We start from the raw sequence: 72,089 nt of genomic DNA on the forward strand, positions 1-72,089 counted from the left end.
GTCTACGGTAACCAGTATCGAGAAAGCTTTGACATACACGTGACATTTACCAGCCAAATTTCTTAGACCTTGGTCAAATAATAAGTATCCTTCAAAAATTTAACAATTATCCTCCGGAATATCGCCTGATATTCTGGGCGTAGGCAGAGTTGGCCAAAATTAGGACATAATCAAAGGAGGATATAACAGCGTATACAACAAAGCACATTTTTTGAGGAAAGGCTTGGCAATTTTTATTTCGCCATTCTTCTCCCCGACACGCGAAATTACGTGATATCGCAGGATATCTGTTGTGTACGGACGACGAATATTGAGTGCACTATGACCATATTTGGGCAGTGTCACAATGTGTTGAATAATAACATTTAAATAGATGGCTGTACTTCTTCATGGAGGTTGAAGCTCTTCACAATTAAAATACTAATCAAAAAGTTATTAGTACCTCAATAATAATAGTTTTATCAAAGTATCAAAAGCGTTCTAGCGCAAACCAATTATCAACACTGTAGGTTTTACTTATCAGGAAGAGTATTAACATTTAACTTCTACTCCAGGTCTCGGGGAACTTAACTAGTCTCTCAAGCAATGTGGTGTTAGCATTGAGGCTTAACATTAAACCTTCCATAAAACTAGAAAAGGCAGTGGGAGAGAAATACGATACCAGTGACAAGGTAGGGTGGTATGTGCGTGTACATAACATGAGGTAAAGATAACTGAAGATTTTTAAAAAAACATTGCCTTTCCTCTGTAATAATTAAAAGGTATGAAACACTTTTTTCTGTCTTTGTTCAAGAAATAGAAGAAATTTCCACATTCACTTTATGTAAATTTGTTAAAATAATATTAACGCTCGACAACGAATGCTGTAATCTGATTAGGTGGCTTGGCTGCTCATTAGCTATTGTTATTATTGTTATTATTATTATTGTTATTGTTAATTTCCACCATGAACGCTCTCACTGATCAATGTTTAATAATTTCGTAGCACTTCGTTGCACTAGCTTATGATTCCGTGCCAGTCATCAAACAGGCTTTAAACAAAGAACCATGTTCATCGATTAATGGGTCTGCTATCACTTCAAGAGAAAGAGACGCAGTGTTGACCTGCATAAGAAAGGTAAGGTACTTACTAGTATTGTAGATTTGTCAAATAGGGCCGATAACGTGCACACAATGGTGCAAGTCAAAGAGAAACGTACAAAACTTGAATGTCAGTGGAGGTACTTATTCATTCCTTTATTTTCAAAGACATGTCATCTAAAACTTTTTCAATGGATAAGGGATTGAAGGGAAGGAAATAACACCTTGCAATTCTGTCTCTTGGTAAATTCAAATCAAAGAAATCGGAACAGTTGAAACTGTTTTAATTTACAGCTATTACCGGTACCAAACAGTATTTCCGAATGAGAAAATCACTTTCCGAGTCTTTTCTATTTTATTTATCTCGAGGTTGGTTCTCCCTGTGCATTTTACAATTTAAGGTGGTCTGATCACTCTCTACAGGTCAACATGGATGGTTTAACCGGACCTATCAAGTTTGACGAAAATGGAAAACGAAAGGGGATTGAGCTGGAAATTTTGAATCTTCGAAACAATTCCTTTAAGAAGGTAAGAAGCAAAATACCATACTGGCATCTTTTGTTCTTTAAAAGTCTTTTTCTTTATTGGTTGTTTTTGTGGTCGTTGAGTGACTTCACCAATAAATGGTAGATTGTATTATCCTTTGCTACTTGTGTTCAAATCGACAGTTTCGAATACTTGTTAAAACTCCCCATCCGACGATCAACTGGGATGGTTACGCGTAATCATTAATTTTTTACTTCCATTTGTTTATGCTGGTTTCTATCATATTTAAATTACTTAGGCAAGAAGATATTCCTTTCAGATCTGCAGGCTTCCTGTTGTTGTCAATTTTGCTTGTTTGGGTTTTTTAAACCAGCACACTTTGCAAATCTAAATTGCTCTAAGTTGTTGAGACAACGGGACAACATCTTCATATTAGTTATTATATGATGATCATGCAAAGATGACTGAAAAGATGAACTTATTTGATTGGTAGAATTTCCATGCAAAACTTTCCGTCAAATCAATGGTCTGCTTAAGCTTGTCTTGAATCTTTTATGGACTTCTCTCCCCCTGCAACATACGATGTTTGCTGCCGGGCGTTCATTTTTCTCAGAGGGAGCGAAGCATTCCATACGTTTTATATTCATTACAGTCTAAATCAACGAACTCAGAACAAACCAACTGATCTCATATCCGCAGATAGGAAGCAACGGAGCAAGAGTGAAATCGATTCCCACCCATCCATCCCCAAAATTCTTCTATGTGCCCATTGATCTCTCACGCCCCCTTCTCAGTTGTTCATCCGCATCAGCACTGAATAAGAGAAGCTCAATTTTTTAAAACCTTCTGCATGTCCCCCTTTTATTTCGGTTGTGCTATGTTAATAAAACACATTTCATTTTTTTTTTATTAGATAGGATCATGGAATGCAACTGAACATGCCGTGTTTCATGAAAACATCCGACCCAACATGAATAACCAAACCACTGAAGGAAAAGTGGAAGGAAGGAACCTTAGAGTCGTTGTTGCTATGGTAACTGAAAGATAAATGAGTTGATAAGTCAGTTTCGGATAAAATGGAGAGCCTCTGTCGGCCCATTTTTTAATAGAGAATATTCCCATGTGTGAACATTTTCTGGTTTACATGTTTGTTTGATTTTTTCTTTTTCTTTTGGAATTAGACGGGGAAAAGATTGCGTTGTAGATTGATCTAGCGCATAGAAAATGCACGAAACTTTCGAGCATTTATCATGTAAATTAATCTATTCACATGTTGTTATTAGCACTGCGCCATGATTACATCCATTATAATTTTTTTTATACCCAAAAAGGATGATCCGTTCCTAATGATGAAGAAGAAAAATGACGCGACAGTTACATATGAAGGATATTGCATCGATCTGTTGAAGGAACTTGCTAAGAAACTTCATTTTACGTATGACATCTATCCCTCCCCTGACGGGCTGTACGGCGCTGAAACGGAAAATGGAACGTGGAATGGGATGATTAAAGAGTTAATAAATAAGGTTTGTGAATTGTTATATCGAACACGAGGAAGAGTGTTTCATCCGATTTCCAAACACCGAGAAGTGTGTATTTCTTAACCATCTTCGAGATGTTTGAAAATAGGATGAGACACTCTTCTCGTGTTTTCCAAACCTCTTGAAAGTGATTTTCTTTGTTTCCTCTCCATGACTTATTGACAATTTGAAAACTGATCTTCGGATTAAAGAATTTCAGCTGGAGCTAAATACAAAACGTGTTAATTTCAGCCTAGAAATAATACAAACGAATAGGCCAGGCTACCCAAATAGCAGGACTCCTAATTATGCAGGGAAGCGCGCACTTCAAGAGTACCCACTGATCACATACCTAGCTACTAAGCTTTCTTGATGATCGGCGACTCAAACAACATAACAAAGGAGAATTAACAGTTAAATTTTTATGTTATTTTGCACTTGCTGGTGATTCCAGTGCGCTGGGTTGGCTTTGTTTCCTTAATACTAAATTTAAATTAGTTATAAAGTGTTTTGTCTAAAAAAAGCGAAACTTTCTCGAAGCGAAATTGAGGTCATTTGTCGTCGATTTCGACAGAATTTTCTGCTTGTGATGTGAAAAGTTTCATCAAAATTTAAAATAATGTCTTATTTTCTTTTGAGACGGGCCAAAGCCTGTTAGCATTTCGTTGAAATTTTGTCAGCATAACTGAGTGAAATTCAATGAAGTTACTTTTGTACAGTACTATAGTAGAGTCACATATTCTTACTTCCTGTTAAGGACGCAGATATTGCTGTAGCTGCATTGACCATAACGGAAAGACGAGAGAAAGTAGTAGACTTCAGTTTACCGATTATGTATTACACTGACGAAATGCTACTCAAGAAAGCGCCGTCCGACAGCAAAAGAATTGATTATCTGCAGTTTATGAATCCTTTTCACAACAGCGTCTGGTTTGCTACACTTGCCAGTATGGTGGTCATCTCTATTGCAGTGTTTGCTATAAACTACTTCAGTCCTTATGGGTACAAAGACGCGAATGGTCGTGGAACGTCGGAGGAGTTCAGCTTTTGTAACAGCGTGTGGTTTACACTGGCTTGTATGTTGCAGCAAGGAGCTGACAACCAGCCTAAGAGTCTATCAGGTATAGTAGCGGCATGTAAAGGTATTCAATCTTACAATGATCGGATAGTTCATCAATTTTGAGATTTTCCAAGAGTACTAAAGCCCCAGCCAGGGCAGCGTTTTTGCTTTCGTTGTTGTTGTTATTGTTGTTGTAGTTGTTTCTGTAGTTGTTGTTATGATCATTATTGCGACTATTGCAGTTGTTGTTGTCGTTGTTGTTGTGGTTTATGGTAATTTTTTTATCGGAGAAGGGTGTGGGAGAGTGAACGGTCAGAACTATTTTAATTCAGATTGATGTTGGAAGAGAACATTCTGGTTTTTACGCGTACAAGTTGCCTTTCGCAATAAAAATAATTGTGTGCTTCCACCGGTGGTGTCGACTAAGGTGGTTAATGGTTGCTGTCACTTCCTTGGAAATCGAACCTCTTTACCGACAGAGAACCAGTGAGCCTCTATGGGCTTGCCTTAAGGACGGTGCCTACTAATACCGAAGTATTTTTGTGCGGTTTATGACTATGCGGGAAAAGCAGATCTTAGCAAGGCCTATTGGAATCCAAAAAGAAAATTGGGGGTAACCACGCATTTTTCAGACATAATTAAACAGTAATATCTCTAAAAAACGCCAAAATATATAGCAATGTATGGGATTTTTTCCTAAATTGAAGCTTAATTATCTTTGGAAAATGCATGGTTACCCCCAATTTTCTTTTGAGATACCAAAAGCATTTGCTAAGTTCTGCTTTCTTCGCATAGTTTTAAACCGCGCAAAAATATCCCTGTATTAATAGGTACCACCCATAGGAAACCCGAGTATCTCGCGATGCGCAGAACGTATGCGCAGTAACAATAGTAGGCACCGTCCTTAAAGGTGTCATTGCGTGTCAGGTCGATTTGAAATTTTGCATGGTTGGTCTTCCGTGGAGAGGGGAAAACGGAAGACCTTAGGACGAGAACCAATAACAAATTCAGCCCAAATTTGGAGGTAAGCCCGGGAATCAAACTCGGGCCACATTAGTGAGAGGACCCCCAGGAGCAAAATTGCCGGGTTTCTGCCTCTCATGTGTCGATGGTAACTTGAATAGCATAGAGAAATAGACCATTTTCGAGTTGCTTTGAACCTCGTTATGAAAGCGAGGCTAAGTGCAACGTTTTTGTTATGAAAATTAGTTTTCATTCATATGCAAACAAAACTAATTTTCATATGAAAAGTTTTGCACTTAGCCTCGCTTTCATAGTAAGTTTCACAGGAACTCGTAAATGGCCAATTAAAGATTTATTTACTTTAGCTCGTATCCTGACCGGATGTTATTGGTTCTGCATTCTTATCTGGGTCTCAACATACACCGCCAACCTGGCAGCCTTCTTCACGGTCAAAAACGCCGCCTCTCCAATCAATAACCTTGAAGACATCCTTAAATCATCCTACAAAGTTGCAATAATAGAATCAGGGAGCACCTACGAGTTCTTCAAGACGAGCCAGTATGAAACACACAAGAAGATATGGAACAGAATTAAAGCTGATCAATCTTGGGTCAAAACCACCAAAGAAGCAATTCAGTGGTTACGAGAAACAGAAGAGTCTGTGTTTATTTATGATGGTCCGGTTGTCAGGTATGCTGCTAACCATCAGCCCTGCGACCTTATGACAGGTAAAACGTTTTTGTTTTGATTACTTTTTGGTTAAATTTGGTGGTATTTTGGGGAAATCCAGAAATCCAAAATGACAGATCCTATATGGCCGTCATCCATGCTCACGTCAAATGGCCTCATAAATTCCTCTCAATAATCTCAAATGCCTTAAGTCGAACTTGAAAGTTCACACTTACAAAGCAAATTGGTTGGACCTCAGTCACTTGGCTTAGTGTGTAGATGATGATCCGCATCGAAATAAGTATCGTAAATGAACGTATGCAGACGCTATAAATTGGGTTATGTCAAGGGTAATCTGCTGCATGATTTTTCGACACAATTGGTCTAACACTAATGAGTTATTATTTTTGATCATGAACAAAATGCTTCAAGCCCCTGCTGGGAGGAAGGTTGCAAGTTAGCTCTTGAATAGAAAACAACAGATATTAATTAGCTTAATTTAAAAACGCAACTACAGAAGTTCATGTACCAGACTTGCCTAACTCGTTCACGCTGCACGGCGATCCCAACCTTGGCATAGTTCTATAAAGAGACACCAGAGAAAAAATTTAATGAGAGACACATTGCAACACGTTGCTCTATCATTGGGAAATGGACACAGTTCTGCCGGCCGATTGGCACAAATAAAGGACAAGTGGTAGCCCAATTGATTAAATGCTGGCCATCAAAATGACCAGTTATCCTCAGAGAATATTTGTGACTGTGGGAAGGTGGTTACATCCTGTAGTGCACATAGGACCTAATAATATGAGCCAAGTAACCAGACCGACACGATTCGTGGGATGAATTCTGTTTTCTGTTCACATGAGAAATTCCAGGCTGGTTAACCGAGATAAAACGGTGGAACCAATCAAACTCTTTCCAAAGGGAATAGTCGCGAATATCGGGCCAGCTTGGTGAACCAGGTTGATATAAAGAGGCCCTTAACCTTATTGACTAAATAGTCAAATTGTTTTCAGTTCCAGGATTGAGCGTGGCCAAAGGGATGGGATTCGCTTTCCAAGCAAACGATCCCATCATGAAGGAGTTTTCATTGGCAATCTTGAACCTGCACGAGAACGGTTTTCTTGAGGGAAGGAGACGAGCTTGGTGGGAAAGCACCAATATGTGTCCTAAAGAACAGGAAACAAGTGAGTCAATCCCTTTTTATGTACAGCCGTAAATTCTTATGGAGGATATATTTTGGTCTTGAAAACGTTGGCAGACAGAAACATTTGCTAACGTTTCTGTGGAGATCTCGGGGAACAGATAAACATGGTACATTATTTCAGGTTAAAAGCACATTTTGTGAGAAAAGTTGTTATATTTTGCGTTGATATTTACATGGTTTTGCCTCCTTTGTTACAATCTGGCTGTCTTTTGAAAACGCTAGCGATTTTATTATTCACAGAGAAACACTCGCCCAGCTAGCTATATATTGGCATTAGATTCATAGCTGAAAACTTGCAATAACGAATGAAGGGTACAATCCCTCTTTCTTTACAAAACTTCTTTTCATTATTCGGCATGTTTGAGCCGTGGAGAATGATTTTGCTGACAAGAGCATTTGCTTCTTTCCCCTTAGCATTGTCACGAAAGAGAATCGATCTGAAGAGCATGCTGGGTGTTTATGTGGTCATGGGTACTGGTTTGCTTGTAGCGTTCTTTACGCTGATTGGAGAAATCTTCTGGAATCGACGAGAGAAGTTGAAAATACTCAACAAAATTAAAAGGTTGGTTTTAAGGCCGGAATCTTCATCATGTTATCTTTTGCTTGTTTTCTTATTTTGTTTGCTTTTTTGTTGGACAAGTCAGTGTGGTATCTCTCCTACCCAGGTTGAGCAACCTGTTCCCATTTGTTTAAAGAGCGGATAACTTTAACTAGTGGATAAGGCGCTATATAGTGCATAAGATGTACAGTAACTTTTGTACCTTAGCAGCTGGGCCCTCTGTGAACAAATGGGTCCATGGGTAAAACTTCTTTTAGAAGACATAACATTGTTTTTCATGTTTTCTTTTTACTACAAGTAGGTCTATACGCGTGATATACAGCTGTTTCGACAAAGGTTGTCCAAACACAAAAAAAGCGTAAAAGCGTAAGCAACAATGCCGAAAGGTAGTCTGCGAAAACCCAAAAAAGTTCAATAAAAGCTCGAAATCCACTATGCTTCTACAGTACAGCGAGGACTTAAGATGGCGGGCAATGTGAATTCTGAGCTTTTATTGAAATTAATTGAGTATTTCCCAGACTACCTTTCGTCATTCTCGCGTTCGCTTTTACGCTTTTTTGGACAACCTTTGTCGAAACAGCTGTATATTTTGAAAGACAAATAGCATCTACGACTTTCAGGATTTAGAAAGTTTTCAAGCAAACGCTGTTAGGAACGGTGGCTCTTTTTGCTAAATATGTTCTGTGCATCACGAGATGGTGGGAGAAATGATGCGTTCTGATTTATGACTATAAGGGGAAAAGAATATCTTAAGAAAGGCTATTAAAAAACCAAAGAGAAAAGTGAGGGGGGAAATTACGTTTTTTCCAGACGATATTTAACATTCAATTTGGAGAAAAAGCTTCTGATTTTTAGAATAACTGTTGCTTAATTATCTCTTAAAAATGATTAATTACCCCACGATTTTCTTTTTGGATTCCATAGCACTTAATAGGATCAGCTTTTCTCGAAAAGCCATAAACTGCTAAAAAATATCTCTGTATCAGGAAACACAGTCCTTTAATGATGTTTCGAACGCGTCGCGCTTCTACGCATTACAAACAATGTATGCTCTATCAATTCTCCGAGTGATTTGAGAGGGAGGGAGGGGGAGGCGGGGGGGGGGGGGGGGAAGGAGAAAACCGGGAGTAATATCTCATTTTTTGCATTCGTTGTGAGAAAAAGTTTTAATAAAAGGAAGATTGTTATGTCAACTTACTGATGGAAAACCCATGCTTTTAGTGTACGGAGCATTGAAGCAGTTGTGCTACTTTTTTTCGTTCATGTCTGTAGCCCAAACATCCGTTCTATGCAAGTCCACCCACAAGCTGAGTAACTGATTGGTCACAACCACATTGCCTGGAAAAAGCCACAAACGTGAATGATCATATTCTACAATAACAACTATGACTTCTCAATTAACAGTTCTGATGCTAACCACAGATGATGCGTATCTGTCAACTTTACGGTGATCAAAGCTGCTCAAATCATAAAACATCCGGAGATGGTATAAACTGGGATCAGTAGCAGTTTTGAATTATGGTCTTTAGCTTAACGATACAGGCTCCTGTAAATTCGTTTAGTGCTACCTTTTGACTTTGGCTGCTTCAAACTAAAGTTAAAATAAGCGATGGAACAGAGACTTTCTTTAAATTTTAATACAGCATAAGCGTTAAAGGGGCAGTGTCATGGCGATTATGCAGTTCTTTGGATAAATTTGGTTGAATCAGTTTTATATTATTTGAAACTGGATCATTGGAAAGATCCAGAGTTTTGATTGGCTTACATACCAAAAAGTAGCAGCTATTTCATTGTTTTCTGTGGTTGTTCTTCTTAAAATGAAATCAGCAATATTTCTTGATTGTTTTCAATAGAACAATTATTCCACTCGCGCTTGTTGGACATCAGATGATTATAGCGAACGAGGCAGTTTTTTGTCGAGTAAGCTATCTATATATTGACATGTAACGCGCCCTTGTGGAATAATGTTCAAATATCCACCGCCAGACATAGAAAAGTGTAAACATTTTCCAAAACACATTGCGTGACAAGACGTGAGCTAGGTGACGAAATTTGTGCAAATATGTTGAGCCTGACCAATTAAAATTTAATGCATTTCGGGATTTCTCGTTCCGCTTTTCACTGCGGTGGAAGCGGCTTCAAGGTGACCGGGTACGTAGTTCAGTCAAATGTAAAATATGTATGCGACTAGTGTAGTAGAAATAAACCTATGACTTGTGCCATCAATGTTCTGTGTCTTCTTTCAATTCGCAAAGAAAAATAGAGTAATATCATACGTTCAACTTCGTTCATGCATTCACTTTAACTGTAGTCGAAACACTGTTGCAGAGTCTTCTCCATTCAACCTTTTCGAGCGCAATCGAATGTGACTTCACCCGTTGAGCTGATCATTAAGACATGCTCAAGATACCTCATGCATTCGAGTGCAGCCCAGACATCTATGCGTTAGGCCCTCCTCGCTCGATAAGCGTGATCAATTTGTCTCAATTTATTTGCCATAAACCATAAAAATATACAGGCATACATATAGTGTAAAACATACTTTCAGGTCTGAGAATGGGGTTGTTAGTGCAGTTATCATTGATATCGGTTATGGTGTGATACATATGATCAGCTGCTGAGAAAAATAATCCACAGATGATGATGATGATGATGATGATGATGATGATGATGATGATGATGATGATGACGGAATCTTTACTTCCAGTCGGTGGAGGCCCTTAGAGCCTATGTTGATGCGACAAGAATTAGTGCTCGACAGAGGTTTTCTTCACATTAGAGAGCAAAGTGATGGATAAGTCTGTTTTTGTCTGTGAGGGTTTGGTAACTAGCACTCTTGCTCATGTCAAACCACTGACAATAGACACTGATGATTGCGCAGCTATTGACAACTGTCTCACAAACTGGGTGATGACATGCCCTGCCTGTCGAGTTGCTGAGGTCATGTGACAATATAATGCACTAAAAACCGCAACAGAAGTATCGAGACTTGACACGTAGAGATTAAATTTATGACTACCTTTTGATCGAAACAGACTTTCACGGATAAACGTTTAGACGATCGAAAACAAGCTACGGGCACTCAGGTGAATCGTACATGTCCAGGAAAATGCCATAACAACTTGTTGACATCGTGTAAACGATAGCAAAGAGTAAACCACTAATTCAGTTGATAATAAAGTTACAAATTACATTACGAAAAAGTATTTGGTATAACTGACAAGTTTTTTTAAAAGAAACGAACTGCTTAGCTTGTCGGGTGTTATTTCCTCGGAGCTATCAAGAAATTAACATCGTTCATATCAACTGTCGTTTATGGCCGCGAGGACAAAACATGGACCCAGGGTTCTTGGACCCCATTTTCTCACAAAAAACAAAAAAAAAAAAACAAGAAAAAACAGAGGATACAATAATGCCTATAAACTCAAATGGTCAGTCTAGGGCTGCTAATAGGAGGATTCGGATTTCCTTTTTCAGTGTACGCGTGTGGCGTTCGCTGAATAATACATCATTCCCATATTTTTTTGGCTGTTCAAAGTGACACTAAAACTAGGGGGCACTGCCCCTTTAAGTTACTCGAGGTGAGGTTAAATAAAGAATTTTGGAAACTGGGGTCCGTTTCTCGAAAGTCCCGGTAACTTTTCGGGCCCGAAATCAAATATTCAAATTAAAATCTAAAGAATAAAAGCGCGGGTTCTAGCTAACAAACCAGGCCATTTTGTTCTTTTTTGAACTGATAGTTTTGTCATATTATCTGCAAAACTATTGAAACCTCAAAGTCAATGTAAACAACAACAGCTTTCAGGGCCCGTTAATTATCGGGACTTTCGAGAAACGGGCCCCTGGCTAGTTAGAAATAATGTTTTCCACCTCTGCAACTGTTCCATGCAAGAATACTGGCAAGCTCGTAGATTCTATCTGAAGCCACTTTTACCTCAACTGCAGTTCATCCCATCCTAACTGTTGCAAGTCATCCATACTTTATGGTCAGTTTCTCAGACTGCATAAGATTTGCAGTGATTACGCTGATTTTGACATCAAGGCAGCAAGAATGGAGACCTTTTCTACATCACGCGGGTATCCAGATGACGTCATTAGAAAGGAAAGAGAACGAGCATCAACTAAATCAAGGGTTGAAATTGTGAAGAGTGTCGTCGCAAACAACACCGCTATTGATAGAGTTACATTTGTCACCACTTTCCAGCCAAGAAACCTGGTTGCCGTTAAAATCATTCCAAGGAACTTCCGGATCCTTCATGAAGACAGCACGACCGCCAATATCTTCAATAAACCACCACTGAAGGCTTTCAGGCGTGCAAAGAATCTGAAGGATTTGCTAGTCAGAAGCAGCCTAACTCAAAACCCTTCGAACCAACCACCAGGAATGTTCCGTTGTAACAGGATCGTTTGCCATACATGTCCCCACGTCAATGTGTCTCCCACAATAACAACACCCAAAGGGCAGATTAATGTCACAGGACATTATTCCTGCATCACGGACAACGTGGTTTACTGCTTAACATGCACCAAATGTCCATCGACAGTTTACATCGGGGACACTGGTCGTAGGTTGGCGGACTGGTTCAGGGAGCACCGTAGAGATGTCATCAACGGGAGAAATGACCTTCCTGTGCTCGCCCATTTCAACCAAGACAATCATACACTCGAAGATCTGAAGGTTGCGGTTATGAAGCAGGCCTAGCCAACAAAGCATACCGGAAGAAGCAGAAGATGCGTTTGATTTTCAAATATCGAACTGTTAGTCCTAGTGGCCTTAATCAGGACTTTAGTTTTGCGTAAATTGCTCGTTTTTTTACATACATATGTGGAGCAAAGTTTCTTGTCTAAGGAAGCAACACAGCAACTAGGAGACCAAGCCAGCCTCGAACCACCGACCCTCAGATCGACCAAGCGAAATTCCAACGCGGTTACCGTTACGCTACGCCTTCACAAGGAGAAGCGGGGGTAGACAGCAGACTTGTTAAGCCCAAATGATCACAAGCCGGAAGCCTGAAGTGACCGCGGTTGGAAATCAGACCTGTCACTCTATGATTAGCACATAACTCCAATATTTTCATATAAATTAGCTAAAATGTAAACTACTATTAAATATTAAACACATCCACCAGCATTTTCTTTCATCAGCCTCTACAAATAATTGCTTTTTTGTTAAAAACGACTATTCAATAACAAGTTCCATATTTTTCCAACCTCTTGCAGAATTTTGAAACCTAAGTGTTTCATTAACTCAAGTTAAACTTGTCTCAGGAAAAGTTCTTCATTTTGCACTGAAAATAATACCAAATGCGTTGTTTATTGATTTAATAAAGATATTTGATGGGTACGTGACGAATTTATTGCCAAAAGAATGAACTTTGCATCCCGCGACAATCAATAGTTTGGCAGGTGGCGCCTTTGCTACGGTGCATTGATAATTTGCAGACTCGCAACAAGACTCTTCATTTGCATCAATCCGAGGGGAATCGATACAGAGGTAAGTTCCATAAGCATAGCCTATGTTTAACGATTGCTAAGCTAAAATAGAACTCAAATCTCTGAATTAATTTAACTTTAAGTAGCTACATTCAAATTAACTTTTTTTTTAGCAAAGAGCTGACTTATACATTCGTTGGCGCCAGAATTTAATAGGTGCACTAAACAGGAGCCTTCCGTGACAATTTTTTTTTTTTTTAAAAATTGGTTAATATTTAGGGATATTCTTGAAGACTTAAAATTTCGCAAAGCGCAGATAAAACAGAATTCGAGGTGAATTAGAGGACATATTGATATATACCATAGTCATATCAAAGATAAGCATGTTTCATTCGCGAAAACACACACTTTTGTTGTATATTATTTTTTACAATCACCAACAAATTTTGGATATTTTTAAAATGAGAAACTGAAACCACGAGGAGCTTAAAACAAAAGCAAGGAAAGACTGCATTGTGGAGATGTCAGAGTAAGTGGTATCCCTTGTCGAAAAACATCACCTGCTATAATTGAAAATATCCGTCAGAAAGACAAAAGGTTAAAATTAAGGAGAGGACTGTTATTCTACTAAGTTCCTTTCTAATTTACACAGAAAAGTTAGGGATAGTAATTCATCAATTTCAGCTGAGAAATTTTTCCGTAACTGAGTTTAATTAAATTTGTTTTCAAAATGCTCCTAAGAATGAGCTGTCAAGATTCAATGAAAGAAAACTGATGCATTGTCGAAACTTTTGCCAAGGAGGAAGTTATAAGCCATTCTTTGTTTAGTTGTGTAACTTTACCAGGACCTAATACGACAGCAATGACAATAACAAAATTAATTGAGCCAAGAAAATTTGAAATACAGTATGAGGAAGATCGTAATTTTAAGAACAAAAATGTTTGGATAATTCGGAAATTGCACTTAAGACCAAAAAAAAAACTTTTGGCTTATTTTTGGCACTTTGTCCGACTTTTTTTCACTTGAAATTTCGGGTTAACGCTCTGAGTAAATAATGCTAAATTTAATGAATGTAGCTCACATTTAACGCAACAAACTACAGGACCTAGTTTCAGAAAAAAAGCAAAAAACAAACCAAAGTTAAAAAAGTGCACGAACATTATCGCTCTGAGTAAATAATGCTAAAGTTATTGAAAGCAGCTCACATTAAACTACAGGACATGGTTTCAGCAAAAAAGCAAAAAAACAAACCAAAGTTTAAAAAGTGCACGACTACTGACACCTAACGAGAATTATACAAAACTTTAATTTCCAATGTGCGTTGTCAGAATGCCTTGCTTGTAATACAATGTTTAAAATAGCTGTAGTTTCACATGCAGACACCTGTTTAATTTCTGTCTGTTGATAACTTTTATGTTGCTTAATTATTTTTCTCTAAGATCGCTAACAAGAATTAATTTAGTTAAAGTTTTAAATTCAACAATTCGAAATGAAAAATAAATACCATGCTGAAGCTACCAAAATTATTTACAGATTATTGTTAGCAACTTCATTTTTCATTTCTTGGCCCAGCAGAATCTGGTGGTCCAATTAATTTCTTTACACTCTGACCTATGCTCGTGACGTACTTGAAGTGTGCAAAAATTTATTAATGGTTGCCTATTAAACTCTTTAATTCAATGAAGACGAAATGCAAGAAATAACGTTTTTAAAGATTGTGTTTCTTTGTGCCTTCGTTTCTCAGACAATGACACCAAAAACAATAATGCAGTGGAAATTTTTCCTGCTGTTTGGAGAAATTGTTGTGCCAAAATCTTTCTTTATACCTATGACTCATAGGTATAAAGAAAGATTTTGAAATATTGACAACGTTAAGCACCACTTCTTTTAAAAGTCATTTGTAAGTTACGTACATGAAGTGTGCATCACTACTTATCTTCTGCAAAATTTTATTGATAGTTGTCTCTTAAACTCTTCAATTAAATGAAGACGAAACGCAAGAAATAACGTTTTAATGGAGAAACCCGCACAATTTATGAACCCTTGGATTTTCGCTCACAAATGACTCCAGTTAAACATTGTGTTTCTTTGTGCCTTCGTTTCTCAGACAATGACACCAACAACAATAATGCAGTGGAAAATTTTCCTGCTGTTTGGAGAAATTGTTTTGCCTTAATCTTTTTTATACCTATGAAATATTAACAACGTTAAGTACCACTTCTTTTAAAAGTCATTTGTAAGTTAATAAACATTTTAAATAATCCGGTCACGCACACGTTCATACAGTAAAACCTTAATTTAACGAAGCGCCAAGGGAAATTGGTTCGTTATATTGAGGGTTAGTTTTATCGAGGTTCTGTTCCATGCATTTTTAAAGGAATGTCGTTCATATCAACCGAGGACTTCGTGATATAGAGGTTCGTTAAATGGAGGTTCTACTGTAACTCGAAAAACAAAACACGTATATCAGTATTTTGATTTCCCTAACACAATCATGTCAATCAGTGAACAAAGGGAAAATTTTACAGTCCTCTAAGAGGGGAGTCGAACCTTTAAACTTCCAGGCAACTACTTCCTCTACGAGGACATAGAATTTCCTTCAAAGTTTACTTTGACTTGAGAACGCTTCTTCATTGATTCACAAGTTGCCATTTCACTTAAAAAAAAATCGTATCAGATAATTTCATCGATGAACTGAAAATGTACATCCCGTACTAGCTTGTGACTGTTGTCTTTGGTATTCTTAATCTAAAGATGCTTAACGTTTATTAATAATCTAACTTGCTTGCATCGAACGTTTTTGTGGAATTTAGTTACTATTCCTAAGCATACTGATTTCTCTTCCTTACTTACCTATTTAGTTATTAAAGATGGAAAGAAGAATCATTTACATCACGTTCATAATATGTGTCTCGTCCATTCAAAAGGTTCAAACGAAAAACAGAAAATATACATTCGGTAAGTGAAATATACTGATTGATTTCAAAGAAAAATAATGCTTTAATGTGAAAGCTACAAGACGTAAATAAATAAGTCGTGGGTTGGGGGAGTAGGGGTTGGAACCTCTTTTGGTGGAGGGAGGGGTGGTTACGCATTAAATGAACAAAACTATATCACTACCGCCCATCCTTTATAGGTGTTATTCACGAAAATTCAGTAGTGTATGATGCGATGCTCTTCGCCGCCAACAAGACAAATGCTTTCAGCAATGTTTCAGTTGTCTTCAAATCCATCAACACGATAGAGAACACCAGCCTATTCAATCAAGGTAACATATTTGCGTGTGTATATTTTTCACGTTTTTCAAGTAGCAACAGCAGAATTCCATGGGTTAAGGGGCATATGGGACATGACTTAATACGAGGATCTCCGTGTAAACGGTTTACATGTTCAACTGCCTTATTTAAGCAAGCATTACTGAGTATAAATTAACATAAAGAAAAAAACTAGCGACAAATTGAAAGACCTTGGCAAACTTTCAAGCCCCTGAAAATTGAGTGTGACATGTTTAATAGTTTTTGAGAAACAAGTACCAAGATTTTTGCAACGACCTTATACACTCTTTGTAAATTTCAAAGCTTTTGAAGGTATTGAATTTCTCAGAGAATATTTAACTTATCAGAGGGTGCAAATCTTAACTATTACCTGAGAAAAGGCAGTTTATCGTTGTATCCAATAATTATTGGATTATATATTGAGTAGTTGTATCCAATTCAATTGTTATTGGATTGTGTATTTAGGAGTTTTATCCAACAATAATTGGATTGTATATTGAGTAGTTATATCCAATAATTATTGGATTGGATTGCATATTGAGTAGTTGTATCCAACAGTTATTGGATTGGATTGTGTATTGAGTAGTTGTATTCAATAATTATTGCACTCTGTATTGTAGTTGTATTAAATGGGCATTAGATTATATATTGAGTTGTATCCAATAATTGAAACGTGAGGAGCGTCAAGAAACCGTGTGTAGTTGATGGTTAACTGAGTTTCGACTTAGTTAATTGATAGCTGAGAAATGCCGGGCTAAAATCTAAGGTGGTAGATCAGAAATGGCTGAAACTTTAGCTGATAGCTGTTGTTTATAGTTGTTTCATTTGTGCAAATGAGGCAATAAGGAGCCTGTGATTTATACATAAACAATACGTTAGTCCTTTGCTTAATCCCACCATTTACCAACTATTGATTTGAGGTTTTTGGTTTCAGCTTCAGTGTTGCTTCAACAAAACGTCGTTGCACTTATCGAGGGAAGCCACACAAAGTACCCCACATGTGCACTCTCCACAGTAACCGGCATTCCCCTCATACGTCTCTATGGAAACGACAGGCCATTCGATCAGTGTGAAAATGCGATTGAGATGTCAGCGGGTTACAGGGACTACGCGCATGCTACACTTGATATACTCAACACATTCCAGTGGAACAAGATAGCACTTGTTTTTGATGGTACAACTTCCTTAACTACTAATGTTTAATGTCTGTTAAAGAGATGTTTATGTAAGCTACTCTAACACTAAACCACAAATGAGATAAGTTTTGAGAACTCATACCTGAGCGTTTGTGAGTTTACTAAATCATTTGATGGTTAACTAAACAGTTTCAAGTTTTTTTAAGTAATGTTTAAAACACGAGCAGCAGTGTTTTATTGGGATTTAAAACCACGAGGCGCAGCCGAGTGGCTTTGGACCCGACAAAACACATGCTGCGAGTCTTTTGAACGGCTTCAAAAATATTGTTGGAAAAGTGTGTGTTAAGAGAGTTCATAACAATGATGCTTTTCTGAACGTTGGAAATTAGCAGACGAGAAAAACATTAAAGACCGCATACTAATAAGGGGGAGGTTTCATCGGATATAAAACCACTGCACGTGATGTTTTATCGACCATTTGATAGGTCAATTGGTTCATGAATTATTAATGAGTTTTTGAAGTGAAGTATGTCACCCATTCAAACGGCAAACACAGACAAGCATAGTGTCGATCAGTCTCCACATAATATTTAAAAATAAATAAAGCCTCCACGAGAATTTTTAAACGACTTCTTAAGTTAAATACATTTATGTTCAAAACCAAAGGTTTTCTTCAATCTCTTTCAGAGGGACGTCTGTATGAAGCCGGGTATTTCTATACCATATCCCAAAGTGCAAAGTTCACCATAAATTTTGTGCAGCTTACCGAGAAAGACCAAACAAATGAAGATCAGGAAGCATCAGTCCGTGAAGCACTGGAGAAAATAACAAACCTTGGGCCAGACGTTATTCTACTTTACACAAGTAAAGAAAACATGGAACGCCTACTCAATCAGCAGGTAATATTGATTGTCTTTCCTCCTCCTCCTTTCATCTCTTCCTTCCCATTCTGTTTGATGATACTAGCTTCTACAAGAAAGCAGCTCAGTTGTAGTAATACATAATTTTAGTAGCCTCGTGGAAAGGAACTGACTGGATTAAGCTTTTACCGCGGCGCCACCTATGGCTGTTTTCCTGGGGTTTCAATGTTTTTTTTTTTTTAATTATATATGCATTTCTTTTGTAACAGAAACCTTGTAAACACAACAATCACTCTAAATGGATATTACAAGGACAGGTGAGGCAAAAACCTAAACATTTGATTCTATTTAAAGGATAAATAGAACAATTAGCACTGGTTATCCAGACAAAGTTCATTTGGGCTTAAGACTAAGGTAATCTGACCAACCGAATAGTAAAAGGTTGTCTACGGTAACCAGTGTCGAGAAAGCATTTGAAATACATATGACATTTACCAGCCAAATTTTCTTAGACCTTGGTCAAATATTAAGTATCCTTCAAATATTTAATAATTATCCTGCGGAATATCGCCTGATACTTAGCCGACGGGGACGTAGGCAGAGTTGGCCAAAATAAGGGGATAATCAAAGGAGGATATAACACGGTATATAACAAAGGACATTTTTTGCGGAAAAGTTTGGACAATTTTTATTTCGCCATTTTTCTCCCCCACGCGCGAAATTACGTATATCGCAGGAAATCTGTTGTATGCGGACGACCGAAGAATATTGAGTGCACCATGACCATATTTGGTCAGTGTTACATTGTGTTGAACAATAACATCAAATAGATGACTGTTGGAGGCTGAAGCTCATAACAATTAGATGACTGTTCTCCTTCACGGAGGCTGAAGCTCATCACAATTAGATGGCTGTTTCTCCTTCACGGAGGCTGAAGCTCATCACGATTAGATGGCTGTACTCCTTCATGGAGGCTGAAGCTCTTCACAAATAAATGGCCGTTCTCCTTCATGGAGGCTAAAGCTTATCACAATTAGATGGCTGTTCTCCTTCACGGAGGCTGAAGCTCATCACGATTAGATGGCTGTACTCCTTCATGGAGGCTGAAGCTCTTCACAAATAAATGGCCGTTCTCCTTCATGGAGGCTAAAGCTTATCACAATTAGATGGCTGTTCTCCTTCACGGAGGCTGAAGCTCATCGCAATTAGATGGCTGTTTTCCTTCACGGAGGCTGAGGCTCATCACACTTAGATGGCTGTTCTCCTTCATGGAGGCTGAAGCTCATCACGATTAGATGGCTGTTCTCCTTCATGGAGGCTGAAGCTCATCACACTTAGATGGCTGTTCTCCTTCATGGAGGCTGAAGCTCTTCACAAATAAAATACTTAGCATAAAGTCATTAGTAGCTCAAAAATGCTAGTTTTTTTTTTTTTTTTTTTTTGTTGTTGTTGTTTTTTCAAAGAATAAAAAGCGTTCTAGCGCAAACCAATTATCAACACTGGAGGTTTTACTAATCAGGAAGAGTATTAACATTTAATTTCTACTCCAGGTCTCGGGGAACTTAACTAGTCTCTCAGGCAATGTGGTTTTAGCATTGAGGCTTTACATTAATTCTTCTGATAAACTGGAAAAGGCAGTGGGAAAGAATTATGATACCAGTGACAAGGTACGGTGGTATGTGCGCGTACGTAACATGAGGTAAAGATAACTGAACATTTGAAACATTTTAATTAAAAGGTATGAAACATTTTTCGCTGTCTTTGTTCAAGAAATAGAAGAAATTTCCACCTTAACTTTATGTAAATTTGTTAGAATAATATTAACGCTCGACAACAAATGCTGTAACCTGATTAGGTGGCTTGGCTGCTCATTAGCTATTGTTATTATTGTTATTATTATTGTTATTGTTAATTCCCACAATGAACGTTCTCACTGACCAATGATTAATAATTTCGTAGCTCTTCGTTGCACTTGCTTATGATTCCGTGCCAGTCATCAAACGGGCTCTAAACAAAGAACCATGTTCATCGATTAATGGGTCTGCTATCAATTCAAGAGAAAGAGACGCAATGTTGACCTGCATGAGAGAGGTAAGGTACTTACTAGTATTGTAGATTTGTCAAATAGGACCGATAACGTGCATACAATGGTAGAAGTCAAAGAGAAACGTACAAGCCTTGCATTTCTGTGGAGGTGCTGATTCAATCCTTTATTTTCAAAGACATATCATCTCAAACTTTTCAAATGGAGAAGGGATTGAAAGACTGTTACTTTAAGTTGAATGAATGAATGAATGAATGAATGAATGAATGAATGAATGAATGAATGAATGAATGAATGAATGAATGAATGAATGAATGAATGAATGAATGAATGAATGAATGAGTGAATTTTTTAACCCACGTAATGTCTATGAGCTAACAAAAGCTCGTTCAAAATACGTATGCATGCGGTTCAAGAAAGGCCAGCTTAGTTTCAAGAAGGATATAACCCCTTTACAATTCAGTTCTCTGAACTTTTCAGTCTCTTCGTAAATTCAAATCAAAGAAATCTGAACAGTTCAAACAGTTTTAATTTACAGCTATTACCGGTACCAAGCAGTATTTCCGAATACGAAAATCACTTTCCGAGTCTTTTCTGTTTTAATTATCTCGAGGTTGGTTCTCTCTGTGCATTTTGCAATTTAAGGTGGTCTGATCACTCTCTACAGGTCAACATTGATGGTTTAACCGGACCTATCAAGTTTGACGAAAATGGAAAACGAAAGGGGATTGAGCTGGAAATTTTGAATCTTCGAAACAATTCCTTAAAGAAGGTAAGAAGCAAAATACCATACTGGCATCTTTTGTTCTTTAAAAGTCTCTTTCTTTATTGGTTGTTTTTGTGGTCGTTGAGTGACTTCACCAATAAATAGTAGATAGTATTATACTTTGCTACTTGTGTTCAACTCGCCAGTTTCGAATACTTGTTAAAACTCCCCATCCGACGATCAACTGGGCTGGTTACGCGTAATTTATTACTACCATTTGTTTATGCTGGTTTCTATCATTTTTAAATTACTTACACAAGAAGATGTTCCTTTCAGATCTGCAGGCCTCCTGTTGTTGTCATTTTTGTTTGTTTGGATTTTTTTTAAACCAGCACACTTTGCAAATCTAAATTGCTCTAAGTTGTTGAGACAACGGGACAACATCTTCATATTAGTTACTATATGATGGTCATGCAAAGATGACTGAAAAGATGAACTTATTTTATTGGTAGAATTTCCATGCAAAAACTTTCCGTCAAATCAATAGTCTACTTAAGCTTGTCTTGAATATGTTATGGACTTCTCTTCGTCTGCAACATACGACGTTTAGTGCAGAGTTTTCATTTTTATCAGAGGCTGCGAAGCATTCCATGTTTTATATCCATTACAAGTCGAAATGTTTTTTCCAAGTCATCAACGTACTAACTCAGAACAAACCAAGTGATCTCATATTCCTAGATAGGAACCGACGGAGCTAGCTAGTGATTGTCTCCCTTTTCTTTCGGTTGTGCTATATTAATAAAACATATTTCATTTTTTGTTTATTAGATAGGATCGTGGAACGCAACTAAACATACCGTGTTTGATGAAAACACCCAGCCCAACATCAAAAACCAAACCACTGGAGGAAAAGTGGAAGGAAGGAACCTTAAAGTTGTTGTTGCTATGGTAACTGAAAGATAAATGAGTTGACAAGTCAGTTTCCGATAAAATGGGGAGCCTCTGTTGGCCCATTTCTTTAAGGGAGAATGTTCCTATGTGTGGAGATTTTCTGGTTTACCTGTTTGTTTGTTTGTTTGTTTGTTTGTTTGTTTTCTCTTTTCTTTTGGAATTACAGAGACATGCAAAAATTAACGATAAAAACCGACGTTTTGGTGTCTTCATGACGCCATTGTCTCTGCATTACCAAATCTTTTGGAATTAGATGGGAAAAAGATTGCATTGTGAATTGATCAAGCGCTTAGAAAAGGATGCAAGAAATTTTCGAGCATTTATCACGTAAATGAATCTATTCACATGTTTTTATTAGTACTGCGCCATGATTACGTCCATTATAAGTTTTTCTTATACCCAAAAAGGATGATCCGTTCCTGATGATGAAGAGGAAAAATGACGGGACAGTTAGATATGAAGGATATTGCATCGATCTGTTGAAGGAACTTGCTAAGAAACTTCATTTTACGTATGACATCTACCTCTCCCCTGACGGGCTGTACGGCGCTGAAACGGAAAATGGAACGTGGAATGGGATGATTGCAGAGCTAATAAATAAGGTTTGTGAATTGTTATATCAAACACGAGGAAGAGTGTTTCATCCGATTTCCAAACACCGAGAAGTGTGTATTTCTTAACCATCTTCGAGATGTTTGAAAATAGGATGAGACACTCTTCTCGTGATTACCAAACTCATTGAAAGTGATTTTCTTTGTTTTCCCTCCATGACTTATTGATGATTTGACGACTGATCTCAAGATTAAAGAATTTCATCTGGAGCTACATACATAACTTGTTCATTTCAGTCTTGAAATAATGCAAACGAATTGGCCAGGCTACCCTAACAGCAGAACTCCTAATCATATGATGCATGAAAGCACACACTCCAAGAGTACCCACTTATCACATGCCCAGCTACTAAGCTTTTTTTGACACAATTTTTATGTTAATTAGCACTCGTTGGTGATGCCAGTGCGCTGGGTTGGCTTTGTTTCCTTAATGCTAAATTTTAATTAACTGGCTACAAAGTTGTGCCCGTTATTTTTAAGTGGATGGCACGAAAGACTGTATTTATGAAGTGTTTAGTCCAAAAAAAGCAAAATTAGGGTCATTTGTCGTCGATCTCAACAGAATTTTCTCCTTGTGATGGGAAAAAGTCTCATCAAAATTTAAAATAATTTCCTATTTTCTTTTGAGGCGGGTCAAACATTGTTAACATTTTGTTGAAATTTTGTCAATATAACTGAGTGAAATTCAATGAAATTCCTTTTGTACAGTACTATAGTAGAGTCACATAATCCTACTTGGATAACAAGTGATTCCTTGTTTGTATAGAAGGCAGATATTGCTGTAGCTGCATTGACCATAACGGAAAGACGAGAGAAAGTAGTGGACTTCAGTCTACCGATTATGTATTACACTGACGAAATGCTACTCAAGAAAGCGCCTTCCGACAGCAGAAGAATTGATTATCTGCAGTTCTTGAATCCTTTTCACAACAACGTCTGGTTTGCTACACTTGCCAGTCTTGTGGTCATCTCTGTTGCTGTGTTTATCATAAACTACTTCAGTCCTTATGGGTACAAAGACGCGAATGGTCGTGGAACGTCGGAGGAGTTCAGCTTTTGTAACAGCGTGTGGTTTACACTGGCTTGTATGTTGCAGCAAGGAGCTGACAACCAGCCCAAGAGTCTATCAGGTATAGTAGCGGCATGTAAAGGTATTCAATCTTATGATCGGATGGTTCATCAATTTTGAGATTTTCCAAAAGTACCAAAGCCCCATCCTGGCCAGCGTTTTTGCTTTTGTTACTGTTGTTGTTGTTGTTGTTGTTGTTGTTGTTGTTGTTGTTGTTGTTGTTGTTGTTGTTCAAGTTTATTCAAGTTTATTCAAAAATGTTAACATAAAAATTCAAGGACAACACTAACCCGCAACTAGCTAGAGCTAATCTAGGCGGGTAGTGATAAGACTAATTAACAAGAATAAATTACAGTTTACAAAAATCTATACACAATTGGTCAGTGAGCCATACAAACATTGAAAAAAAGAAAGAAAAGAAAATAAGTGAACATACGAAGAAAAGAAATATAAATTACTATACTCTAAATAGATTGATTTAATTACGATCATGTTGTAACTTTCAGTTTTGAAAACTCAGAGATAAGAGTAGGAATGCCAACATAATCATCCTCTTTTAATAAAATATGAAAATAACAGGTCTTGCATTTTCCTCTTAAAGCTGTTCTTGGGTAATTTTCGAAGTTCTAAGGGAATACTGTTCCATATTTTAGCCCCAAGTCGAGAAAAAGATTTAGATTGTTGGTTTAGTCTCGAATATATAATGTGGTAGTTACCAGTTGAGGAGAATCTCGTATTATAATTGTGTCTCTCTTGAAAAGTAAAAAAGATTAGAAATATTACACGGTGCTAATTTATTAAAAACATCATGCATTAGAGTCGAGATTGATTGAAAATAAAGTGTATTGATCGGGATACTACTAGAGGAGACAAAGTGAGGAATTGCATGAGATCTATAAGGTGCAAAATATATGAGGCGGAGGGCGCGCTTTTGTAGAACAAGGATTTGGTTAAGGTATGTCTGCGCAGCTTGGCCCCATACAGCAATGCCGTAGGATAAGTAAGGGGATATCAAAGATCTGTAAAGAGTTATCAATGTACTAGTAGGGACCAAATGTCTTAGTCTGGCGATTATACCAATAGTTTTACTTATTTTAGTAGTAATATGTGTAATGTGGTATTTCCAGCTAAGTTTAGAATCAATTAACACCCCTTGGTATTTGATATACACCTTTTGCTCTAAGGGCACAAAGGTTTTAGTGTCATTATCGAATATTTTAAGGTTAACTTGGTGGTCAAGTTTCTTTTGTTAGGGGTGAAAAATTATAAAGTTTGACTTCTTCGTGTTTGGCGTAAGCTTATTGGCAGTTAGCCATTCATAGACTCTATTTAATTCAATATTGACAATATTCTCAAGGGACTGAAGATTTTTATCGGTTGTTGTAGCTGTTGTTGGTGTTATTATCATTATTACGACTATTGCAGTTGTTGTTGTTGTTGTTGTTTATGATAATTTCTTTTTTTTTATCGGAGAAGGGTGTAGGAGAGTGAAGGGTCAGAACTATTTTAATTCAGATTGATGCTGGAAGAATAGGCTTAAGAACAATCTGGTTTTTACGCGTACAAGTTGCCTTTCGCAATAAAAATGATTGTGTGCTCCTACCGGTCGTGTCGACTAAGGTGTTTTATGGTTGTTGCTACTTCCTTGGATGTAAATGGAAATCGAACCTCTTTACCGACAGAGAACCAGTGAGCTTCTATGAGCTTGCCTCAATGGTGTCGGTGCGTTCCAGGTCGATCTCAAATTTTGCATCGTTGGTCTTCCGTGGAGAGGGGAAAATGCGAAGAACCTGGGACGAGAACCAATAAGAAATTCAGCCCAAATTTGGAGGTAAGCCCGGGAATCAAACCCGGGCCACATTAGTGAGTGGCTAGTACTCTCACCACTGTTGCATCCCTGCTCCCACCCCCCACCCCCCAGGGGCAAAATAGCCGGGTTTCTGCCTCTCATGTATCGATGGTAACTTGGATAGCATACAGAAATTAAAATATTGTTTTATTTACTTTAGCTCGTATCCTGACCGGATGTTATTGGTTCTGTATTCTTATCTGGGTCTCAACATACACCGCAAACCTGGCAGCCTTCTTCACGGTCAAAAACGCCGCCTCTCCAATCAATAACCTTGAAGACATCCTTAAATCATCCTACAAAGTTGCAATATTAGATTCAGGGAGCATCTACGAGTTCTTCAAGACGAGCCAGTATGAAACACATAAGAAGATATGGAACAGAATTAAAGCTGATCAATCTTGGGTCAAAACCACCAAAGAAGCAATTCAGTGGTTACGAGAAACAGAAGAGTCTGTGTTTATTAATGATGGTCCGGTTGTCAGGTATGCTGCTAACCATCAGCCCTGCGACCTTATGACAGGTAAAACGTTTTTGTTTTGATTACTTTTTGGTCAAATTTGGTGTTTTTGGGGGGAAATCCAGAAATCCAAAATGACAGATCCTATATGGCCGTCATCCATGCTCACGTCAAATGGCCTCATCACTTCCTCTCATTGATCTCAAATGCCTTAAGTCATACTTGAAACTTCACGCTTACAAAGCAAATTGGTTGGACCTTAGTCACTTGGCTTAGTATTTAGATGATGATCCGCATCGAAATAAGTATCGTAAATGAACATATGCAGACGCTATGCAGACGATTATGTCAAGGGTAATCTGCTGCATGATTTTTCGACACAATTGGTCTAACACTTATAAGTTATTATTTTTGATCATGGAACAAATGCTTCAAGCCACTGGCTAGGAGGAAGGTTGCAAGTTAACTCTTGAACAGAAAACAACAGATAATTAGCTTAATTTAAAAACGCAACTACAGAAGTTCATGTACCAGACTTGCCTAACTCGTTCACGCTGCACCGGCGATTCCAACCTTGGCATAGTTCTATAAAGAGACACCAGAGAAAAATTTAATAACGGGCACATTGCAACACGTTGCTCTATCATTGGGAAATGGACACAGTTCTGCCGGCCGATTGGCACAAATAAAGGACAAGCGGCAAACCAATGGATTAAACGCTGGCCATCAAAATGACCAGTAATCCTCAGAGAATGTTTGTTTCTGTGGGAAGGTGGTTACATCCTGTAGTGCACATAGGACCTAATAATATCAACCAAGTAACTAGACTGACTCGATTTATGGGATGAATTCTGTTTTCTGATCACATGAGAAATTTCAGGCTGGTTAACTGAGACAAAACGGTGGAACCAATCAAACTCTTTCCAAAGGGAATAGTCGCGAATATCGGGCCAGCTTGGTGAACCAGACTGATATAAAGGGGCCCTTAACCTTATTGACTAAATAATCAAATTGTTTTCAGTTCCAGGATTGGGCATGGCCAAAGGGCTTGGATTCGCTTTCCAAGCAAACGATCCCATCATGAAGGAGTTTTCATTGGCAATCTTGAACCTGCACGAGAACGGTTTTTTTGAGGGAAGGAGACGAGCTTGGTGGGAAAGCACCAATATGTGTCCTAAAGAACAGGAAACAAGTGAGTCAATCCCTTTTTATGTACGCCGTAAATTCTTATGGAGGATATATTTTGGTCTTGAAAACGTTGGCAGACAGAAACATTTGCTCACGTTTCTGTGGAGATCTCGGGGAACAGATAGAGTCATGGTACATTATTTCAGGTTAAAAGCACATTTTGTGAGAAGAGTTGTTATATTTTGCGTTGATATTTACATGGTTTTGCCTCCTTTCTTACAATCTGGCTGTCTTTTGAAAACGCTAGCGATTTTGTTATTCACAGAGAAACACTCGCCCAGCTAGCTATATATTGGCATTAGATTCATGGCTGAAAACTTGCAATAACGAATGAAAAGTACAATCCCTCTTTCTTTACAAAACGTCTTTTCATTATTCGGCATGTTTGAGCCGTGAAGAATGATTTTGGTGACAAGAGCATTTGCTTCTTTCCCCTTAGCATTGTCACGAAAGAGAATCGATCTGAAGAGCATGCTGGGTGTTTATGTGGTCATGGGTACTGGTTTGCTTGTAGCGCTCTTTACGCTGATTGGAGAAATCTTCTGGAATCGACGAGAGAAGTTGAAAATACTCAACAAAAATAAAAGGTTGGTTTTAAGGCCGGAATCTTAATCATGTTATCTTTTGCTTGTTTTCTTACTTGATTGCTTTTTTGTTGGACAAGTCAGTGTGGTATCTCTCCTACCCAGGTTGAGTAACCTGTTCCCATTTGTTTAAAGAGCGGATAACTTTAACGAGTGGAGCAGAGGCGCTGTATAGTGCATAAAATGTACAGTAACTTTTATACCTTAGCAGCTGGGCCCTCTGTGAACAAATGGGTCCATGGTATAACTTCTTTTAGAAGACATAACATTGTTTTTCATGTTTTCTTTTTACTACAAGTAGGTCTATACGCGTGATATACAGCTGTTTCGACAAAGGTTGTCCAAACACAAAAAAAGCGTAAGCAACAATGCCGAAAGGTAGTCTGCGAAAACCCAAAAAAGTTCAATAAAAGCTCAGAACCCACTATGCTGCTACAGTACAGCGAGGACTTAAGATGGCGGGCAATGTGAATTCTGAGCTTTTATTGAAATTAATTGAGTATTTCCCAGACTACATTTCGGCATTCTCGCGTACGCTTTTACGCTTTTTTGGACAACCTTTGTCGAAACAGCTGTATATTTTCAAAGACAAAAAGCATCTACGACTTTCAGGATTTAGAAAGTTTTCTAGCAAATGCTGTTAGGAACGGTGTCTCTTTTTGCTAAATATGTTCTGTGCATCACGAGATGGTGGGAGAAATGATGCCTTCTGATTTATGACTATAAGGGAAAAGAATATCTTAGGAAAGGCTATTAAAAAACCAAAGAGAAAAGTGAGGGGGGAAATCACGTAATTTCCAGACGATATTTAACATTCAATTTGGAGAAAAAGCTTCTGATTTTAGAATAACTGTTGCTTAATTATCTCTTAAAAATGATTGCTTACCCCACGATTTTCTTTTTGGATTCCATAGCACTTAATAGGATCAGCTTTTCTCGAAAAGCCATAAACTGCTCAAAAATATCTCTGTATCAGGAAACACAGTCCTTTAATAGTGTTTCGAACGCGTCGCGCTTCTACGCATTACAAACAGTGTATGCTCTATCAATTCTCCGAGTGATATGAGAGGGAGGGAGGGGGAGGGGGGGGGGGGGTTGAAGGAGGAGAAAACCGGGAGTAATATATCATTTTTTGCATTCGTTGTGAGAAAAAGTTTTAATAAAAGGAAGATTGTTGTGTCAACTTACTGATGGTAAAACCCATGCTTTTAGTGTACAGAGCATTGAAGAAGTTGTGCTACTTTTTTTTTCTTTCCTGTGTTTAGCCCAAACATCCGTTCTTTGAAAGTCCACCCACCAGCTGAGTAACTGATTGGTCACAACCACATTGCCTGGAAAAAGCCACCAACATGAATGATTATAGTTAACAAATCGACGGCAGTTTTCTATGGTCTATACTCTTTTATTAAAAACTGGATCATTGTATAATGCAATTCCAGGGTTTTGATTGGCTTAGCGGCCATGGTATATGAGCCATTATACCATGTCCGAGAAGTAGCGACCGTTAATTGTTTTCTGGTTGCTCTTGAAAAGAAAATCAGCAAGCCCTATCAATATTACTTGATTGTTTTTAATAAGACAATCAGGGATTCCACTCGCGATTGTCGGATATGAAATGATTATAGCCAACCCGACGCTACGCGCCTCGTTGGCTATCTATCATCTGATATCCAACACGCCCTCGTGGAATAATTGTTAAATAGACCATAAAATGACGTCAAAAAATGTTCAAAACTCAAGTAGAATCACGAGCCGCAGGCGAGTGGTTTCACTGCCAAGTTTTGGACATTTTATGGCGTCATTTTATGGTCTATAAGAGTATAGACCATAGAAAACTGCCATCGATTTGTTTTTTACAATAACATGGGAAAAGCCGAGCGGAATTGGCTATTTTTTTTCGTTGAGAAAGCGCGCGCGTTACATCTGACGTCATTTTTATTGTCTGTACTCTTATAGACAATAGCTACGAGCCAATCAGCGCGCGGGAATTTAGACAGTTATTGTAAAATCTACAATAACAACGATGACTTCTCAATTAAAAGTTCTGATGCTAACCACAGATGATGCGTATCTGTCAACTTTACGGTGATCAAAGCTACTCAAATAACAGAACATCCGGGGATGGTTTAAACTGGGATCAGTAGCAGTTTTGAATTATAGCTTACCGATATAGGTTCCTGTAATTTCGTTCATTGCTACCTTTTTAATTTGGCTGCTTCAAACTTAAGTTAAAATAAGCAATGGAACAAAGGCTTTATTTAACTTTTAATGTAGCGTAAGCGTTAAAGGGGCAGTGTCATGGTAATTATGCAGTTCTTTGGATAAATTTGGTTGAATCACATTTATATTGCATTGGATAATGCAATTCCAGAGTTTTGATTGGCTTAATAAGCGGCCATGGAATATCAGCCACCATAACATGCCAAGAAGTAGTCATTTTTGAAATGAAATCAACAAGATCAAGCAATATTCCTTGATTATTTTTAATAGAACAATTATTCCACTCGCGCTTGTTGGACATCAGATGATTATTGCCAACGAGGCAGTTTTTGTCGAGTAAGCTATCTATTAACTGACATGTAACGCGTCCTTGTGGAATAATTTTTAAATATCCACCGCTAGACAAAGAAAAGTGCAAAAAGTTTCCAAAACACATTAAGTGACATGACGTTAGCTAGGTCACTAAATTTGTGTTGCGCCTGACCAATTAAAATTTAACTTATTTCATGATTTCTCGTTCTGCTTTTCGCTGCGGTAGAAGCGGCTTCAAGGTGACCGGATAGTTCAATCAAATGTAAAATATGTATACGACTAGTATAGTAGAAATAAACCTATGACATGTGTCATTAATGTTTTGTTTTTTTTCAATTCGTAAAGAAAAATAGAATAATATCATACGTTCAACTTCGTTCATACATTCACTTTAATTGTAGTCGAAACACTTTTGCAGGCGCGCGCAGTCGAATGTGACTTCACCCTTTGAGCTGATCATTAAGGACGGTGCCTACTAATACTGAAGTATTTTTGTGCCGTTCATTGCTGTACGGGAAAAGTAGATCTTAGCAAGGGCTATTGAAATCCACAAAGAAAATTAGGGGTAACCAGTAATGTATGGCGTTGTTGTTGTTGCTGTTTTATTGAACCTTTATTATATCTGAAAAATATAATGGTTACCTCCTTTTTCTTTTTGGATACCGAAAGCACTTGTTAAGTTCTGCTTTCTCCGCATAGTTTTAATTCGCGCAAAAAATATCCCTGTATTAGTGGGCACCACCTATAGGAAAACCGAGTATCTCGAGATGCGCAGAAAGTATAGGCGCGCTGTGCTGCCACGTGTGTTGCGCGCACGCGCGCTATTATAAATTCGGGCGTGCTAGCAAAATTTAACGAATTTTTTAACGGTATAGTATTGTACTCTGAGAAGGCAGCATTGCCGAAACGTCGGTTTAAAACATCTCACAGCGTCAGTTTTATAATATTTTGATTCCACCTAGCTATGTCCCCCTTCGAAACTTGTCCGCATTTAATTAAAACAGCATTTCCACATCAAAGAGATTCAAGTTTTACTCTCCTTAGAAAATAATTGAGTAGACACATGTACGCATTTCGTACCTATTTTGATACTTGTCAAGCGTAAATAATGTTTTACTGTTTAATTGTTGTATTGTTATTTGTAGGCCCAACAGCAATTCTGAACAAGAGATGGAGATTGCCTGAATGCCGGTTTAAACTACCTCCGAGATGGTCTCACTTTACATTGAGATTACATCTTTTGTCCAAGAAGAATATTTCGTATTTACCCAACGGACCAAGCTCAGTAATACTGATGAGAAATGGAATAAGAGAAAAGTAGAAACAGAAACAATCTGCGTGGCCACTGGGGACAACGGTCCATAATTTTTAGATCGTCGAAATCAAATTTATGGTTGTAAATGTTCCATTAGCGCGCCAAATTAGATCAACGATCACATACACATTCTGGACATGTATAAAATCTTGGCCAATCCCTGGAGGTTCTCACTTTCTTAAAAACACCTCATTTACATACTGGACGCCGTTTTTAATTTTGTTGAAGAAGGTTATAGTATTTTAACCGAAACGTCACATTTTTTTAAGATTCTGGTCAGTGACAACACATTTTATCTCTTAATATAAGCATGCCTGACTACAACTACGGTATTTTTTTTTTCATAGGATCAGTATTACTTCAGTTAAAGAAAATTGGTATCAATGTAGATCCTGCCAAAGCAATAAATCCAAAGAATAAATAGAAGAAGGATCCTAGCAGATACCAAGAAAAAAAGAAAGATCCAAAGAATATAACTTAATATAAAAAACCTATATACAACATATTTAAAAAAAATAGCAGCCAAAACTTTAGCTTCTTAATGTTGCTCAAAAATTATGGTTTGTTTTAGAAAAGAAAAACGCTCGTTTTATTGATTCCAATGTAAGTGTATCTACATACAAAAATGAGCGATTTCTTGTGCCATAATTTAACTTGCTTGGTATTGTTAACATTATCGCTCCTTTATAAAAGGAAGCTAAGCTCACTCCGTTGTTGTTAATAAAATGTATTTGTCTACGTCCAAAAATAACTGGTTTCTTGTCCCGCAACCGTGAATTTCCTTGTGACGTTTACCAGAAATGTTCTGTAGGTATACAATGGCCCTTCCAACAAGAGATTCCCGTCTCAGGTAATTGAAAATGAGATCAGTGGAATGGTGACTGATATATACTTCTTTCCCATTTGTATTCCTTGGTGGTTATCACTGGCAGCTAAATTTTTTCAATATATCCCTTTTGAATTTTGTCCTTATTAAAGACTTCAATTGAACACTAACTTTTTCCCGTATTTTTCTCTATTGATTTTCTTGTTGCTGTTTGTTTGGTTTTCATCCTTTCAATTCAGCAAGTAGGAAGGTTTTACCATGGGCACTCTGATTTGAATCTGACGTTAAAAAATAAGCTAGCAAGCAACACTTTCAGCAGATAGCTTAACCCAGTTTCTGTATCATAATGCAGCTAAGAGTATTACCCCCCCCCCCCCCCACGGGATGTTATTCCATAAAAAGGGATACCCCAGCAGTATGTCCCCGTTACTCATTTATACACCTGAGTGAAGAGACACAATGTGGAGCAACGTTTCTTGTCTAAGGAAACAACACAGCAACTAAGAGACCAAACCAGCCTCAAACCACCGACCCTCCGATCGACCAATCGAGATTCCAACGCGGTTACCATTACGCTACGCCTTCACAAGGAGAAGCGGGGGGTAAACAGCAGACTTGTTAAGCCCAAATGATCACAAGCCGGTAGCCGGAAGTGACCGCGGCTGGAAATCAGACCTGTCACTCTATGATTAGCACATAACTCCAATATTTTCATATAAATTAGGTAAAATGCAAACTACTATCAAATATTAAACACTAACAATACATCCACCAGCATTTTTTTCGTCAGCCTCTAAAAATAATAGCTTTTTTGTTAAATACGACTATTCAATAACAAGTTCCATGTTTTTTCTAACCTCTTGCAGAATTTTGAAACCTAAGTGTTTCATTAACTCAAGTTAAACTTGTATCAGGAAAAGTTCTTCATTTTGCACTGAAAATAATACCAAATGCGTTGTTTATTGATTTAATAAAGATGTCTGATGGGTTGGTGTCGAATTTGTTGCCAATAGAATGAACTTTGCATCCCATGACAATCAATAGTTTGCAGGTGGCGCCTTTGCTACAGTGCATTGATAATTTGCAGACTAGCAACAAGATTCTTCATTTGCATCAATCCGAGGGGAATCGATACACAAGTAAGTTCCATAAACATAGCCTCTGTTCAACGATTGCTAAGCTAAAATAGAACTCAAATCTCTGAATTAATTTAACTTTAAGTATCTACATTTAAATCAACTTTTTTTAGCAAAGAGCTGACTTATACATTCGTTGGCGCCAGAATTTAATAGGTGCACTAAACAGGAGCCTTACGTGACGAAACGTTTTTTTATAAAAATTGGTTAATATTTAAGGATATTTTTTAAAGACGTAAAATTTCGTAATATACAAAGCTCAGATAAAACAGAATTCTAGGTTAATTAGAGAACATATTGATATATACCATAGTGCTGTCAAAGATAAGCATGTTTCATTCGCGAAAACGCCCATTTTAGTTGTATCTTATTTTTTCAATCACCAACAAATTTTGAATATTTTTAAAATGAGAAACTGAAACCATTAGGAGCTTAAAACAAAAGCAAGAAAAGACTGCATTATGGAGATATCAGAATAAGTGGTATCCCTTGTCGAAAAACATCACCCGCTGGTTCAACGATTGCTAAGCTAAAATAGAACTCAAATCTCTGAATTAATTTATCTTAAGTAGCTACATTCAAATTAACTTTTTTTTAGCAGGGAGCTGACTTATACATTCGTTGGCGCCAGAATTTAATAGGCGCACTAAACAGGAGTCTTACGTGACGAAACGTCTTTTAAAAAAAAAATGGTTAATATTTAAGGATATTCTTGAAGACGTAAAATTTCGTAAAGCGCAGATAAAACAGAATTCGAGGTGAATTAGAGGACATATTGATATATACCATAGTCATATCAAAGATAAGCATGTTTTATTCGCGAAAACGCACATTTTCGTTGTATCTTATTTTTTCAATCACCAACAAATTTTGAATATTTTCAAAATGAGAAACTGAAACCATTAGGAGCTTAAAACAAAAGCAAGAAACGACTACATTGTGGAGATATCAGAATGAGTGCTATCCCTTGTCGAAAAACATCACACGCTATAATTGAACATATTCGTCAGAAAGACTAAAGGTTAAAATTGAGGATAGGACAGTTATTCTACTTAGTTCCTTTTTAATTTACACCGAAAAGTTACCTATTTCAGTTGATAATTTATTTTTCGTAACTGAGTTTAATTAAATTCGTTATAAAAATTCCAAGAATGAGCTGTCAAGATTCAATGAAAGAAAACTAATGCATTGTCGAATTGTCGAAACTTTGCCAAGGAGGAAGTTATAAGTCATTCTTTGTTTAGTTGTGTAACTTTAACAGGACCTATTATGACAGCAATGACAACGACACTGAATTAATTGAGCCAAGAAAATTCGAGATACAGTATGAGGAAGATCGTAATTTCAAAAACAAAAATGTTTGCATAATTTGGAAACTACACTTAAGACCAAAATAAACTTTTGGCTTACTTTTGGCACTTTGTCCGACTTTTTTTTTCACATGAAATTTCGGGTTAACACTCTGAGTAAAAAATGCCAAATTTGATGAACGTAGTTCACATTTAACGCAACAAACTACAGAACCTTGTTTCAGAAAAAAAAGCAAAAAAAAAAAAAAACCAAAGTTAAAAAAGGGCACTAACACTAACACCTAACGTGATTATACAAAACTTTTATTTCCAATGTGCGTTGTCAGGATGCCTTACTTATAATACAATGTTTAAAATAGCTGTAGTTTCACATGTATGAAGACACCTGTTTAACTTCTGTCTGTTGATAACTTTCATGTTGCTTAATTATTTTTCTCCACGATCACTAACAAGAATTAATTTAATTAAAATTCGAAATGAAAAGAAAATACTATGCTGAAGCTAGCCAAAATTATGAACAGACTGTGGTAAGCAACTTCATTTTTCATTTCTTGGCCCAGCAGAATCTGGTGGTCCAGTTAATTTCTTTAAACTCTGACCTATGCTCGTGACGTACTTGTAGTGTGCAAAATTTTATTAATGGTTGCCTATTAAGCTCTTTAATTCAATGAGGACGAAATGCAAGAAATAACGTTTTTAAACATTGTGTTTCTTTGTGCCTTCGTTTCTCAGACAATGACACCAAAAACAATAATGCAGTGGAAAGTTTTCCCCTTGTTTGGAGAAATTGTTTTGCCAAAATCTTTCTTTATACCTATGACTCATAGGTATAAAGAAAGATTTTGACATATTGACAACGTTAAGCATCACTTCTTTTAAAAGTCTTTTGTAAGTTACGTACTTGCAGTGTGCATGGCGTACTTGTCGCGGCAAAATTTTATTAATAAGTTGCCTCTTAAACTCTTCAATTCAATGAAGACGAAATGCAAGAAATAACCTTTTAATGGAGAAACCCGCACCAAATGTATGAACCCTTGGAATTTCGCTCACATATGAGTCCAGTTAAAACATTGTGTTTCTTTATGCCTTCTTTACTCAGACAACGACGCCAACAACAACAATAATGCAGTGGAAAATTTTCCTGATGTTTGGAGAAATTGTTTTGCCAAAAAAAAATTTTTATACTATGAAATATTAACAATGTTAAGCGCCACTTCTTTTAAAAGTCATTTGTAAGTTAATAAACATATTAAATTATCCGGTCACGTACACGTCCGTACAGTAAAACCTCGATTTAACGAAGTGCGAAGAGACTTAGGGAAATTGGTTGGTCATATTGAGGGTTAGTTTTATCGAGGTTCTGTTCCATGCTTTTTAAAAGGAATGTCGTTCGTATCAACCGAGGACTTCGTGATATAGCGGTTCGTTAAATAGAGGTTCCATAGACTGTACCTTGAAACACTGCACATATATCTTTATTTTGATTTTCCTAGCCGATCATGTAAAACTGTGAAGTAGCGTTCTCAAGAAAGGTAAATGCAGGGAAAATTTAGAGTCCTCTTAATGTGAGTCGCAGCCATAAACAGCCAGGTAACTACTCAAGCTGCGAGGACAGTTCAAAGTTTATTTTAACGTGAGAACGTTTCTTCATTGATTCACAATTTTCCAATTATTCGCTTAAAAGACTCATATTTGATAATTTCATCGATAAACTGAAAGTTTCTGTGGCATTTAGTTACTATTTCTAAGCATACTGTTTTCTATTCTTTACTTTCCTGTTTAGTTATTAAAGATGGAAAGAAGAATCATTTACATCACGTTCATAATATGTGTCTCGTCCATTCATAAGGTTCAAGCAAAAAACAGAAAATATACATTCGGTAAGTGAAATATACTAATAGATTTCAAAGAAATATCCTTTAAAGTGAAAGCTACAAGAAGTAAATGAATCAGTCGTGGGTCGGAGGGGGTGTTGGAACCTCTTTTAGTGTAGGGAGAGGTAGTTACGCATCTAATGAACAAAACTATATCACTACCGTCTGATCTTTATAGGTGTTATTCATGAAAATTCAGCAGTGTATGACGCAATGCGCTTCGCTGTCAACAAGACGAATGCTTTCAGCAATGTTTCAGTTGTCTTCAAATCCATCAACACGACAGAGAACACCAACCTATTTAATCAAGGTAACATATTCGTATGTGTATATTTTTCACGTCTTTCACTTGACAACAGCAGAATTCCATGGGCTATGGGGCATATGGGACATGACTCAATACCAGGATCTCCGTTTACATGTTCAACAAGCATAAATTAACATAAAAAATAGCTACAAATTGAAAGACCTTGGCAAACTTTGAAACCGCTGAAAATTTGAGTGTGATATGTTTAAGAGCTTTAGAGAAACAAGTACCAAGATTTTTGCAAAGACCCTGTACATTCTTTGTAAATTTCATAGCTTTTGAAGGTATTGAATTTCTCCGAGAATGTTAAACTTATCATGCAGAGGGTGAAAATTGGCCAAAATCTTAACTATAACCTGGGAAAAAGCAGTTTACCGTTCAGCATCCAATAATTGTTGGATTGTATATTGAGTAGTTGTATCCAATTATCATTGGATTGTATATTGAGTAATTATATCCAATAATTATTGGATTGTGTATTGGGTAGTTGTATCCCGTAATTAGTATTGGATTGTATATTGAGTAGTTGTATCCAACAATAATTGGATTGTGTATTGAGTAGTTGTATCTCATAATTAGTATTGGAATGTATATTGAGTAGTTGTAGTTGTATCAAATAAGTATTACATTGTATCTTGAGTTGTATCGAAAAATTGAAACGCGAGGAGTGTTAAGGCTAAACTTTGCCTGAGTATAGTGTTAATAATACCTGTAAATAACTTGTCAATAACTGTATAGTTGATGCTTAACTGTGTTTCCACTTAGTTAATTGATGGCTAAGAAATGGCCGAAATTCTATTTGATAGCTGAGAAATGGGTTAATATTTTAGTTGATAGCTAAGAAATTGCTTTAATGTAAGTTGATAGCCGATTGTTTCATAGTTGTTTCATTTGTGCCAATGAGACAATGAGGAGCCTATGATTTATACATAAACAATACGTTAGTCCTTTGCTTTATCCCGCCATTTATCAACTACTGATTTGAGGTTTTTTTGCCGTTTTAGCTTCAATGTTGATTCAACAAAACGTCGTTGCACTTATCGAGGGAAGCCACACAAAGTACCCCACTTGTGCACTCTCCACAGTAACCGGCATTCCCATCATACGTCTCTATGGAAACGACAGGCCATTCGATCAGTGTCAAAAGGCGATTGAGATGTCAGCAGGGTACAGGGACTACGCGCATGCTACACTTGATATACTCAACACATTCCAGTGGAACAAGATAGCACTTGTTTTCGATGGTACAAATTCCATTACTGCTTGTATGTCTGTTAAAGAGATGTTTCTATAAGCTACTCTACCACTAAACCACAAATGAGATAAGTTTTGAGAACATTCATACCCGAGTGTTTGTGAGTTTACTAAATCATTTGATGGATTTTTAAAGTAACGTTTAAAACACGAGCAGCAGTCTTTTATCGGGATTTAAAACTACGAGGCGCAGCCGAGTGGTTTTGGACCCGATAAAACACATGCTGCGAGTCTTTTGAACGGCTTCAAAAACATTTTTGGAAAAGCGTGTGTCAAGAGAGTTCATAACAATGATGCTTTTCTGAACGTTGGAAATAAGCATACGAGAAAAACATTAAACACCGCATACTAATAAGGGGGAGGTTTCATCGGATATAAAACCACTGCACGTGATGTTTTATTGACCATTTGATAGGTCAATTGGTTTATGAATTATTATTGAGTTTTTGACGTGAAGTATGTCACCCACTCAAACGGCAAACACAGACACGCATACTGTCGATCAGTCTCCACACAATATTTAAAATACACTTATGTTCAAAACCAAACGCTTTCTTTAATCTCTTTCAGAGGGACGTCTGTATGAAGCCGGGTATTTCTATACAATATCCCAAAGTGCAAAGTTCACCATAAATTTTGTGCAGCTTACCGAGAAAGAACAAACAAATGAACATCAGGCAGCATCAGCCCGTGATGCAGTGGAGAAAATAACAAACCTTGGCCCAGACGTTATTCTACTTTACACAAGTAAAGAAAATATGGAACGCCTTCTCAATCAGCAGGTAATATTGATTCTTTCCTCCTCCTCCTCCTCCTCCTCCTCCTCCTCCTTCTTCGTCCTCTTCCTTTTATCTTTTCCTTCCCATTCTGTTTGACGATAGTAGCTTCTACAACAAAGCAGCTCAGTTGTAGTAATACATAATTTTAGTCAATGTTTTTTTCTTATTTAATTATATTTGTATTTCTTTTGTAACAGGAACCTTGTAAACACAACAATCACTCTAAATGGATATTACAAGGACAGGTGAGGCAAAAAACTAGAACATTCAAACATTTGATTCTGTTGAAAGGATGAATAGAAAAATTAGCACTGGTTATCCAGACAAAGTTCATTTGGGCTTAAAACTAAGGTAATCTGACCAACCGAATAGTAAAAGATTGTCTACGGTAAGCAGTGACGAGAAAGCATTTGACATACATATGACATTTACCAGCCAAATTTTCTTAGACCTTGGTCAAATATTAGGTATCCTTCAAATATTTAATAATTATCCTGCGGAATATCGCCTGATACTTAGCCGACGGGCAGAGTTAGGCAAAGGCAGAGTTAGCCAAAATAAGAGGTTAATAAAAGGAGGATATAACAGGGTATATAACAAAGAACATTTTTTGCGGAACAGTTTGGACAATTTTTATTTCGCCATTTTTCTCCCCCACGCGCGAAATTACGTATATCGCAGGATATCTGTTGTGTGCTGACGACCGAAGAATATTGAGTGCACCATGACCATATTTGGTCAGTGTTACATTGTGTTGAACAATAACATGTAACAGATGGCTGTTGGAGGCTGAAGCTCATCACAATTAGATGGCTGTTCTCCTTCATCGAGGCTGAAGCTCTTCACAATTAGATGGCTGTTCTCCTTCATGGAGGCTGAAGCTCTTCACAATTTGATGGCTGCTCTACTTCATGGAGGCTGAAGCTCTTCACAATTAGATGGCTGTTCTCCTTCATTGAGGCTGAAGCCCTTCACAATTAAAATACTTAGCATAAAGTCATTAGTACCTCAATAATGCTATTTTTTCTCAAAGAATAAAACGCGTTCTAGCGCAAACCAATTATCAACACTGGAGGTTTTACTAATCAGGAATAGCATTAACATTTAACTTCTACTCCAGGTCTCGGGCAACTTAACTAGTCTCTCAGGCAATGTGGTTTTAGCATTGAGGCTTTACATTAAACCTTCTGATAAACTGGAAAAGGCAGTGGGAAAGAATTACAATACCAGTGACAAGGTACGGTGGTATGTGCGTGTACGTAACATGAGGTAAAGATAACTGAACATTTGAAACATTTTAATTAAAAGGCATGAAACATTTTTCGCTATCTTTGTTCAAGAAATAGAAGAAATTTCCACGTCAACTGTATGTAAATTTGTTAGAATAATATCAACGCTCGACAACAAATGCTGTAACCTGATTAGGTGGCTAGGCTGCTCATTAGCTATTGTTATTATTGTCATTATTATTGTTATTGTTAATTTCCACCATGAACGCTCTCACTGACCAATGTTTAATAATTTCGTAGCACTTCCTTGCACTTGCTTATGATTCCGTGCCAGTCATCAAACGGGCTTTAAACAAAGAACCATGTTCATCGATTAATGGGTCTGCCATCACTTCAAGACAAAGGGACGCAATGTTGACCTGCATGAGAGAGGTAAGGTACTTACTAGTATTGTAGATTTTTCAAATAGGGCCGATAACGTGCACACATGGTACAACTCAAAGAAAAACCTACAAGCCTTGAATTCCTGTGGAGGTAATGATTCAATCCTTCATTTTCAAAGACATATCATCGCAAACTTTTCCAATGGAGAAGAGATTGAAAGACTGGTACTTTAATTTGAATGAACTGGAATGAATGAATGAATGAATGAATGAATGAATGAATGAATGAATGAATGAATGAATGAATGAATGAATGAATGAATGAATGAATGAATGAATGAATGAATGAATGAATGAATGAATGAATAAATGAATGAATGAATGAATGAATGAATGAATGAATGAATGAGTAAGTGAATGAATTAATTAATTAATGATTTTTTTTAACCTACGTAATGTCTATGAGCTAACAAAAGCTCGTTAAAAATACGTACGTATTCGGTTCAAGAAAGGCCAGCTTAGTTTTAAGAAGAAAATAACACCTTACAATTCAGTTTTCTGAACTTTTCAGTCTATTCGTAAATTCAAATCAAAGAAATCTGAACAATTCAAACTGTTTTAATTTTCCGAATACGAAAATCACTTTCCGAGTCTTTTCTGTTTTAATTACCTTGTGGCTGGTTCTCCTGTGCATTTTACAATTTAAATTGTCTGATCACTCTCTACAGGTCAACATGGATGGTTTAACCGGACCTATCAAGTTTGACGAAAATGGAAAACGAAAGGGGATTGAGCTGGAAATTTTGAATCTTCGAAACAATTCCTTTAAGGAGGTAAGAAGCAAAATACCATACTGGCATCTTTTGTTCTTTAAAAGTCGTTTTGTTTATTGGTTGTTTTTGTGGTCGGTGAGTGACTTCACCAATAAATAGTAGATAGTATTATCCTTTGCTACTTGTGTTCAAAACGCCAGTTTGGAATACTTGTTAAAACTCCCCATCCGACGATCAACTGGGCTGGTTACACGTAATTATTATTATTATTATTATTATTATTTTACTACCATTTATTTGTTTATGCTGGTTTCTATCATTTTTAAATTATTTACACAAGAAGATGTTCCTTTCAGATCTGCAGGCCTCCTGTTGTTGTCATTTTTGTTTGTTTGGGTTTTTTTTAAACCAGCACACTTTGCAAATCTAAATTGCTCTAAGTTGTTGAGACAACGAGACAACATCGTCATATTAAATTAGGTACTATATGATGATCATGCAAAGATGAACTTATTTTATTGGTAGAATTTCCACGCAAAAACTTTCCGTCAAATCAATAGTCTGCTTAAGCTTGTCTTGAATACGTATGGACTTTTTTTTCCTCTGCAACATACGACGTTTGCTGTGGAGGGTTCATTTTTCTCAGAGGGAGCGAAGCATTCCATGTTTTATACCCATTACAAGTCGAAATATTTTTTCCAAGTAATCAACATCCTCAGATCAAACCAACTGATCTCATATTCCAAGAAGGAGCGACGGAGCTAGAAGGACCTCTATTTCCACCCACCCATCCCCAAAATCTCTTCTATGAGCCTATTCACGCTCCCTTTTCAGTTGTCCGTCCATATTACTACCACTGAATCAGCTCAATTTTTGACACCTTCTGAATGTCTCCCTTCTTTTTCGATTGTGCTATATTAATAAAACACATTTCATTTTTTGTTTATTAGATAGGATCGTGGAACGCAACTAAACGTGCCGTGTTTCATGAAAACATCCAGCCCAACATAAAAAACCAAACCACTGGAGGAAATGTGGAAGGAAGGAACCTTAGAGTTGTTGTTGCTATGGTAACTGAAAGATAAATGAGTTGACAAGTCAGTTTCTGATAAAATGGAGAGCCTCTGTTGGCCCATTTTTTTTTTTTTTTTTCAGAGAGAATGTTCCCATGTGTGGAGATTTTCTGCTTTACCTGTTTGTTTGTTTGTTTGATTGTTTTCTCTTTTCTTTTGGATTTAGACGGGAATAAAATTGTGTTGTAGCTAGATTGATCTAGCGCGTAGAGAAGGATGCACGAAACTTTCGAGCATTTATCACGTAAATGAATCTATTCGCATGTTGTTATTAGCACTGCGCCATAATTACATCCATTATAAGCTTTTCTTTTCACCTTATACCCAAAAAGGATGATCCGTTCCTGATGATGAAGAAGCAACATGATGGGACAGATAAATATGAAGGATATTGCATCGATCTGTTGAACGAACTTGCTAAGAAACTTCATTTTACGTATGACATCTACCTCTCCCCTGACGGGCTGTACGGCGCTGAAACGGAAAATGGAACGTGGAATGGGATGATTGCAGAGCTAGTAAATAAGGTTTGTGAATTGTTATATCGAACACGAGGAAGAGTGTTTCATCCGATTTCCAAACACCGAGAAGTGTGTATTTCTTAACCATCTTCGAGATGTTTAAAAATAGGATGAGACACTCACCTCGTGTTTTCTAAACTTCTTGAAAGCGATTTTCTTTGTTTCCTCCCCACGACTTATGAATGATTTGACAACTGATCTTAGGATTAAAGAATTTCAGCTGGAGCTAGAGACAAAACGTGTTCATTTCAGCCGAGAAGTAATGCAAACGAATAGGCCAGGCTACCCTAACAGCAGAACTCCTAATTAAACACGAAAGCGCACACTCCAAAAGTGCCCACTGATCACATGCCCAGCTACTAAGCCTGTTTTGATAATCGGTGACACAATTTTTATGTTAATTGGCACTTGTTGGCACTTGTTGCGCTGAGTTGGCTTTGTTTCCTTAATGCTAAATTTTAATTAACTGGCTTAAAAGTTGTGCCAGTTATTTTTAAGTAGATGACACGAAATACTGTGGCTATTAAGTGTTTTGTCCAAAAAAAAGCGAAATTTAGGTCATTTGTCGTCGATCTCAACAAGATTTTCTGCTTGAGATGTGAAAAAGCTTCATCAAAATTTAAAATAATTTCTTATTTTCTTTTGAAGCGGGTTAAACCCTGTTAACATTTTGTTGAAATTTTGCCAACATAACTGACTGAAATTCAATGAAATTACTTTTGTACAGTATTATAATAGAGTCACATATTCTTACTGGGACAACAAGCCATTCCTATTTTCTATAGCACGCAGATATTGCTGTAGCTGCATTGACCATAACGGAAAGACGAGAGAAAGTAGTGGACTTCAGTTTACCGATTATGTATTACACTGACGAAATGCTACTCAAGAAAGCGCCGTCCGACAGCGGAAGAATTGATTATCTGCAGTTCTTGAATCCTTTTCACAACAACGTCTGGTTTGCTACACTTGCCAGTATGGTGGTCATCTCTGTTGCAGTGTTTGTCATAAACTACTTTAGTCCTTATGGGTACAAAGACGCGAATGGTCGTGGAACGTCGGAGGAGTTCAGCTTTTTTAACAGCGTGTGGTTTACACTGGCTTGTATGTTGCAGCAAGGAGCTGACAACCAGCCCAGGGGTCTATCAGGTATAGTACCGGCATGTAAAGGTATTCAATGTTATGATCGGATGGTTCATCAATTTTGAGATTTTCCAAAAGTACCAAAGCCCCAGCCTGGGCAGCATTTTTGCTGTTGTTGTTGTTGTTGTTGTTGCTGTTGTTGGTGTTATTATCATCATTACGACTATTGCAGTTGTTGTTGTTTATGATAATTTTTTTTATTGGAGAGGGGTGTTGGAGAGTGAACGGTCAGAACCATATTAATTCAGACTTAAGCTGGAAGAATAGGCTTAAGGATATTCTGGTTTTTACGCGTACAAGTTGTCTTCCAAGTAGAGATTTAGCTATACATAGACAAGTGAAAATAAACGATAAAACCGAACAACGTTTCGGAGTCGTCATGACGCCATTATCAAGTTCGAAGTGATAGAAATAAATAAAGCCAATGTCCGAAATAGTTCACCAAAAAATTAACATAATGTCTGAATATATCATGTCACGCAAATAGTTTAGCTTGAATTGAGTCCGATTTGGACATTGAGAGATGGTGTTAACTCTCTAATTAGCAACATTTCGTAAACTAAGCAATCGAACTTATTCATGCACTTCTTAAGGACAGAAAAATATCTGTCAAGGTCTTTAGGGACATCACGGTGTTTGTTAAGAAGATGCTTGCCAATGGAAGACCACGCGCTGGTGTAAATGCCTAAGTGTAAACCCTACATAACTTGCATCGCACAAGTCACATTGAAATTTATAAACAACACAATTCTGATTTACAATAGGTGGTTTTCTCTCTTTTATCTTAAGTTCTTGCTGGATTTTGTTACCAACAAAAATCGGTTGGATGACTGTGTCAATCTTCTGTCTAAGATCTTTGAGCTGTTTGTGTACCAGGTCAGCAGAAGCCTGATCTTTGAAAGGCAGGACTATTCGGACAGTTGGACTGTCTCTTGGGGCAGGTATTGGATGAGGGCCTTCAGCCTTAGAGGCTACAAAATACCTAACGGTGGTGTTGATAAGATGTTATGGGTATTTCAACCGGGTGAACACAGCTTTCAAACGGTCACATTCTTCAGAGAAGTACGACCAACACGATGATAAGCGATACGCGCGATCAAGCATAGTTCTCAAAAGCCCTCGTTTATAGCGCATATCGACATGACTTTGTTAGTGGAGCAAAAGACTCGTGTTAGTAGGTTTTATGTAGACCTTGGTCTCAATTTTGGGAGCTCTGTGAAGGAGCAGCATTCCAAGAAAGGGTAGCAGACCATTAACCTCTGTTTCCATGGTGAACTTCACAGATGTGTGGCAGTTGTTAAGAACCTGGAGAAAAATTAGCCGCTGATGTTGTGTCCGGAATTATGGTCAAAGTATCATCGACGTACCTCTTGTAAAAAGGAGGCATTTTCCCTGCAAGCTCTAGGGTTTCTTCAATGGATCCCATGAAGACATTGCCGAGTGGCGAACCCATGGCGATGCAAGTTATCTAGGGTTTACACTTAGGCATTTACACCAGCGCGTGGTCGAGCATAAATACCAATCTTCTTTCATTGGGAAGCATCTTCTTAACAAACACCGTGATGTCCCTAAAGACCTAGAAAGATATTTTTCTGTCCTTAAGAAGAGCATGAATAAGTTCGATTGCTTAGTTTACGAAATGTTGCTAATTAGAGAGTTAACACCATCTCTCAATGTCCAATCGGACACAATTCAAGCTAAACTATTTGTGTGACATTATATATTCAGACATTATGTTAATTTTTTGGTGAACTATTTCGGACATTGACTTTATTTATTTCTATCACTTCGAACTTGATAATGGCGTCATGACGACTCCGAAACGTTGTTCGGTTTTATCGTTTATTTTCACTTGTCTAAGTTGCCTTTCGCAATAAAAATGATTGTGTTCTTCTACCGGTCGTGTCGACTAAGGTAGTTAATGGTTGTAAATCGAATCTCTTTACCGACAGAGAACCAGTGAGCTTCTTTGAGCTTGCCTCAAAGGTGTCAGTGCGTTCCAGGTCGATCTGAAATTTTGCAACGTTGGTCCTCCGTGGAGGGGGGAAAACCGAAGAACCTAACGAGAACCAACAACAAATTCAGCCCAAATTTGGAGGTGAGCCCGGGAATCAAACCCGGGCTGCATAAATGAGAGGCTTGTGCTCTCACCACTGTTGTATCCCTGCCCCCCCCCCCCCCCCCCCCTTCCCTTCAGGGGCAAAATAGCCGGGTTTCTGCCTCTCATGTGTCGATGGTACCTTGGACAGCATAGAGAAATTAAATTATTGTTTTACTTACTTTAGCTCGTATTCTGACCGGATGTTATTGGTTCTGCATACTTATCTGGGTTTCAACATACACCGCAAACTTAGCAGCCTTCTTCACGGTGAAAAACGCTGCCTCTCCAATCAATAACCTTGAAGACATCTTAAAATCATCCTACAAAGTTGCAATAATAGAATCAGGGAGCACCTACGAGTTCTTCAAGACGAGCCGGTATGAAACACACCATAGGATTTGGAACAGAATTAAAGCTGAACAAACTGGGGTCAAAACCACCAAAGAAGCAATTCAGTGGTTACGAGAAACAGAAAAGTCTGTGTTTATTTATGATGGTCCGATTGTCAGATATGCTGCTAACCATCAGCCCTGCGACCTAATGACAGGTAAAGCGTTTTGGTTTTGATTACTTTTCGGTCAAATTAGGTAGTATTTTGGGGAAATCCAGGAATCCAAAATGACAGATCCTATATGGCCGTCATTTGGAAATCATGACACTGTTCCCACGTCAAATGACGTCATCACTTCCTCTCGTGGATCTCAAATGCTTTTAGACGTACTTGAAAGTTCACACTTACAAAGCAAATTGGTTGGATCTCAGTCACTTGGCTTAGTGTGTAGATGATGATCCGCATCGAAATTAGTAACGTAAATAAACATATGCAGACGCTATAAATTGGTTTATGTCAAGGGTAATCTGCTGCGTGATTTTTGGACACACTTGTAATTTAATTTTTGATCATGAACAAAATGCTTTTAGACGCTGGCTAGGAGGAAGGTTTACAAGGGAAATAGTCGCGAGGCTAGATCTCGAAAACCTGGCCAGCTTGGTTTACCGGGCTCTTATAAAGAGGCCCTTAACCTAACTGATTAAAGAATCAAATTGTTTTCAGTTCCAGGATTGAGCACGGCCAAAGGGCTGGGATTCGCTTTCCAAGGAAACGACCCCATCGTGAAGGAGTTTTCATTGGCAATCTTGAACCTGCACGAGAACGGTTTTCTTGAGGGAAGGAAACGAGCTTGGTGGGAGAGCACCAACATGTGTCCTAAAGAACAGGAAACCAGTGAGTAAATCCCTTTTTATGTACAGACGTAAATTCTTATGGAGGAACAGATAAACATGGTACATTATTTCAGGTTAATGGCACATTTTTCTTGAAAAGTTGTTCTATTTCGCGTTAATATTTACATGGTTTTGGATCCTTTGTTACAATCTGGCTGTCTTTTGAAAAATCTCGCGATTTTATGATTCACAGAGTAACACTCGCCCAGCTAGCTAGTATATATTGGCATTAGATTCATGGCTGGAAACTTGCAATAACGAATGAAGGGTACGATCCCTCTTTCTTTACAAAACTTCTTTTTATTATTCGGCATGTTTGAGCTATGGAGAATGGTTTTCTAATAAGAGCATTTGATTCTTTCCTCTTAGCATTGTCACGAAAGAGAATCGATTTGAAGAGCATGCTGGGTGTTTATGTGGTCATGGGTACTGGTTTGCTTGTAGCGTTCTTTACGCTGATTGGAGAAATCTTCTGGAATCGACGAGAGAAGTTGAAAACACTCAACAAAACTAAAAGGTTTGGTTGCATTTGTTGTGAGAGAAATTTGAAAAAAAGGGTGATTGTTGTGTCAATTTACTGATGGTAAAACCCATGATTTTATTGTACATAGCATTGAAGCAGTTGCACTTTCTTTCATGTCTGTAGCCCAAACATTCGTTCTGTGCAAGTCCACCCACAAGCTGAATAACTGATTGGTCACAACCACATTGCCTGGAAAAAGCCACAAGCATGGATGATTATATTCTACAATAACAACGATGACTTCTCAATCAACAGCTCTGATGCTAACCACAGATGATGCGTATCTGTCAACTTTACAGCGACTTAAATGACAAATCATCCGGGGATGGTTTAAATTGGGATCAGTAGCAGTTTTGAATTATGGTCTTAAGCTTAACGATATAGGTTCCTGTAAATTCGTTTGGTGGTACCTTTTGACTTTGGCTGCTTCAAACTAAAGTTAAAGTAAGTGATCGAACAGAGATTTTTTCTAATTAATGCAGCGTAAGCGTTAAAGGGGTAGTATCATGGTAATTATGCCGTTCTTTGGCTAAATTTGATTGAATCAGTTTATACTTTTAACAACTGGATTATCGGATTTTGCAATTCCAGAATTTTGATTGGCTTAGCGGAATATCAGCCATTATACCATGCCAAGAAGTAGCGGTCATTTAATAACTTTCTGTTTGTTCTTCTTAAAATGAAATTAACAGGATCTAGCAAAATTTAAATTATTCCACTCCCGCCTGTTGGACATCAGATGATTATAGCCAACGAGGCAGTTTTTGAAGAGTTAGCTATCTATTAACCGACATGTAACGCGCCCTTGTGGAAAAAATTTTAAATATCCACCGCTAGACATAGAAAAGTATAACTTTTTTCCAAAACACTTTGCGTGACATGACGTTAGCTAGGTGGCTAAATTTGTGCAAATATGTTGAGCCTGACCAATTAAAAATTTTAACGCATTTCATGATTTCTCGTTCTGCTTTTCGCTGTGGTAGAAGCGGCTTCAAGGTGACCGGATAGTTCAATCAAATGTAAACAATGTATGCGACATGTGCCATTAATGTTTTGTCTTAATTCTTTCAATTCGCAAAGAAAAATAGAGTAACATTATACGTTCCACTACATGCATTCACTTTAACTGTAGTCGAAACACTGTTGCAGACTCTTTTGCATTCGACCTTCAGGGGCACCTAACGGATGGTTTCGGTAAATTATCTGTTCGGAAGGCCCTTAATCTCCTACAATTTTCTAAAGGGAATTTTCACCTCGAGCTTTCGTGATAGGGGAAATTTAAGGCCTAGTGTTTTCGAATTGATAAAAATATCGTTTCGGGTGCCAAAAAAAAGGTCAGCTAAGATTTCCGGAAAGGAAATAACACCCAAAGTTTTCGGGAAATGGACAAGGATGCCCAGTAATTTCGAAACACTCAAGTTCCCCTAGAATGACCGAACAGATAGAAATATTATAGCGTGTCCTAAAATGAACCTACAGAGCTATAAAGGCACTCCAGATAGCCTAAAACAGCGTTTCAAAGGATCTGAGAGAGAAAACTGTCGTTGGGTGCCCCTGGACCTTGGCGCGTGCAATCAAATGTGAGTTCACCCGTTGAGCTGATCATAAAGACATGCTCAGGATACCTCATGCATTCGAGTGCAGCACAGACATCCTCGCTCGAAAAGCGAGATCAATTTGTCTCAATTTATTTGCCATAAGCCATAAAAGTATAAAAGCAAGCTTACAGGCCTGAGAATGAGGTTGATAGTGCAGTTATCATTGATATCGCTTATGGTGTGATACATATGATCGGTTGCTGAGAAAAATAATTCGCTGATGATGATGATGATGGTGATGATGATGATGATGATGATGATGATGATGACGACGAAATCTTACTTCCAGTCAGTAGAGGCCCTTAGAGCCTATGTGGATTCGACAAAAATTATTGCTCGATAGAGCTTTTCTTCACATTAAAGAGCAAAATGATCGATAAGTTTGTTTTTGTCTGTGAGGGTTTGGCAACTAGCACTCCTGCTCATGTCAAACCACTGACAATGGACACTGAAGATTGCGCAGCTATTGACAACTGTCTCACAAACTGGGTGACAAACCCTGCCTGAGTTGCTGAGGTCACGTGACCATAAAATGCACCAAAACCCGCAACACAAGTATCAGGACTTGACACGTAGAGATTAAATTCATGTCTACCTCCTGATCGCAACAGACATATACAGATAAACGTTTAGGAGATCGAAAACAAGCCACGGGCACTCATTTTTGAATCGTACTTGTCCAGAAAAAAAGGCCATAACAACTTGTTGGCATCGCGTAAACGATATCAAAGAGAAAAACACTATTCAGTTGATAATAAAGTTATAAATTACATTACGAAAAAGTATTTGCTAGAACTGACAAGTCTTTTTATAAGAAACAAAAAAGTGTACGGGGCAGGTGTTATTTCCGCGCAGCTATCAAGAAATCAACATCGTTAATATCAACTGTCATTCATGGCCGGCCATGGGGCCATGGAGCAGGAATTATTTCCTTGGAGCTATAAAGAAATCAGCATCGTTAGTATCAACTGTCATTCATGGCCACATGACAAAACATGGACCCAGGGTTCGGTTCATGGACACCATTTTCTCACCCCACCAAAACAAGAAAGAACAGAGGATACAATAATGCTTATAAACTCAAATACTCAGTCTTGGGATGCTGATAGGAGGACTCGGATTTCCTTTTTCAGTGTATGCCTGTGGCGTCACTGAATGATACATTATTCTCATATTTTTTTTGGCTGTTCAAAGTTACACTAAAGCAAGGTGGTACTGCCCCCTTAAGTTACCTGAGGTGAGGTTAAATAAAGAATTTTGGAAACTGACCAGTTCGAAATAATGCTTTCCATCTCTGCAACTGATCCATACAAGAATACAGACAAGAAGCTCGTAGGTTCTATCTCCACAAGCTCAGTATGTGTGGCCGCTTATCACCACGTCCGACAACTTCGCATGGTTAACAGATATTTGGCAGTCACTGCTGCTTCAAATTACATAGCTGTTTACTAAATGTTGTGATTGTCACTGCCGCTGAGGAGGTATAATTAAAAAAAATTATCGTTAGAAATAAGTGGTTTAAAAGACACAGGCAGCTGTTTCTATTCAGCGAGACGTTAGCCTTCTGTGGACTTCAAGAAATAAAGTAAGTGTTTTATATAATCTCATAAATTAGCCCATGACTCTATCTGAAGACGTTAGGTTGTTGTTGGTCATCCGTGCTTTCGTTAAGGATAGTAGTTTAATTAATTTGATTTCTGACTCTTTGTACGAACTGTCTGCGTCTTTGTACATCACGAAACGTTTTATCACCGACCTTACATTTAAGGGAAAGACTGAAGATCGCAAAGTTTCAAATATTTTATTAACAGAAAATTTCTTCATCGAGATCATCAGTCATATGTGGCGTTTTTGTAGAGAAGACCCAAAGATGGTCTTTCATTGTAAACCCCTATTAACTCTCCTTAGATATGGTTTTGTTTGATGCTGTTTATATCTTCAAAAAATTTGCATTTCCCACACTTTTAAAAGCCACAGTCAAAAAAAAATTTAAAATGTCCAAGTCTTACTTTGTCGAGAGGTACAGATTCGTTTTTGAAAGAAATCAAAACGATCATTTTAAACCCTGTAAGGTGAACTGTATTTTATTCGTTGAGGTGAAAAAAGAATCGATTATCAGATTAGTAACAATTACTGCAGACCAAATGATACGTAAAACAAGTTAATGCAGATAACGGCGTTTAGCTTTTCTCCTAAACACCCCGAAGACACAAAATCTTAGAGAATTAAAAAAAAATATATGGTGTGGAGAAATAAAATGAGAACCAACGCAAGCTCTCATGTTTTGATAAGGAAATTTTTCTGTCGAAGCAGTTTGTAAGCGAACAGGTTGCATTTGAGAAGTTTTATATTTACCTGCTTATGTACGACAACGTTTGTCAATTTCATTTGGCACGTCTCCTGTTTCTTAAACTGTCTTTCAGTTTTTGTTCAAGTTTAGTGAAAACCTGTTTGCCCTTGGCGCACCAGAGAGTCAAAATTGTCAACAAAAAGAACCTCCTCAAGGCAAACTTGCTCGCGTGGGCCAACCGAAGTATTTGACAACAGTTTTCCATCCAAACACAAGGTGTCATTGAAAAAAGGAGGACTTGCGCGGTGTCTCAACGTGTAGCCTTGTCTCAAATTAGTGGTTATTTTGTTTTCTTTTAGCGGTTTTTAAACCGTCTTAAAAGACGGAAAGAAAAGTCAGGGCTTTTTGCGTACTGTTAATCACTGTCTTCCCACACGCTGTACACCATGACAAGAAATCGAATAGTTACTTGCGGTAAGTATTATTTTTTTCTGAATTTAAATGTCCAAATTTCATGTGATTATGAAAAAAATAGGTCACTCTTGTGCTAGAGACAACAGAAATCTCTCTGGAACGAACTTGGTCTCAGATTTATGATGCCTTTCAAAGTATGAACAAGACGTCTAAATGAACTATCTTCAAGAATAAAATGTCTACACGAACTATCTTCGAGCTTTTTTTCGATAGTGCGTCGTCCAAGTCGTGATAAAAAAGCTAGTTCGTCTAGACACAAGATCCATGTCGTCCCCGTCTATCAGTATACCAGACAAACCTCGAGACACATCGTCTCAGGCGGATTATCGACCGTCTACGGTATAAAAACGGTCACTGACCTCAACTGTAACGTAGTTAAGGCCTTTTAAAAGTTTCAATGTTGACCAGTTACGCTAAATACTTCTGTTTTCCCGTAAATCATGCAAAATGATCGACTATATTAATTTGTGTGGTATTCTCTGGGCAGGTGTAAACACTAGCAAAACCTCAAATAAATATGTTAAAGTAAAGATGGGATACTGCAATAACTGATGTGCGTAAGCAAAAACCGGTAGTAGGGAAACGTAAGTTATCACCCCAACTTTGTGTTTACGCATTCAAGAAATTAATAAAGCGGGTGATGCCATTTCATGTTTTTTTCTGTTTGCATATTTCATCTATTTCATTTGTTAACACGGCGCAAAAGAAACAAAAAATAAATCCACACAAAACTTAAAGGCGTTAATGGCTCGGTACAGAAATAACAATTATACACGAATTTGTATGGTTGGAATTTGGTGATGGATATAGATATAACATAGCTTTTATTTTCGTCTATGCGTTTCGACTTCCTCAGTCTCCTTCCCTCGCTGATAATGAATACAATTTTCCTGGCTCGTTAAAACCCAAATATTCCAGAACTTTGTATAGTTTTAGAGTCCATGCCTACATTGTACAAGTTAAACTAATATTTCCCACTTTGCCTATGAACATTTGCAGGTACTGAGAAAGCGCAAGAGAATGGCCGCTTGTGAGAATGAGTAAACGTTTGCTGTGGAAAGGACAGCCCTAGTAGGGCTACTTCTCAGTATTTTAATTCTTCAGGTTTCTTTGTAATAATCGTTCTGATTCAACGGTCTGTGCCTCAAGATATATACAGAAAGGTTATTTCAAGCAAGGTAACTTGCCTTCGAACATCACATGCTGAGGAATTAAAGGTGAAAGGATTCTAAAACACAAACTTTCTATTACGTGTCTATTAGATCATCTATGCTGTAGAGATAATTAATCATGCCCGTTAATTATTTAAATACTTTATGTTGTCTTCATACATTTTTGACAATATAAAGGGGCTCTGAATCCTTTCCAAAAACCTTTTTGAACTTGGCAAAAAGTTTTATATCATTATTGTTGTATTAACTGACAAATAGTAGCTGTAGTAGTATTGAGCCATCAAAGTTTAAAGGCAGGAAAGTCCTGAAAAGATGTGCCAGTCACCTAACGGAACTTCCAAGGGTACTCAATCAAGAGACGTAAAAATATCGCACCAAAACATGTGAAGTAAAAACCATGCCCAATTAAGTCCTTTGTAGCATAGGTCATGTTACCTACCTACGACTAAAAATTGTTTTTGCGGAATAGATAAGACGGTCAATGTGAACAGTATAGCAAACAAGGATGAGATGTATTGTAGATAGAATATTTCAAACGTTTGAAATTGTATGGAAAGGTGACGGAGATGAAGTTCTAAAATTGCTATAACATTCCTGGAAGCCGATGGCCCGCTCCGCAGGTCATAGGCTCCAATGTCTTCAAAACTCTCTACTTCCTTCTAATTTCAACACATCTCACATTTTTCTTGGCGGTTGTATAACCTCCAGCTACAAAAAGCCTACCACTCCACTGTAACATTTTTGTTTTGCATTATGAGTGTTTTGTTGATAACAGTTAATAAAGATTGAAATAGTTGCAAAACTTATATGTGTGAGAGCAGTAGTTTGTAGTACCTATGAAGCGTTATGGCGGACTTATGTTCCCGAGGGGACGAAGAGTAATACTGATGATGGGCCAGGAAGAGTCAGTTGGATAAGCACTTCGAACAGGAGGGAATGAGGGGAAAATGTACGGGAATTGAAGCTCAGTTATGCGATGGTCCAGAACAGGAAAAACAGATAAAAACTTGCAACATTGCTATTCGTCAAACTTAAACAATATCTCTTTGAAAGCTGATTTGTGACGAACGTTCGACGTCTTGTTAATTAACGTCTTTATCACACCCATTTTGAAATCACTGGTGATCCTTGCAATCTGATTGGCTATCAACAGTGCGATTTATTCCTAAATTGCACTATTTTTTGCTCTAAATTGCATCCTTTCTTTAGCCCATCAAAATGGAAATGAAGTGACAAAATTATAATGTAATATTGACAATAAAACGCTGTGATTTCAAAATAGGTGTAATAAAGTGGTAATTGAACTTTGTGTCGTGCAATTTTGGTCTGAAATCATGCTTGTGATTTCAAATCGAACGCGCGCGGATTTTGAAATCACGCGTATGATTTCAGAGCAAAATTGCACAACACGAAGTTCAATTACCATTATTAATTAACCATGCAGTCCAGGAAGTCTATTCATAAAAGCTGATACCTTCATTAGGCTGCGCGCTCGTTCGATTTTGAAATCACGCGTATGATTTCAGGGCAAAATTGCACAACACGAAGTTCAATTACCATTATTAATTAACCAGTCTCAGGAAGTCTATTCATAAAAGCTAATACCTTCATTAGGCTTTCTTGTCACCTTTAATCAAATATGACTTCTGTTCAACCTATTTTATATGCTCTATTTGTGTAGATGGCTAAATAAACTAATGAAGTAAGGTAACTAAATAATAAATATGGCCGAAGAGTCGAGACGTCTAGCAGGTTAGTGGTTAGAACATCCGATTGGTTTTTGTTGAAGGCCAAGTGGTTTTCACAGTATCTTCTGTTAACCTACGAGGCTGGTAAAAACACATGGATTTCTAACATTTTTTGGCCGAATATCTCAGAAAACGTACAGGGATATAGTGTTAAAATGGCACTAAAATCGCCGCTGGTTGACTCCTTCGATTCGAAGACGTAGTCTTGAGCGTGAAAATTTGTGGTTATGGACAGTGTGTCCTAGTACAAAATTATTTTTGCACAGTCTATGACTATTGGGGAAAAGCCAAACTTAGCAAGGGCTGTATCAAAAAAGAAAATGTTTGGTGTACCCACAAATTTTTTAGACATAATCAAGGTTTAAATTGGCCGGAGAAATTTTCGTACATTGTTGCTTAATTATCTCTGTAAAATACGTCTTTACCCCCACCCCGCCCCAATTTTCTTTGCTGAATTCCAATCAGCGCCCTTTCTAAGACCTGCTTTTCCTTCTTACATTGTTATAGAATAGGCAAAAATACCTCTGTGTTAGAAGGCACCGCTCTTATTACATATGGCGCTTATGGAAGCTATATTTCAAGTTTTGGCTTAAATGATTTACAAACGTCTTCTGCTGCATGAATCGAGTGTATTGCAACACCAGTTACGAGAACAATTGACATCTCTGGAGTTATGTACATTGCAATGTAAACTACCTGCAGGATGCTGAGGGTAGCTTGGAATTTCGCCAAAAATTGAGGCTGGTTGGTCTACACCTGTCATCGAAGACCCACAGGAGCAAGCTACTCTCGTAGGTTTTCAGTCCCCTTCGGCCGCTCCATATGGAAGAAAGAAAAAGGAAGCTGGGAACGAGGCGACATCACCTTGGGAAATCCCGTCTGGGAATGAAATAAATAATATATTTTAACCTTTTTTTAAAGTAGCAATCGTGAGCTACGTTTTTCTCCTTTGAACAGTGCGCTTTTTTTACCCTTTCACGGTTAGTTTTTTTGTTGTTTTCTTTAACGAAAGGAAGAAAGTAACAGTTTATATATCATTTGCGCAACAACTCAAACAATTTCTGTTACTAATTTTGAGTACGTTGTTAAGAAGAATTCAAATTAATCAAGCTGACGTTAACTTGACGCGAGTGGCATTGTCAAACTGGACTGCCTTTGCCTGAGTTGCCTGGAGTGACTCCAATTACAGTTTGCGAATCGATTTTCGACATCACATTTCACCGCAAGCTTTGAACTGGTACGAAGGCAAGTTGTCAAGTTTTAGTTTTAATCTAATTTTATGTTTTCCTAGCAGTAATTTATTATTCAGAAATTTGGTGCCTGCTCTTGCTCCCCTACTGGGTCGCGCTTCTATGTATTTTTAATTAACTTGACAATTTACAATTTTACTTGTACCATAACATTTTTAATGTTATCACAACGAAAACTTATGTTCCTTCTGAGTTGCTCTGTGCGTCATTTTTCTTGTGTGCCTAACTTGAGCTTTTAAATTTATATTTTCCTCGTTCATTATATTTCGTAATCGTAAATATTAACTCCAGAATCGTTGCGAAACTGGAAGTTATTGAAACCGCTTCGGAAAGAAAAATCGTGCTTTTTTAAATTCTACAACGCTGGTAGAAGGTGTCTTGCAAGGCTTCCATGTTTGGACGACTTGTGTCTAGCATTTTCAGACAAGTACGAAGGCCACGAATTCACCATTAGTCACTGCGTAATTCACGGTTAGTCAACTGATCTAGTATTCCAACCCTTTAACCTCGTACAATGTGGCCGATTTATCTAGGAGCATAATTATAAGGAAATACGTTTAAGTTCAGAGAGAAAAATAAAACTTCGCCGCCGTGTGCGTATGTTCTTCTAAGAATTCGGTAATTTCTCCTAAATTTTTAACGGACGCGCCGTGCAGAGCCATTGCTTTGTTAATTAAAATTTGGTTTTTTGACATTCTCTTTGGCATGCCATCATGTTTGCGAAAGGTTCTCATAATTTAGTATGACCCTGCCAAGAATAGTGTATGACTAAAGCGTGAATGTATGACATAATTTAACGCATTTCACAAGCTAGACTCGGAAATGGGATTTGTTAACAAGTAATCTATTAAGATATAAAGGACAGCAGAGGTTCACTAAACGCGAGAAATAGTTACAAACGACTAATGAAGCCCATAACGATTTTGTGTTATGTTGAACCACCTGTACTGTTGCCATGGTAACGTCAACTTTGAAAGGGACTTCATCACTCTGCTCTTACTTGAGATTAATTAATACTGAGCTCTAATTATACGTTAGTATAATTGAGAAATCCTTGGCTGTCATTTAGTTAAATCAGATACTTTACTTGAGGTCTCTTTGCCCTGTATAGCATTCATACAAAATTCGCCAGTTTTCTTGGGTCTATTTATTCCTCTGAGAGACTGAAAACAAAACAGAATATGACCTGAACAAATATTGACGATTTTCGTTCTACTAACGAGACAGTATTTACTCGAAGGTAACCTTTTGGATATGATTAAAAAAGGGCGAAAATTGTTTAGATCCTATTTTTTTCTGTGCCGATTTACAGCTGATTTCCGTGTTTCATATTTTTCATCATAATACGGTGGAACATGAAGGATAGGTATTTAACAGAAATTCACAGTTTTAATAGCAAAGGACCAGCAAATACAAAATGAATTATATTTTGAATGTCAGAAAATGGATATCAATGTTTGGAAATTAACAGTTACCAAGCAATGAATTCTTCGTAAACATTAAGCTAACCTTAACTTCTTTGAGTTTTAATCTTAATTTCGGAAAAATCGTGCGAAAATGGAAAAAAAACCTGCGGAAGACATTTCTTTTTATCTTAAAATTTTACACGGTGAGCTATAGCTTCCTCGATTTGTTTACGTGAACGCAACATTCAGTAAACCAGCTGCAAAAGAGAAGTTTCATAGAAAGTTATCCAGTGGAATTTTCTATCAAAAGGTCTGGACAGCAGGAAAGTCACAATAAATTTAAGATAGAAAACAACGATTTTCAATTTAAGGATCCTATTTTGAATGAAGATGTCTACGTTTTATACGAACTCATTAGCATTTATTGCTCATTTATGTTCAAATTTGTACTGAACAAGGCAGAATTTTCTAGCTACTGGGCGAAAAAATGGATTTGGTCCAAATTTGCACTTAGTAAATTTAAGCAAATTTGGTAAAAAGATATAGCAAACTAGTGGCAAAGGTGGTAAATGTAGCATTTGGATACCCATTTGCTACCCCGTGCAAAACCTATAGCAAATGCGGCATTTACCATCATTGCTACTTGTTTGCTATATCTTTTTACCAAATTTGCTTAAATTTGCTAAGTGCAAATTTGGCGCAGATCCATTTTTTCGTCCATTAGTTAGAAACTTCTGCCTTGTTCAGTACAAATTTGAACATAAATGAGTAATAAATGCTAATGAGTTCGTATAAAACGTAGATATCTTCATTCAAAATAGGATCCTTATTAACTGTGAAGTAGCCTATCCCTACTGGTCTTCGTTCACGGCGTTGTGTATAAATTTTCATGTACAGGTTGTAATGCCTGCTATGTTGGTGGAAAAACCCGACTCAATCATGTTCTGTTTTTCGCGATGATCAGTTGAATTCTTATCATTAGGAAGACTGAAAACACACTAACTCTTCCACTACCCTGCACTGATTGTTTGAAGAGCAGTTTCTCATACAGTGGAGCTCAGCTGTGGAACAGTTTACCCATACAATTACGTAAAGCGACTTCCTTGAATGATTTTAAGAATAAATTGAGTCGCCACAGTTTTAGGTTAAGATTTTACATACGGCTTCCAAGAAAAGCATACCACGTGAGAATCCTTCCCCTCGAGAGAAATAAGAGAAATCTCCAGCGCATTGGATGCTCAAAGTGTATACTAAAGACAGTTGAAACATGAAACTGTTTCTATTAACACTTTCATGTTTAAAAACTTGTTTTATTTCGTAGGACCATGAAAGTTGTGCTGATTATATCAGCTGTTGTTCTCTTGATCCTGCACAAGATTTCTGCAGAAAAGAGACACTTTACATGTGGTAAGAAGATACATTTGTTTATTTTGTTTCGTCTTCAACTTTACTGCTTATTTGTAACAGTGAATTTTTCCAGACCCAAAAATTGCAAAGCGCAAGCTCCCGATAAAAATTGCAATATTCCTCCCATAAAAAAGCAGAGTGCTTTGTACAGCTTATTTTTGCCGCAGCTTTTGTGGCAATTTGCCGTTTTGCATTTTCGTAGATATCTCTGTTATTTTGTTTGTTTACTTTTCTTTTGATTTTCTATTTTCGTACTTGGCAATCACGCGCAACTAAAATACTCTTTTTTGTATTAATCTCAATACAGGTTTTGTTAGCTATGGAAGTTCACAAGAATATAAAACCCTGCAATTTGCCATCAATCTTACCAATGCTATAAGTAATATCACCATAAGATTACAGATTTTCAATGCATCAACAGAGAGGAGTCTTTTTGACATAGGTGAGGTTGATATTAGAGCAGTTTTCATTTGAGTGTGGTAAAACCAAAACCAAAGTAATTACTCTGGCCAATCACGCAAACAGTGTAATGAACCAATCAGAAATCGAAGCAAATACATGTAACCCGCGCCATGCACGGGAAAACGCGTGCGAGCAAGGCACGATTAGTTTTGGTTTTGCTGCTGATTGGTTGAGAACGTGGCGCGTAATTTGCTGGCCAATCACAGAGCGAAGTAAAGCAAAACCAATGCCAACGTGAAATTACTTTAGACATTCAATTGAAATCCGCTCTAGTGTGAGTAAATAAATCGTCCGTAGTACTTATTTACGACAAGGATGTTAACTTCTGATTTGTAGCTGCCAAATATTCACCAAGCATTTACCACAGTTAACAACCACAGGGTGAGACAGGAAAAGTTTAAACTCCAAACTTGTACCACTGATCACTGAACCTATAATCACAGCCTTTGTCTAAAACCACTCGGCTGCGCCTCGTGGTTTTAGACCCGATGGAACACGTGCTGCGAGATTTTTGAACGACTTCAAAAACATTCCTGGAAAAGCGTGTGTCAAGAGAGTTCATAACAATGATGCTCTTGTGAACGTTGGAAATTAGCATACGAGAAAACAAACACCGCGTACTGTTTATCGGGTTTTAAAACCACTGCACGTGATGTTTATTATCGACCATGTGATAGGTCAATGGGCTTACGAATTCTTAATGAGTTTTTGAAGAGTAAATAATCGTCCGCAGCACTTTTATACGACAAGGATGTTAAATTCTGATTTGTAGCCGGCAAATATTCACCAAGCATTCACCACAGTTGACAACCACAGGGTGCGACAGGAAAAGTTCAAACACCAAACTCGTACCACTGATCACTGAACCTGTAATCACAGCCTTTGTCACCAAAACACTGTAAAGATTCACGTTGTTTTACTTTACAAGGTAGATACAAAAGGAAAATACAGGTTGTATTACCATGCAAAAACACTAGTAACTGACAGGCATGATAAGTGTACTTACGGAACACGCTCGAACTTCCAGAACTGGAAACATGATAAGATGAAACTTCACACACTGAAAGACCGCCCAGAAAACATGGCGTCCCTTTTCACACGTCCTTTATACCGCGCGAGTCTGGGTACCAAACTAGCGAAGACCACTGAACAATGAAGGCTAAGATCTTTAATAATTATCACGCATGCTAATTACATGTACAAACTTTGTCAAAATAAAGGCAATGGTCTTAAGGAATGGCAAGTGTGCGCAAAGCGGTGAAAACTTGTAACAGGTGCACGTACCCAGGGCCTATAAATGTTTGTCATTCTGAAAAAGGGAACTCACGTCGATTTGACGCGTCCGAAAGTTGACTGAATTTCAATCATTTAAAGTCCCGGACCACATTGATAGGAACATTGTTTCAATTCATTTTCTCACCGCAATATTTCTGTGTTTGCAACTACAATGAAAATTATTTTCTGAATGGGAGTATGTCTCTCAATTTTCTCCAGAAACAGTTTTCTTCCACAAAAAGTATTTTGTGAGCGCGCAAACGTTTGCGTGGCCCTTTTCACTGCTAGATAATACATTATGTCTACTAATAAAACGTTTTGCCTTATGTCTGATCAACTAAACTCCGAGCATCCTGACAAATATTAGTTGAAAACAAAGTTAGTTTTAATTTGTCATAAATTATTATCTTCCCAGCATTTCCCCAGCAAAATATAACAGCACTAGTTGGAGGAAGCCGTTCCACGACTCCCGCATGCGCAATCTCTACTGTAACTGGTATCCCCCTCGTCCGTATCCATAAAAACGGTATGCCTTTGGCGCATTGCGAGAAAACAGTGGATATGTCAGCAGACTACACACACTTCGCGTACGCTACGTATGACTTAGTAAACAGATTTAACTGGAAGAAGATTTCATTAATCTTTGATGGTAACTAGATTTTAGTTTTATTTTTTCTCTTTTATAGCAAACAACCAAGAAATATTGAAAGACTTGTTGTGTGTCTAAGGCTAATAAAAATCTAAAAAAGAAAAACAAAATTGAAAGACCTTGTTGATTTTATTTTGCAACAGAAGACGATTTAATGGCCGCTATTTCTCGTTAAGCCGCTAAGCAATTTAAATTCTGAACTGCATTATCCAATAATAAGGTAATAATATTTTAATAAACGTGAGCTTTATATAACTTCGCCACTGTAATCTTTGTTTTTTGTTATGGTGTGATAGACGGTCGAATGCTGGATGCTGGTTATTTTTACACAACTTTCAAACATTCCCAGCTCGTCATGGATTTAGTGCGGCTTTCAAAGCACAAGAAGATAGAGGACAGAAGACAAGCAACTTTGAAAGCAATGGAAGAAATAAAGAACTTTAAACCAGAAGTTATTCTACTTTATACAGAAAAGGAAACCACTGAACTAATGCTCCAACAGGTATTATTATTTACTCATTTGTTCTTGTAAAAACAGAGCATCAACGAGACAGGGCTAAGTCCTTACTTTCAGGCTTTCTTTTATGTTTTGGTAGGTACCTTGTGACTTGGAAATTCACAGCAAATGGATACTTCAAGGGCAGGTATACTTCCTTCAGTCCAAACAAGTACTCTCATGTTGCAAGATTTATTCAGTGCAAAATAGTTTAGTGTTTCACGGCTATTCCGTGATACTCATACCATCTCATTTATTTCATTGCGCATATGCCGCACATTGACATTCCAATCCTAGCAGTATGCAGGGATTTTAGTCCCATGAACGTAGTTTAATGGTCTTAGCTCCCACGAGTCTCCCGTGCCTTAGTGGTAGAGCATCCGAACCAGTACTCGGGAGGTCATGTGCATAGGTTCGACTCATGTCGGGAGAACTCGGTTTCGTTTTCCCGAGTATGACTGTATCACTGACTAAACTTTCAGGAAGTTTATTGTTACGCAAGTGGCCAAGACAAATTGCAGATACTGTAAAGCGTTGTTACGCGAGGAAATTTTTCTACAACTTGCAACAGAAAGTGTTAATTAATTGCAAGACAAGTTTCGGACAAAACTAATTGAGTAACGCTTATTATTAGCAAAGAAAAATTGCGTTGCGAGTTGCGATGTTCTCGAAACTTTGCAATACTTTCGTCGATCAGCATTGCGTTCCTCACTGAACAAAAAATGCTTCGTGAAACAGCTCCTTTACTTGAATAGATAGTATTGAAAGGAGTAGTTAGTAGGGTCAAAGAAAGATTTTCTAACAGGCAGTTTTTCTATTAGGTATCCTTAAGCTTGACCAGTCTACCAAACAATGTCGTTTTGGCGTTTAAGTTTCCATTCACCCGCACCTCAATTCCTGACAGTCCCTCCGTGGAAACTGCGATGCAAGGATTGGTCAAATACGACGACGAGGTAAACTTTAATCCTAGTTGATGATCACATTCACCGACCACAAGAGATTTTTCCGGCTATGAATAAGGCAACTGGTCATAACAAGTGTACTTGAGGAGGACCCACCTTGTCTCGGGTAGAGGGTTATCGAAGACACCACCTATCTTATAAACATCACTAACAAGATTTTTTTGGCTTTAAAATTTCAGTTGAAACAGAAATATTTAGCTAGCAAGAGTCAGCATTGCTAGATAAACAAAAATGAGGCTTGAATTTCATTGTCATTTTAATGCTGTACGAGAATCAACAACAAACTCGACCAACATATGACGCCAAGTCCGGGAATCGAACCCGGGCCACATTGGTGGGAGGCGACTTCTCTCTTGCATTTAACATTTGTATTCAAATGTATTCAGACACTTGATTAAATCAAAATCTTTCCTCAGGATATTATTGGTACTGCATATGACGCAGTCCAAGTTATCAACCGCGCATTGAACACAGAACCATGCTTACGGCTAAACGGGTCCAATAGCCATCAAGCTGAGAGAGACATGATGTTTAATTGCATGATGAAGGTAATGATTTAAACACTGAACTATCTTAAGACGTTCCACGACATTCCAAACATAGGACGAGAACAAATGTAATAGCACGTTCAAGCCAAGGTGGCCCAAACCGCAAGAGCTTATACCCGTTTCTGTAAAGGAATTGGGAGTATTGCTACTCCACCCCCTCCCCTCCCCCTAGTCTATCACAGGCTGGGTAACGGTGATACAAATACCCGCTTATGCAACTAGTTGAAAAGGAGAAATATGAAGTAATAACACAATGAACAAGCGATTTTCAACTAGACTACTGATCTTCCTCGTTTCTACTCAAGGGGTACATTTACCGTGTTTGGTCCTCATTTCTACATAATCGTTTTTTTTTTCCATTTATCATAATCAAGTGACTAAGAGTTCTTTGCTTACTAGTCGCCTCTTTACGTCAACAGGTTAATATAACTGGTTTGACTGGGCCTATCCAGTTTGACGAGAATGGAAAGCGAACAGGAATCGAGCTGGAAATTTTAAATCTTCGCAACAATTCCTTTGAAAGCGTAAGTAGTATAGTTGGTTGATATTTCTTCCTTTTGTGTTGTGCAAGTATCAACTAAATTATTAACAGTATACTTTTATGAGGTATCAGTATACGGAATTACAAGTTATGAAACGCTTGCATTGTCCATAATCGGCTTTATGTTACTTCAGTGATACGAACTCGTTATATCTACTTACATCTGTTTAAGTTTATGCCGAGTGTTCTGCTCGAACAGTAAAACCTTTAGTTTGAGGGCGTCTCGACACGGTCTCTAGCTTTAATAGTGTAACTTAATTTTTGCTTTGTATTTCATTTCAGATAGGTACATGGAACTCTACTAAGCGGACAATGTTATTTAAGACCTTGTCGCCCAATACATTCCACAACTCATCTGAGGAAGAAGGAGAGCTGGAGAAAAGGAAATTCAGGGTTGTAGTTGTTGAGGTAAAAAAAAGGTCATATTTAAATTTTTACAGGCGAATTTGAGGGTCAACAAACTTTGCTCTTCGAAAATTCGTTTTACTGAGAAGTGGAATGAATAATAAGTCCTGGGACCTTTTGGGGCGCTAAAGGAAGCAGCGGACAACACATTTCAAAATTAAAAACAGAAAGGTACTGGATAGACGGGTTTAGTTTTGACGCATAATTCCTTTTATCTTCGCAGTGCTTTTTGTTGTACTGAGACCATCTATACAGTCAGCATAATTATGGTCAGTCATCGTCATCATCATTATCATTATCATCATCCGCAGCAGCAGTATTTCATCAGCGTCATTATCATCGTTATTATCATCAAGTCATCTTTTGCACCATCAAAATCATCATCGTTGTTTTCGTCGTCATCAATAGGGCCCTTTCGATTTAACTGCAAGTACGACTTTACAAATCTAATTTGCGTGGTTTAGATAACCGCTTGTCTCACCAATCTTGTTTCTAGTGTCACTCTTCTTATCTCCTGGTAAACAACGGGAAGGAGCGAGAGTTCTGGGGTTGTGACTGATTTAAAATTTGAAAGTTGCACTCGTTCTCAATTTCGTACTCGTGCTCTGAGCTGAAGGTACGTTTTACCTCCATCATTGCGATGTCATCCTCACAGACATCATAATCCAGATCTTCAACGGAAGTCATCATCATTATTACTTGCAGCAGCATATCATCATCATCATCATCATCAGCGACATTATCGATCAGCATTAAGTAATATTTTGCCCCAGCATCATCGCCATTGCTGTGGTCATTATCACCTCCATCATTGTCATCATCATCATTGTCATCATCGCTGTCATCATCACGTGCCTATCATTACCTCTATTTTCTCTTCTTGTGTGTCCTTATTTCTCAGACTTTCCATAGGAAATAGTGCGTTCTCAAAACAAGGTATCCCGGCCGAGAATACAAGTTATTCAAAATCGAAATTTAATGTTAAAATTTGTACTGAGTTTTCTCTCTGTTTTTTATTATCTATTTAAAGTTTTTGCTGTGCAAATTGACAGGATGCACCATTTATTATGGTCAAGAAAGACAACGATGGCGCCGTTACATTTGAAGGATACTGCGTGGATCTGTTCGAAGAGTTGGCAAGAATGCTCAGATTTAAATACGAATTCTACAAGTCCCCGGATGGAAAGTACGGTAGTATAACGGAAAATGGAAGTTGGGATGGAATGATCCAAGAAATCTTGAACGGGGTTCGTAAACGGTCCTTTCACTCAGTAATGTAGTCTGTCAAACAGGATTAAGATACGTACCATGCCATAACTTTCATTTACACGCGATAGGTTTTGAAACAGTAGCTTGTGGGGTTGTGCTACGACTTAAAAAGTACGATTCTAATATTAAAGTAATGCTAATACTATGTACTAATAGGGCGGGTTTTCAATCGAGTGTCGAAATTATTTTCTCCTTTGCTTTGGTTTTTGTTCACTGCGTTCTGTGATTGGTCGGAAAAGTGGCGTCATTTTGTCACTCAATGGGAAGCCAAATCTAAACAAATCGTGACTTCCTCGCACGCGTTTTCCCGCGCTTATCTATGGTTTCATGTGATTGCTCTGAATTCTGATTGGTTCATTGCGCTGTTTGCGTCTGTTGTGACTGGTCAGAGTAGTGAGCACAGCATTTAGCTCTCTATAACACAATAGATTAAGGAGACGGTGCCTTGTAATACAGAGGTATTTTTAGAAGTTTATGCAGTTTATGACTACAACAGAAAAGCCTATTTTAGGAAGGGCTACTGAAATCCAAAAAGAAATTTGAGCTAGCCACGTACGCATTCTGAGAGGTAAATTCAGCAAAAATAATTTTAAAAAGCCTTAAATACTCAAGGAGTTATGTATCTTTTTTTCCAAATTGAAGCTTTCTTCTGTATAGTCATAATTTAACAAAAATATAACCGTTTGGAGGCATGGTCCTTGATAAACCCGAGTTTCTCAGACCACCCTGAGATGCGCAGAACGTATGCGCAGTAGCAAAAGGAGGCAGTGCCGTCAAAGGTCAATCATGCTTGACGTCATGCATTATGTAATCACGTCACGTGTTATCAATTTCCTGAATCATTGTAAGAAACTATTACCTTTAACGCATATGTCACACATTGCCGTTCCAACCCTAGCAGTATGCAGGATGTTTGTCCCATGAACCTAGTTTAATGGCCTTAGTTCCCACGAGTCTCCTCTAGCTCGGTGGTAGAGCATCCAAACTAGTAATGGGAAGGTCTTAGGTTTGATTCGTTGATAGGAGCACTCGGATTCCTTTTCCCGAGTATGCCTATGTCACTTTGAACAATACATCATTCTCACTGAATAAAGTATTTCACGAGATAACAAACGAGTGATTGTGTAGCAGAACAAGAGCCCATGAGCACAATATTTAGCCCACTTCAACACGATAGATTAAAAGATTTTCCTTCTTACTCCTTTCTCTAGGACGCTGACATGGCAAGTAGCGCGATTGCCATAACTGAAAGTCGTCAAAAAGTGGTAGACTTCAGCGTGCCGTACATGTATTACACGGAGGATGTTCTTATGAAGAAACAATCATCCAAGAAAGACGTTGATTTACTACAATTTATGAATCCGTTTGAGACCCAGGTTTGGTTTTGCACTCTGGCCACTCTTGTGATCATCTCTGTTTCTGTGTTTGTGATAAATTACTTCAGTCCTTACGGATACAAAGACGAGAACGGAAAAGGGACGGCTGAAGAGTTCAGCTTTTGCAACAGTGTGTGGTTTGCTTTGGCTTGTATGCTGCAACAAGGAGGTGATAACACACCCAGAAGCTTGTCAGGTAAGAACGAAAATAGAAGTAAAGAAAGCAAGGCTGATACTGCGTAGAAAACGTAACACGACAGGAACATGACCAAACCGAAAATCAAAAATGCAAACTTGGACAGCTGTTTCGAGCTAGTTGGCTCTCGTCAGTACGAAAGTGTTATACCTGTAAAATGTTATTTCTTCACGGAAAACATGAAAACCTGTATGGTTCGTTTTCGATTTCTGAATCCTTTCTATTCGGTCGCCATTTTGAAGCTTCTCCTTCGATCTATTCCATCTTTCAAGAAGACGGCCGACTTGTGTAGAAAGTCAGGCTTTGCGACGATCCTTATGAACGCCTCACTTGAGAGGTACTGATAGCTCTGGTTTTAATCAGAAATCATTGCAAGGAATTATTTTTATGGATATCAGTATCAATATGCATTTTTACGTGCTTTCATACATAAAGGCATTAGTTATAGTTTTCATCTTAGGATTAAGGAATAAATTGGACGAAATTTCTGTTCCTTTCCATCTCATGTTCACCTTTAATTTCTGCCAATCCTAGTCATTTAATGCAGATATACTATAGTGATCGTAATTTCCGTTCGTAGCGAAGTCAATAAGTTAAACTAAATACACAAATCGTTTCAATTCTTCGTAACACAAGAAAACCCAATAAAGCCAAGGTGAGAGTTTTAGCCGTCTTTACCTACCACTACTGGTATCATAGACTACGAGAATTTAATTCCCTTGATTTTCCTTAGGGAAAGTGAAGCAAGCGAAACACACGCGCGCGATAATTGCCTCTCGTGTCGCGTCTTCTCGTGGGAGACAATTTTCGCGAGCGAGCGCGCGCTTGTTGCATTCGTTTTACTGCCTGTACTACTAGCCTACTGGTAACACGATGAGGTACTTTCCAGAGTTGAAATTGTTTTAAAAAGAGGCTATCTCTTGTTTCTCTGCAGGTCGTATCCTTACTGGTTGCTACTGGTTTTGCATTCTCATCTGGGTTTCGACGTACACAGCCAACTTAGCCGCGTTTCTTACAGTTAAAAATGCCGCAAGTCCAATAAAGAATCTCGAAGACATCGTACAGACCCCTTATCGTGTGGGCGTCATTGGATCGTCAAGTACACAAGAGTCTTTCAAAAATACTCAATATGAACCACACAAGAAGATTTGGCAGAGGATGAAAGCTGATCAGTCATTCGTTAAAAACACAACGCAAGGGGTACAATGGGTTCGAGAAAAACAAAATTTTGTGTTCATTAACGATGGGCCCGTCAATCAACACATTGTGAACCAACGGCCATGTGACCTCACGACAAGTATGTACAAATACGTCAGCGTATCTCAGCGTTTTTAGGTGTCTTATACGGACATTATACGTAGGCTTACATGAAGTACTGACTTCTTATACAGCTATTTGGTATTGAACCGGATCTGCCTTGCAATGGAAAAATATATTAATAAGAAAGATAGTTCCATAAGATAAAATATAAAAAAATAATCTTGTCGCGTAAGATTGACGCTTTAAGGTGATTCCATTGAATTGTATCGCGCGTTCTTATTAGAAACAATTAACGACAGAAAATTAATGACACATCGCCAGATATAGGAGGTTACCCATCACTTGCGGGCATAAAATAGTGATATTGATAACACGTATGAACTTTATTGGGTAACTTGAATGAATCTCTTTCGAAAGCAGCAACTTATTTTTATTTCATTTTTTGAAAAGTACATACTGTGTAATTTGCGAAAATTTTTACTACCACATTTATTTCAAGGGAGTCATCTTAAAATCTGACAACCATAATTGAAAAAGCTGTTTATTGCGCTGGCGCAACGGAACGGCAACGGAAAGAGGACAGCAAGGTGTTCTTGTGTTGGTCAATGTGACAGGGAATTAATTAGGGCGCGTTTTTTTTATCCACAATTCTGGAATAAGAATGGTTGGTACGGAATGCTAGAATAATTCGGATTGTATGCATAAAAAACCCCCGTCGGTCCTGGCCGAGTAAACATTGCGTAACAAATATGGCTGCCGACGAAGAGGCTGCCATTGCAGCCGTTATCGCAGCAATTTTCCTTGTACTTTTAGTAAAATGAAATTAGAAGCAATGTTTCGTTTTGTCCAAAAGTGTAACCTGATTTTTTCCCTTGTAGAGACGTATTTGAATCCGCAGCGCTCATCTCGCCGTCCGCCATCTTGGATTTCATTCGCAACATTCTGTTCATTCTGCCCCTGGGAGCAGAATGGATGGAATGGCATTCTGTCCATTCCGGAATAAGAATGCGGAATAGAAAAACGCGCGCATTTTACATTCTGTCCATTCACATTCCAGAATTGTGAATAAAAAAACGCGCCCTTAGTTTCACAACAGTTTACACGGTTAATTCGCTTTTGTTAATTGTTACGCTTGTGTTGCTCAGCCAGACCAAGTACACCAATATTTTACTTTGCAGTTCCAGGTCTAAGCAGGGCAAAGGGGCTCGCACTGGTTTTACCAGCAAACGATCCACACACCGTGAACTTTACTCTGGCTATTCTTCGTCTACACGAGAATGATTTCCTCGACAATCTGAAGCGGAAATGGTGGGATTCTGTCAACGAATGTCCCAAAGAACAGGACACAAGTACGTTTTGTAATAACACTGCTTTGAAAGTCTTTAAATATAATCTTCTTGTTAACTGAAATGTCCCTTTAAATAGAAATAAAAACAAATATGGATTTTATCCGCAGCACCCCCACCAAATTTAAAGGACAGGAATGTGGCCGAAAACTTCGTTCTCATTTTCAGCTTTGGGTGTAACGTTTTTTTTATCACCTTCCCTCTATTTATTATTATGCTCAATCTTTTATGTAGATTATTCTTGTACCTGGTCCTCGGTTAGGGACTCTTCCTTTGACAGGAATTAATTCTCCTTTCTTTGTACTCTTTTTAATTAGTAGGTATTTTTGTATCCTTGTGAACGGTTTTACATCTTTGTAAATAGTTTTTTTTACCACTTTTATATATGTTTCTTTTCTTTGTGTTGTTTCCCAATAAAGCTGACAGAGGTAATCAAAAAGAATATGTGGGACACAATTTACGGATTATTATTATTGTTGTTTATTTATTTATTTTTTTCATTTCAGCGTTATCTCGTAAGCGCATTAGTGTGATGAGCATGCTCGGTGTGTATCTCGTCTTGGGGGTGGGGATGGTGGTGGCATTCCTGGTGCTGATTGCAGAAATCCTCTGGAAACGAAAGATGACCAAGGATGGGCTCACCAGAGTAAAGTTCTTAAACCGAAGGTTTGTGCGCAGTTTTCTTGTTACGCCTTTTATCAATTTGTGAAGTCTGACTGAATCACATCTTAGCTCTTAGCAAGCGAACCTACATTTGCAAGTACCTAACTATGGAAAAGCTGACAATGTTAATGCACTTGAATTGTCACGTCTGACTTACCGTAGACTATGAACATTCCCCTGTTTTCCTTTGGCGTAGTAAAGCGAGTGAACTACGCGAGTGAACCACGCGAGTGAACCACGAGAGCGAACCACGCGAGTGCGCCCCCGAAAACTGGCTTCCGTCGCGTCTCGTCCGAATTTCCGCGCGTTCGAAACGCACACTCTTCCACTGAAACGGTTGCTACGCAGACTACGCCGGTCCGCGAACAAGGTTATTCATTCTTGTCCTCAGAGCTCTGTTTTTTAAAACAGATAACCCAACGTTCTGTAACGCTAAGAGCAAAATGTTATAGTACCATCACAGGAGAACATTTTTATCTTCCTTTTTTAGATCCCGTGTTCCTGCAGTCATCTCAAGTTCTACCGTGGGTTCTACAACGGCTGATTAAAGTGGAATTGTAGTTTTTAAGTTTATGCCTGACTGGGCGAGTTACACACGAAGTCTCCCTCCAAGTCATGTTAGCAGTTAGGTGTTATCTTTTGACTCTAGTATATATGCTGGTCCAAGAATTTTAGAACAAAATCGTTGAGTAGAGAAGCGACGAGGGGAAAAACTGCGGTACAGTAGCAATCGTGACGAATCTCACTTCCATTCCGACGCGAACTTGGCAAACTTTTCAGATTTGTTATAGACAAGCGACCAATGAGAAACCGAGTAATCACGTGCAGATTATCGAGTAATCACGTGTAGATCAGCTGTTAATTTTGTCCAAAACCAATCGCATTGATCGGCGTTATCGTCATCATCTCCACCAATCAAAGCTCGCGGGTCAGGTCTTGACCCTTTTGTTGGCATGAAAGTGAGAAATGCTTTATCCAAGGCGGATCAAGACTAAGTCTGCAGATGTATAGGGTATAGGTGTGAACGTGCAAATGTATGAGTTTTTCTTATTACGTTTTACAAACTTATAGCGTGTGCAAACGGAAATGTTTTGCTAACCCAAATTGAGAATACTCACTTCGAGCTGTACTTTTAAAACGAATTGATAGATATATTATAAAAGAACGAAGAGCTCACAAAACAGAAGAGAACAAATAGATATTATTCAGTATAATAAAATTTCTTAGCATTACTGTGCACCCGTTTTCGGAAACAGAAAGAAAAGATTGGCCCATTTTA

At 37.8% G+C, this 72,089-nt stretch overlaps 4 protein-coding genes and 1 pseudogene across 4 annotated transcripts in view; 4 read left to right on the top strand and 1 right to left on the bottom strand.

Moving 5' to 3' along the window:
* Positions 1-554: 554 nt before the first annotated feature.
* LOC146455703 (glutamate receptor 2-like) lies at positions 555-9,973 on the top strand (the record flags this gene model as incomplete). The annotated part of the gene is made up of 10 exons (XM_085093942.1): positions 555-671; positions 986-1,117; positions 1,504-1,608; positions 2,480-2,599; positions 2,898-3,092; positions 3,844-4,207; positions 5,475-5,837; positions 6,798-6,968; positions 7,403-7,550; positions 8,820-9,973. Coding segments are annotated over 10 exons (1,758 nt in total), but the record flags the coding sequence as incomplete, so codon positions are not given.
* A 2,987-nt stretch (positions 9,974-12,960) lies between these two features.
* Positions 12,961-31,431, top strand: LOC146455704 (glutamate receptor 2-like). Its single transcript, XM_085093943.1, has 16 exons — positions 12,961-13,045; positions 15,843-15,939; positions 16,118-16,249; positions 17,191-17,430; positions 18,080-18,291; positions 18,522-18,569; positions 19,803-19,919; positions 20,212-20,343; positions 20,964-21,068; positions 21,831-21,950; positions 22,361-22,555; positions 23,331-23,694; positions 25,643-26,005; positions 26,964-27,134; positions 27,570-27,717; positions 31,392-31,431. Exons 2-16 carry the CDS (start codon positions 15,852-15,854, stop codon positions 31,429-31,431), a joined length of 2,475 nt encoding a protein of 824 aa, XP_084950069.1. The 5' UTR covers positions 12,961-13,045; positions 15,843-15,851.
* Positions 31,432-36,144: 4,713 nt separating this feature from the next.
* LOC146455705 (glutamate receptor 4-like) lies at positions 36,145-49,053 on the top strand. Its single transcript, XM_085093921.1, has 16 exons — positions 36,145-36,254; positions 36,617-36,713; positions 36,886-37,017; positions 38,019-38,258; positions 38,839-39,050; positions 39,245-39,292; positions 40,168-40,284; positions 40,577-40,708; positions 41,388-41,492; positions 42,383-42,502; positions 42,838-43,032; positions 43,812-44,175; positions 46,455-46,817; positions 47,325-47,495; positions 47,864-48,011; positions 48,141-49,053. The coding sequence occupies exons 1-16, from the start codon at positions 36,201-36,203 to the stop codon at positions 48,181-48,183; spliced, it is 2,541 nt and encodes an 846-aa protein (XP_084950047.1). The 5' UTR covers positions 36,145-36,200; the 3' UTR covers positions 48,184-49,053.
* Positions 44,342-45,595, bottom strand: LOC146455706 (uncharacterized; annotated as a pseudogene).
* A 12,367-nt stretch (positions 49,054-61,420) lies between the features above and the next one.
* Positions 61,421-72,089, top strand: part of LOC146455707 (glutamate receptor 4-like) — a 10,693-nt gene continuing 24 nt past the window's right edge. The window contains exons 1-13 of the mRNA XM_085093911.1: positions 61,421-61,748; positions 62,045-62,250; positions 62,345-62,392; positions 63,066-63,197; positions 63,623-63,754; positions 64,174-64,278; positions 64,578-64,703; positions 65,753-65,947; positions 67,181-67,541; positions 68,476-68,838; positions 69,980-70,150; positions 70,654-70,813; positions 71,301-72,089. The exon at positions 71,301-72,089 is cut by the window's right edge and continues 24 nt beyond it. Coding sequence (XP_084950037.1) covers positions 61,628-61,748; positions 62,045-62,250; positions 62,345-62,392; positions 63,066-63,197; positions 63,623-63,754; positions 64,174-64,278; positions 64,578-64,703; positions 65,753-65,947; positions 67,181-67,541; positions 68,476-68,838; positions 69,980-70,150; positions 70,654-70,813; positions 71,301-71,358 — 2,178 coding nt within the window. The 5' untranslated portion in view covers positions 61,421-61,627 and the 3' untranslated portion in view covers positions 71,359-72,089. The remainder of the gene's footprint in view (positions 61,749-62,044; positions 62,251-62,344; positions 62,393-63,065; positions 63,198-63,622; positions 63,755-64,173; positions 64,279-64,577; positions 64,704-65,752; positions 65,948-67,180; positions 67,542-68,475; positions 68,839-69,979; positions 70,151-70,653; positions 70,814-71,300) is intronic.

The sequence above is a fragment of the Pavona decussata genome, unplaced genomic scaffold (assembly GCF_977016875.1).
Source record: "Pavona decussata unplaced genomic scaffold, jaPavDecu1.1 SCAFFOLD_270, whole genome shotgun sequence".
Taxonomy (NCBI): Eukaryota; Metazoa; Cnidaria; class Anthozoa; order Scleractinia; family Agariciidae; genus Pavona; species Pavona decussata.

Coding starts and splice junctions, on each gene's coding strand:
- LOC146455704 (XM_085093943.1), top strand. CDS start 15,852: ATGGAAAGAAGAATCATTTACATCACGTTCATAATATGTGTCTCGTCC. Junction 26,006..26,963: donor GCCCTGCGACCTTATGACAG/GTAAAACGTTTT, acceptor AATTGTTTTCAG/TTCCAGGATTGGGCATGGCC. Junction 27,135..27,569: donor TCCTAAAGAACAGGAAACAA/GTGAGTCAATCC, acceptor CTTTCCCCTTAG/CATTGTCACGAAAGAGAATC.
- LOC146455705 (XM_085093921.1), top strand. CDS start 36,201: ATGCTTTTTAAAAGGAATGTCGTTCGTATCAACCGAGGACTTCGTGAT. Junction 37,018..38,018: donor CACCAACCTATTTAATCAAG/GTAACATATTCG, acceptor TTGCCGTTTTAG/CTTCAATGTTGATTCAACAA. Junction 43,033..43,811: donor TTGCAGAGCTAGTAAATAAG/GTTTGTGAATTG, acceptor TATTTTCTATAG/CACGCAGATATTGCTGTAGC.